Source organism: Ixodes scapularis, unplaced genomic scaffold (genome assembly GCF_016920785.2).
Source record: "Ixodes scapularis isolate PalLabHiFi unplaced genomic scaffold, ASM1692078v2 PGA_scaffold5__190_contigs__length_132052651, whole genome shotgun sequence".
Classification (NCBI taxonomy): domain Eukaryota; kingdom Metazoa; phylum Arthropoda; class Arachnida; order Ixodida; family Ixodidae; genus Ixodes; species Ixodes scapularis.
The window spans coordinates 120,409,242-120,481,330 of NW_024609880.1; the positions used below are offsets into that span (position 1 = coordinate 120,409,242).

The window sequence follows — 72,089 nt, forward strand, 5'->3', positions numbered from 1 at the left end:
CCACGTGACCTAGAAACTTCAGTTCGTCATAGGCGAACCGACACTTTGACGGCTTGAGGGTGAGTCCGGCTGTCCGTATGGCTTGAAGAACAGCACGGAGTCGTCGCAAGTGCTCGTCGAAGTCGCTGGAAAACACTACGACGTCATCGAGGTAGACGAGACAGCTCTGCCACTTCAGTCCTGCCAGTATGGTGTCCATGACACGCTGGAAAGTTGCTGGCGCCGTGCATAGTCCGAAGGGCATCACCTTGAACTCGTACAGCCCATCCGGTGTGACGAAAGCTGTCTTCTCTCGGTCCCGTTCGTCGACTTCGATCTGCCAGTAGCCGCTCTTCAGGTCCATCGATGAGAAGTATCGAGAGTGGCGCAGCCGGTCTAACGTGTCGTCGATGCGGGGAAGTGGGTAAACGTCTTTCTTCGTCACCGCGTTCAGCTGCCGGTAGTCCACGCAGAACCTAAGCGTTCCGTCCTTCTTCTTAACCAGTACGACTGGAGAAGCCCAAGGACTGCTTGATGGCTGGATTATGTCGTCGTTCAGCATCTCTTGGACTTGCTCCTGGATCACCTCCCTTTCTTTGACGGAGACTCTGTACGGCGATCGATGCACAGGGCGCGCGTCGTCCTCGGTAACGATTCGGTGCTTCGCAACGGCAGTTTGGCGCACCCTCGACGACGTCGCAAAGCAGTCGCGGTGCTCGGTGAGGAGGTTAATCAGCTGCCGTCGTTTTGGGCCTGGAAGCTTAGGGTCAATGTCAAGCTGCGCTGGCGACTTACTGCCTTGCTGAGGTGGTGATGATTCTTCAGCAATCGCGGCGATTTCGGCGGAGTTCCGAAGTTTCTCGACGTGGCCCACAGCGGCACCTTTTGTGAGGTGTTGCGTTTCATTTCGGAAGTTCGTCACGAGGACCACAGTCCGCCCATCCTGAAGTTCAGCTACTCCTCTTGCGACGCCTATTCCTCTTCCCAGGAGCAATTGAAGGTTGCCTTCCAGGACAAGTTCACCGCAGGTAGCTGTATCGGCCACGACGGGTACGACAACACTTGATCGCGGTGGCAGGTTCACGTGGTCGGCAGCGACTCGGATGACGGCTGACGCTGTTCGGGGTTTCTCTGAAGGTGGCACAGGAGTTCGCAGCGTCAATCTGTTTTCACGAAGGTCGATGACGGCGCCGTATTCAGACAGAAAGTCCATGCCGAGAATGACGTCCCTGGCACAGTCTTGTAGAATGACAAATTTCACAGGGCACGTCTCCCCATGGATCTTGACGCGAGCGGTGCATCTTCCGACTGGTGTGATGAGATGCCCTCCGGCGGTTCGTATTTGAGGTCCATCCCACGGCGTCGTCACTTTTCGCAGGTGGCGAGAGAGCCTCCCACTCAAGACTGAGTAGTCCGCTCCGGTGTCCACGAGTGCCGATGCGTCGAGGCCGTCAATAACAACGTTTAGGCTGTTGGACACCGTTGCAGGGACGTCGGTACGATGCTGGGCGTCGGTAGAGTGGGAGCGCTCCGGCGTTCTTGGAGGCTGTTTGCTTCCGTCGTTTTCGGCAACGTCACCTCCAGGCGTTGCCGCACTTAGTTTTCCCGGCGACGCAGGGGAGATAGGCTCTCTCGGCGGGGTCGTTGCGCTGGGGACGCTGAACGTCGTGGCGATGGGGAGCGGGCTTCACGGCGGAGAGACGACACTGGGGAGGGCGAGCGTCGGAGGTACTCCTCAATGTCGCGAGGGCGTTCGTCGTATCTTGGGCGCGGGTCGCTCGGGTGGAACCCGCGCAGCCCCAGTTGTCTGTAGGGGCATCGATGGTAAATGTAGCCGGCTTCACCGCAGTGAAAGCACAGGGGTCGTCGATCCGCTCTCCTCCACACGTCGGTCTTTCGTGGCGCTGCCTGTTCTTGGTTGGCGTGCGCCCGATCCTCCTGGCGTCGGGGAAACTGCGGCGCTGGAGGTTCACGTCGGCGTGGCCCGGTGTACGAGTGAGCAGGGGGCGGTGGTCGTCGGGCAGCTGCGGCGTAGCTCAGTGTTGGTTGTTCGGGAGCGGCGTTGACAAGAGCTTGTGGCTGCAGCGCCTTCTGAACTTCTTCCCGGACAATCATGGCGATTGAGGGCGAATCCGGGCTTGCGGCAGCAGGAAGAAGCTTCCTGATTTCCTCCCGCACGACGTCCCGGATGATGTCGCGGAGGTCCGCGCCGGTGCAGCTGGAAGTCGAGAAGGCAGCGACGCCGGGAAGTCGCTGGTAATGGGAGGCCCGTGCTTGAAGGGCCCGTTCGATGTTTGTGGCCTCCTTGACGAAATCTTCGACGGTGGCTGGGGGGTTGCGGACAAGGCCTCCGAAGATGGTCTCTTTCACCCCTCGCATCAGGAACCGCAGCTTCTTCTCGTCAGGAGCGTTTGGGTCGGCGCGGTTCATGAGGCGGAGAACGTCCTCGACGAAACTTGTGACGCTCTCGTTTGGCCCTTGGCTTCTTGCTTGAAGAAGTTCCTCGGCCCGCTGACGTCGCTGCTGGCTGGCAAACGTGCGTCGAAGTTCCGTCTGGAAGTCTTGCCACGACGAAATTGACGCTTCGTGGTTCTCGAACCAGGTGCGTGCCGTGCCTTCCAGAGCGAAGTAGACGTTCTGAAGGCACTGCTCCGGAGTCCATGCGTTATGGCGAGCAACTCGTTCGTAATGTTGCAGCCAATCTTCAACGTCCTCGTGGACCTCACCGTGGAATGGCGTTGGAGTCCGGGGTGCGACGGGAAGGTATACGACGGCGGCGGCGGACGGGTTCTGCGACGACTGGTTGTCCATCGTCGACCTCGTTGGCTGCCTGGTCTGGGGTGGCAGAAGTCCGTGTTCCGGGGGTAGACCTTGGGTGCGGCGACTGGATCGGGTCTCGATCTGGTCTTCGCTCGGTCCTCGGGAGGCTGGGTCCGGACTTGCACTGCGGGAACTCGGAGGGGAGCGCTGCACGGGCATGCGGGTACCCCGCACCTCCACCAAAATGTCACGGGTGGTGACCAATAAACAAGAAATAAACAGGAATAAATAAACGTTTAATGTGGCGAACTTGTGCCAAAAATAAAAGGGGTACAAAAGAAAACAGCAGAGCGTCGCGGGCGTCGATGTCGGCGAAACCGCAGGATCGAGCGCAGGGGCGAGACTGACTCGACAAGGTCGCGAGCGGCGTCTTATCTAGAGTGAGTCACTATCTCGAATATTCGGCGGAGAAGGTTCGGGCGTAGCGCGCTCGGGGCGAGAATGAACACGCACTTTCTAGAACAACACAAGCAAGGATAAACAAGAAAGTTCTAGAAGTCGGTAACCCTTCGTGCGGCAATATTTCCTGTCAATTTTAGAACGATCCTGAGGATTGAAACAATCCGATATTGGATAGAAAAATTTACTAAACTACTTGTTTACTTTCATATGGTTGTGTATGTTGAAGGGAAGGGAAGCAAAACATGTTTTTTTTTTTTGTAGAAACCCGAATTACGCATTGTCATCTTTGTGTATTTTCATTTTAAATTTAAATGAATTTTTAATTTGGCTCAGATGTGGCATGTTCGCTCTAACGGAATAAACAGCAGCGAATATGTATATTGTCACGGATGAAAACAACCCTTTTACTAGTTCAAACAGCCATCAACCCATGAAATTTGTTTTTCGTCAAAAAAATATGTTAGAGGTGCGCCACAAACTGTACGGTGAAGAGCCATCAATTTTATTTTAGGAACCGGAGGTGGCCATGCGACCTTTGGCTAGGCGTGGAGAAGTCCTGGTCACTTGATGCCGCCCGTCGTTTCGGCATCGCGTTTCGAGCCGCCCTCAGGTACAAAGGGCACGACGGGCCTGCTATTGCTACACGCTGGCGGCACCCCCGATTATTGCACGATACCCGCCGTTTCTTCCCTTGCAGCCGTTAAGACGGACTAGGGGAAGCGGCAGAAAACTCCGTTCTTTCTTTGGACCTAATCGTTTCAGCTATCGTCGCAGGTGGCGTGCTGTGCGGCCACGAGTCGTTAAGAAGCGACGCCGGGTTGTGGTGCGAGAGTTCAACTTCAAAAATTGTTTTCTCGCTTTAAACAAAAATTGCTTTGAATAAACTTTCAGAATCAAAAGATCATTGATATTTCTTCCAAACCCACCTTATTTTGTGTTTTGACTTGAACCACTTCAGGGTGAAATAAACGGCTGTTTATGCGTCAAAACGCACTGTTTTGCAACTGCAAGATTTTTGTTTACTGCGACATATTTAATTGAGCGGTTTTCAAATTTTCTTTTAATAGATTATACACCTGCGGAGCAGCCGGTAAAAGGTTCTATTAAGTCCCGGGAGCAATTCAATATTTGTTAATGAAAAAGGTTAAAAGTTTCCAAAATTTTTAGTTTTTCAAGAACTATTTAATTTAAACGAAACGTCACACGCCCAACCAAATTGTAAGTCGAAATCTGTGCAAATTTAAGAAAAAATATTGTTAGATGTTTTACTAAAAAGCTGATTTTTTTATGAATTATTGAGTGATGCCTATAGTTTCATGGAGTTTTTAAAAGTTCACACCGCGCTCACGTCATCAAAAAAACTTTTTCGCCAAAAATATTTCGTGGCATTGCTACAAACGTTGCGGCAAAAGTCCATGATTTTTTTTTTTTTTTATCGGAAGGGGTCGAGTGCAACGTCTGGGACGTTTGACTTAAAATAACCCATCTGTGCCGTTAAAAAAAAAAAAAAAAAAAAAAAAAAAAAAAACTTTTTTGTTTTATTTTAATGTTCCTTTTAATGTGAGCGTAGCGGACGCTTCAAGAGCAGGCTCCGGGCTCTCAGAGTCTCCGCCAAGCTCTCGCGCTCGTGCAGTGCAATGCGCTGTTCAGGACAACATGCTCGCGCTTGTATCATCGGCTGTGTCTTGACTGAAGTTGTCCGATCACACTTTGTACGAGACGCATCGCACGTGCAATATCTGATTTTTATATGCTCCTCTGCGTGAGTAATTAAATTTATGCTGCTCCAATTGTATTCTATCATAAACGCTGCTTTTGTTGGCAACATTGAAGCTCTGACGTCACAAAACACAAAGCGAGCGTTTTAGTCTTGTCGTTTGCCCGCGGGTGAACGCCTCAGCGTGCTTCGTTTTTGTTGTTCTGCTCAACTTGTTTTGTGGTTGGGTAAGATTTTTGTTGCGCGGTTGGGTGCCACAACTACCGGGCAGCGCATGCGAGCCAAGACATGACATACTTTTCAGCGAGACGTGCAGTGACTAGCGAAGTGGATCGTCGCCTTTCGTAGGGACTGGGTTTGCGTCAAGACAGAGATCCCGCTTATGGAGCCATCATCTCACAGAAGAGAGCCAAAAATCAAGCTCTAAGCAAACAGAAGGCTCGTAAGCCTAGGTTTGATGCTGGGACAACGATATTAAACTACGTATATCCACTCCTTTCCCAAATCGGATCAATCAATTTGATCAATTTGATTACGCAGCGATACCGAAACCAACAGCTAGGCCATCTGGAGACGATACCAGAAGTTTTATTTAACACGCGTGCAGCCCGATTCTGTTTGGCCCACGTGTCAAAATGGAGCGTGACTACGATTTACCAAGCTCGTCCAAGTCAAGTGACGACATGCATTTGAACGATTCGCCGTTTGCCTTCGACCCGCGGAAATCGCCTCTGAGGGAGCGACCCGCAGCCTCATCACCGATCCAGTGTATCCTCCGATATGTGTACCCACATGCCGCTTCGTGTGCCTAGGTGCCTCTTCAGACGCGAGATCTGCATCTTTTGCTTTGCAAGCGCCCCTGGTTTGATCAGTGGCCATCGTAGTTGTGTTTGCGCGAAACGGTATACGTTTGCTCGAAACGTGCGTCTGTCCGCGAGTAATTTACTGCTAAAAGGCGTGACTTCTTTTGCACATGCTTAGGAACTGCATTAAAAGATCCGCGTTTTAGCAGGGTACAGCCTAGGAGACTATGTACTTGGAAACAAACTACAAGACATCCATCAACCGACGCTTGTTTTCCCGACCATCCGACAAACCTTTGCGTTTTGTGACGTTACGCAGCACCTACGGATGTGAGCCATTGACACTGGCGAAATTTGGGGTGCAATTTCGTACATAGGCTCATGAAAGGCTTAATCATTAACGGGAGATCATATACCAAAATAAAGATGACGTTTGTCTACATGAAGGCTCCCTCGACGTAACGAGCGCAAGAACTTAAGTACTGTACTTCCGGTTTCGACCAGACAATCCCTTTAAGCTGAGACGAAGTACGGCAAGCCGCCCCACCAGGTGTCTTCACTTTAGATGAAAATCCTAGCCAGTGCGGTACCCCTGCTAGATGAGTTTTGAACATGCGTCGCGCAGTAGAGGTACACGACGGCACGCCGATAAGCCGGCACGTGTGGGTATTGAACCCAGGACAGCCGTGTTCAATATTCACTAGCGCACGGCAGCTGGAGTTTGAAGGCACGGCGGCTGGCACATGCTAACGCACTGGTGTTTACATGCTGCCGTGCATAAACACACACGTCAGCTGGTCCCCCGGGGAGCCAAACTCCCGATGTATTCTAACATTGCTGGGTTTGGCGTCACTTAGGTGCAGCAGCGGAATGCTGACAATGGCGTCGTCTGATTGACGCGTCTATAAGGGGATATTGTGATAGGCACAACTCCCACTCACTCGATCGCTTGAGTTGTTGTCCACCGTTGGACATTAAAAAGATGGAGGTATCATTTTATAGCATGAAATGCTTTTTAACGAGAACCCCCGTTCCCAAATTGTTTGGTTGTCCGTCCGTTCGTTCGGGCATTTCCCGCTAAATTGAGCTGGGAAATTTTCGTGACGTGACCTAAACGTTAGTTTTGTTTCCTTGCTAAATATAGCGGGAAATTTAGCGGAAAATTGACGTCACGTGTCCTATAAACCATTTCAGTTAACCGGCCAAGTTTGATGAGGAAAATGATAAAAATATTGGCCCTTCTTCAATCCGCAAGATGACTCTTTAATGCGTTTTAAAAGAATTTAAACAATATATTCTCGAATACCGCATTTCAAGCGTTTGTGGACTTTGGAGATAGAGGTCGCTGTCAATTTTTTTGCACGAGGGGAGCTAGGTCATGTGGCACGACCATCCTTTGATAAAATTTTAAAATCGCTGCGTGTAAGTAAAAAGGAAAAAAAAGGGGTTGTATTGTGTGTTTGTTTTAGAGCCCAAAAATTGGCATGCCTCAACGGCAAGCGAGTCTCCCAGCAGTAGATGAGAAATCTAGCCGGTGGGGTACAAACGATAGCCTGGGGTCTATAACGTGCGTCACGGAGCAGTGATACACAACCGCACGCCGGTACGATGTTCATCCAGATCGAAACGGGCAGAGGAGGGGATTGAACCATATATTCAGGGTTCTGCGATGCGAGCTTTCACTCCACTTGCTCCGAGCTGGTGTGTGCTAGCCCGCTCGGCCGTCGATCCGAACAAATCCGCCTGTTCCTGATGTACCAGGACCAGGCGAATTTGTTCGGTCGCGCACCAGTCACCTAGCTGTATTTAGAGATATGTGTTTGTCCTTTGGTGCCCTTGTTCCCCCTCTCCAGGAATTATTATCGTCATTGTTGTTTAGCTCGCTTGTACCTCTGCATTAATTGCCTTATCATTATATCAATCACGACCGCCGGAATTCTCGCCGACTTTTTCGCAAAGTGTCCAGATTAGGACTCCAGGAGAAAAAAACAAGCGGAAGCAAGGTTTCATTTGTTGATGTACTAGCTTTTAAAAATCTGAGCTTTTAACCATATTCATGTTTCTGGTGGGCGACTCAAACAGCCCAAATGCTCTGTTACCCCACATTGCACGATCGTTTTGCAAAAACCTCTCGCGTTTCAGTATAACAGTAAGTTTTTCGCCCGACCTTAACAACAGTTGCTCCTCATAGTTGCTGTCTGCAAGACGAGCAAGTGAAGAAGAGGGTACGTCTTTTGGAATGTCAATCTCGAAAACTACCAGTCCTTCTTCCTGAAGGTTGGGTTCGTTGTTCGGTCTGAAGGTGGTGCTCAAGGGGAGAGGCAACTAAGGTTAAATTTTGTGTATCTCTTAAGTGACCAACGTTCGGGATACAAGGTTGCGTTCAGTGTCTGGTAACCTGTTCTTTTGTTGTAACTGTAGGCAGTGTTGCCAGCTCAAAATTTGAAAACCCGCAGTCGGAATCCCGAAAACCGCTAAAAACCGCTAAATCCAAAACACATCGCGCGTTTTTAACAATTGCATTTTTGCTTTATTCTTGCCCAAAGGTATATTAACAGTATAGATCATATTAATGTCATCTTAAAAGAAGCTTTCCTTATGTTTTGACTAGAAATCTGTCACACCACGCCACAGTTAGCCCAGGTGATCCAAAGCCAAAATTGCGGAGTGAGCGCATAAGAACGTGGCTAGGAACCCTTCAGCAGTGCGTGACTCGTCAGACTTCTGTTTAACTCGTGGAGTCGTCTGCCTGCTAGAGGAGAAAGGTGCCGCGGCCAAAACATGATTCTTCGTTGCAGCGTGCGCGACCAAATCCACGTGCTTCGCAGATAGTTCCTTTCTGCAATAACGGCACCTGGCTCGTCTGCTATCATCAGGAACCTCCAGTAGCCAGTCTTTTCTAAACTTTTGAGCGTACTTCACCAGGCCCATTTCACGGAGCAGTGAAGAAAACGTCAAAGGAATACATTGGAACATTGATGCTGTTCAAGCGTGCTCGCAAGAAACAGGGAGGCATGTTCCAATAGTCGACGCCTTAATGTCTTTATGACATCACAGGTGTCACTGTCACAGGCCAGAACAGAACTGAGTGTAAGCAAAGGCGACTTTGGCTGATTATGGATATGACAGGTGCCTTGTTGGCAGTAAATGAATATATAACTTTCATATCTTTAGCTAAAAAAAACCGCCAAGGTTACATAAAACCGGCTAAAATTCCCGCCTCCCGCAAGACAATATTTTTATCCCGCTAAACAGAACCCAAAATCGCTAAGTTTAGCGGAAAACCGCTAAATTGGCAACACTGACTGTAGGTCACTTTGTTGAAGTTCACTGATGGCTGAAGTCGGCCTTAGATTACTCGGTGTATGAGGATTTGTGGAAACAAAGAAAATAGTCGAGTTTGAGACGTTCCTATTTTTGTCCTATCCTTCAACTAAAAGTTGTGCTTCTTGCACCGCAGTCTCGGGCACTACAAAAAGAATCCATGTCCTCTAGCTTTCTTGTGCCCGGCGGTTACCAAGCGAGAGGCCCACAATATAAACCCTAAGATAACTACCAAAAAGTCAACGAGACTTTGCTTTTCGTAATGCTGTTGTTTTTATACGTTTTTTTGAATTTCCCTCTTAGAAATAAATACAAATTACCCCCACTGGACAAAAACAAAAGTACTCTGTTTTTTTTTTGTTTCAGTACCAGTTTAACGAGTTCCCGTTCCAGTTCCACCAATACAAAATGTGACGGCGGCATTCCTTCATTTCTCCTAAAAGGAACGCGTTCCAGGAACGCTGTTCCTTGTAACGCCGTTCTGTACAACACTGGCCGAAGTAGAGTAATGGCCCGTTCACACATTTGCAACCACATAGAATCGGCTGAGACAAAATCGACGTTTAAGCACCTTGCGACGGCTTAGGACCCGCTCCACAGCAGCACATCCGGTCCTACGCCATCGCAAGAGGCTTAAAACCGGTCATGTCTCAGCCGGTCCTACTCGGTTGCAAGTGTGTGAGCGGGGCTTAAAATTAACGCACCAGTATCATCACGGATACGGATGCATGGAAGTGAGGATAACGTCCACTTCAACTGAAAAAAGTGTTTTCAGGAGAGCGTTGAAGACTTTGCTGCGGCTTCTCACCCCGTTGACGCCTCGATGGCGAAAGCCGGTGTGCGTCGCCCACAAAGCGAGCGCCTAAAAACATAAAAAAAAACTCATCGCTAAAAAAAAAAAAAAAAACTCTTAGCAACAACGCAAATCAGTTTTAGAATTTTTTTATATGTTCAGCACATAAAGTAAATTGAACTTTTGGCTCTTTCGAAAGTTGCGGGCACCGTTGCCCACATTGCTGTTTCATGCTCTCAATAATGCCGTTTCTGTATAAAGATATTGTCACTTAATTAAAACGTCAGAAAAGAAGGATTGGGAAATTTAACACATGCAATTTAATTATTAGTTATATGTAGTTATATGATTTCAAAGAATAAAAGTATTGTAGCTAACGCCCCGCTCCAAGTTTAATAGAAAAAAAAACTAATAAAGAAACCTTTTAATGTATTTTCTTTTTGGGCCTCCTCTTGGGACACAAAATGGCGCCTTTCTGTGTTTGTATCTTAGTGTAAGATCGGACATAGTATTGAATAATTAGGCGCTTAACTAAATTTGTGTGGTCATGAACCGTTTTTTCAGTGTTTTTATATCACTACCTGAGTTTTATGCAAATTCCAAACATTTAGGGCATAATATATCTGCACAAATGAGATGTATATTTTTTGTTAACAAATATATATATATATTTTTTTTTATTTCAGAGGCTTTTTTATTTATATTAATTTTACAAAGATATCCCTGAAAAGAAATAAAATATTGCAGCGTCTCCGTTGGCATGGAATGATCCCTAAGGGGGGGGGGGGGGGTCCGCAAACGTTTTGGGTTGGGGGCCGGACCGAGGCTATATCACTGTATCGAGTTCCCGACAAATTTATTTATTTATTTTATTTATTGATACAGCCGGCCGCTAATACGCAGCCAAGGCAGGAGACATACAAAATAAAATGCACTTGAAAATAAAATACATAGGTGTGGTGGCGTTACAACTCGTAGAGGAATAAAGGGCCACCAGATGCCCTTGATAGGATTCTTCCCATGCAAAGAATGACTACGCAAAAGGATCTTTTACAACTACCCGTCACAAAAACACACGCAAACATTAAAAAAAACACAGTACAAACCTATAAAAAAAGAAATATCTAAAGCATGACTAGTAGAAAAGCACAATCACAGACAATCAAACCAAATCATACGCATGTAATATCAAACAACATCCGATTCCTTTAACTTAGCTGTGAACGACAATACGCAATCTGTGGAGGCGATTTCTTGTGGGAGCAAGTTCCATTCATGAATCGTACGTGGAAAACAGGAATATTTGAAGCAGTCAGTTCTACACCTTATTTCAGAGAAAGATTTGCGGTGCTTGTTCCTTGTTGGCCTACTAGTATTGAAATGAAAGTAATTGCTGTAGTCCAAGTTGAAATTGTTATTTAATAGGTTGAAAATGAACTTCAGTCGGCTAATTTTTCTACGTTTTCGTAAAGGGACACCGCTCTGGACATAAAGTTCTGAGATTGATGTGTTTCTACCGTATGTGTTAAAAATAAATCGCAGCGCTTTTTTCTGAATTCTTTCCAACTTATTAATATTTGACTTTGTGTGAGGATCCCATACCACATCAGCGTATTCCATCAAAGACCTGACGAATGTCTTATACGCGATTAGTTTTGTATTGTTGGAGCAGTCTTTTAGTAGCCGTTTTAAAGTCCATAATGTGCCCATTGCCTTGTGAGTAATGAAGTCAATATGTGAATTCCAACGCAGATCAGACGTTATTACTAGTCCCAGGTATTTGTATTGGGGTACTGTGTTGAGCGCGGTCCCCTGGAGGCAGTAGCTGGAGGGGAGTGGATTTTTTTTCCTGGTTATTGTCATATGAGCACATTTCTTACAATTAAGGGACATTTGCCAGGTGTCGCACCATGTAGAAACCATCTCGAGACTCTTGTTTAGAATATTTTGAACGTTAAAACATTTCACTTCTTTATAAATAATACAATCGTCAGCAAATAAACGAATTTGAACAGAGGGGTCTACTTTAAGGTCATTAATAAAAATAAGTAGGTAAATAAAAATGGGGAAAATCTAAATAAATAATTCTAGGTATAGAGACACTTAAATACAAAACTTTAAGTTAGAGTAAACATCACAAAAATAATCGAAGGTGGGCGAATGCATGTATACCTTGTTATCAAATTAAATAGTTAGCCAATTATGAAATTACACAATAATAGGAGGCCAGAAAACATACCAGGCCTAATTTAAAGGGCATAGCAACTTGGGAACGCCCACACAGGGCAGAAGACTAGTGACAGTGATAGAACTGATGCTGAAAATATGCAATAGGTACAACATAGTATCCTTAAAATCACATTATCTATAGGAACGTAAATTAATTTTAATATATAGTTTCACAAATGTGAAACAGGGGATTAAGAGCGTAGGAGCTGCTGATGGCAATGTTCAATGGACTATGCGCAAAACCGAGGCCCCCTTAGCGGCTCAGGTGCATTCTGGGAAACATTTGTCAACGAGGATTTTACGATTTTAGCTTCGGTTTTCTGCGTCGGACCGCGAACCTGCACTACGCCCCTCAACGTAGCGCACCTCTTCTAGACTTCTTAGTTTTACGTATGTGTGCATGTGTTTTAGTACATATACTTTTCTTTCGTGACTTTATCAGACGGTAAATGATTTATAGCGAAGGCAAGCCACATCGCATCAACAAAACTAAAGCTAATCTCGATCGGCCTTCATTGCTCTACACACCGACTCCTTGTAGGTGTTTGTTTTCGATATCGAAAGATTTGGAGGATGGCCAGCACCAAGATTAGCATCGTGCTTTCACAATGTCCTTTGTAGTGTTGTATCCTTCGTTCTTAATCCATCTTTTTCTTTCACTTTCATTGTCCCGATTCATTTGGCCACGCGCTGCCACCTCGTCTTCCTCTTTCCTGAACTTGTCATGGCTTGCCTTCGCCTTGGATCAATTGCCGTCTGATAGAGTCAAAAGAAGAGAAGTATACTTCCTACATCAAATGCACACGTAGGTAGTTGCACTTTAAGAAATGCTTGGCCGTCTACTTACCTGCAAAACATTTCAAGAGCCAATCTTTGCGATCTACGAAATCAGCTCAGCGAATAATCAGGTGAAATATCTGTTTATACCTCAAAATGTCAAAATGAAGCCAGCGGTGTGGCATTACGCAATACAAGCATGACACTTTGCATTGCGTAATGTCACAGCGCAGGCTTTATTTTGAGGTTTAAACGGATGTTCCGCTTCATCATTCGCTGGGCTGTTTTCGTAGATCGCAGAGGTTGGCTCTTTGAGTGTTTGAGAATAAGTAGACCCGCAGGGATTTTTTAGAGTGTGGCGTTGAGGAGCGTGCAGTGCGCTTTCGGCTGGCCGCGGTCCGATGGAGGAAACCGAAACACAAATGTCTTCAACAAATATTTCCCACAATGCACCTTAGCCGAAAGGGACGCTTAGCTTTGCATATTTCGCATTAATGCTTTTACGAGAGGACATATCTTACGGTAGGGAGTTTTCTCTCGTTTTTTCTCGTAACTTCATTCACGCGGTTGGAGCGCGTTACGGCGCAGTTTGCTTATGTTTGTGCCGGTAGCAGCGTGCCTGCTGGAAGCGAGCCGCGGGCCGGGGTGTGAAAACCTCTGCCCTGGAGTATATATTTCATGTTCATACATGTTCTATTCTTTATGGGACAGAAAACATCGCGCAACCGTTAGAGGTAGAGCGCATAGGCAACCAAGACTTCCAGTTGCTGATGAAATGTAAGTTATGAATGACAACTCCGAAATAATTCTGTAAAAGAAAAAAACAACGAAGGAAAGACAAGAGAGCTTTGATATGGTAGGATCACCATACATCATCTTAGTAATAATTTAAATGAAATCGTTCTTTGCTTTGTAAATAGTTTTACTGTTGCCTTTTCGGAAACACTAAGGTCGACCGGTGCTCTTGATTTCACAACGCAGTACTGAACATTTAAGATTTGGAATTTTGTTCCGGCACAACGAAACCGTCGGTGACCTTCGCTTAAAGCCAAGCAGGAATGAAGTTCTCGAAGCCTTATGCCTCTGGCAGAAAAAAAGACTTTCACTTTCATCGATAAGTCGACAGATCAGGTCTATGACCCCTTTGGTGTTCTCGCCTCTCTAAAACCGTCTTCGAAGATTCGTGAAAAACAAACCGCACCTAAACCCCTCCCTCGAGTAAAGGAGTGTGAAATCATACATTATTTACAATGGGAGAATATCACCGAGGAAAGCAAAGGCAGCGACACTGACTGTGACGTAACGCCCGCCGATCCCATGCAAGCCCATATTGCATGGGCTGGGTGGTATTCCGTTGAAGTCAAAAGTGCTGGAGCAATGTGCCGTTCATGTACCTAAGTCGGTTACGTTAACGCGCCGCATTCTGATACTGTGACTTGCCGACCGTATCAAAGTTTCAGATTTAACGCTGAAAGACATTTACCGCCCCATGAATGGCCAAGCTGGAACTCATCTTGCTTACGAGAAGTACCGAATTAGAATTTAACCTCCCGTGAATAATGTCTCCACTGACTTCTGGGATCCCTCACTTATCCTTGAATTCCACGAACTACAGAAAAAATGAATGCTTCAACTGCAACCATAAAATTTTATAATTTGATACTTATAGAGCCGTAGCGGATAGTCAGTTCCACCTATTATATACAACATTGACAAAGGGAAGATCTCTGAGGCCTTTATAACTAACTTAGGCTGCCGCACGCAACGCATAATAAGTGCCGAACTCCTCGGGGTAGAAAGACGGATGGCTGTTAAGGACAAGATATCCCTAGATTGTTTACATATTATGCCTTCATGACAAGACAGGGTGTCTATTAAATTACGTATCTCAAATTCTCTGATTTTTCCGGGTTTTCCTTAATATTTTTATTAAATTCCCTAACCATTTCAAAAGGGGAAAATGCAGAGGATGAGATTGCAGCGTTTGTTAGGGCTGTTTCCATTTAATCCTGCGAATAACGTATTGTGTTGCGTTACCAAGCTATGACTCGGGCAACTGACACTCAGTGCGAAATCAATCCACCCCGCACACTCCCGCTTCGTTCCGTGTCACTGTGCCAATTACATAGCACACTTTCCTTAACTTAGCCAGCTATTGGACGATTCCCTTGGCAATTTCTTGACTTTTGCAAATGTTTTTTTTTTTCAATTTCCTGAGTATTTCTGGTTTTAGAGGTTGGTACACACCCTATGACTCAAAACTTGTGGCCTGTGCCACATGTCACCATTTGGGCCATAAACAAGGCACCTCTTCGAATAACACGTCACGACGACCCGATGACTAAGCACGGAAAAAGAAAATACCAGGCCCTTTATAAATGCCCCAAACACTGCTCAATCATACGTCGCAGCACTAGACCTTGGGGCCTCGAAGGACCGGATCCAGCTTCGACCTCAGTGCCTCTTAAAAAAATAAATTTACGTGTTTTTTTGTGCTTCTCCTTTTTGTGTCTGCTGCGATAACGCTTTTAGCGGCAATGTCAACGCTCCGAGAAGTTCACACTCCGCTCAGCAATAAAACTTCGAGAAAATGAATAAAAATTAAAAAAAAAGCCAAGAGTGCAACGGCACCTAGGCTAGGGGTTCCCTCTGTCAGCCGTGATCCGGTTCCTACGCGGGACAACCTGACTGCGTCATGGGCGAAATTTACGTTCTTCGTACAGTGAGCTTCGAACTTCGCAAATGCTTCCTCCACCTCGATTCAGGGCGATTGCTGACTCCTCCAGCTGCCCGAAAACAACCGCCCCGCCCTAATTGTCTGCGCTGAAAGCTACTGTCGTTGGTGCATGAACTTACACATTTGTAGGACCGTGGCAACGACCATCATCAACGACGAGTCGACAAGCAGTGCCGCACTTTCATTGCCTTCATACGATACTTTGACCATGACGCAAGGCGCTAGGAGGGACCACATGGTGAACTCCCTGGTAGCTGTTCAATGAAGTTCGCTGAGTTTACCTGCACGGTAAACTTCAAAACACCTATATAGATGTAACCAACCTTTTACCACTTTTCTTAAGAAAAACAGTTTTGTCAAGGTGCACGTTTTTAAGCGATAACTACGGTAAAGGGTGCCCAGACGTTTGCGCACAACATAAGGTTATTCAGTTGAAAAAAATGTATTGTAGGACATATGTTGCATTGCACAAAGAAAGTGTGCGAAAGAAAAAACTCGTGTTCAACCAACAGTTTGATATTTCACACAAGGACATCCCAGCCAAGCTTTGACTTCCAAAACAACAGATTTTTATTACTAGTTGCTCCAAGTAAGCCATAAAAAACACGCTAACTTTAGAAGAGGTACGAAATTCGCTGTAGCCCAATTTATTGATTTTAGAAGTCCATAAACAGTATAAATAAATAAATACAAACTCAAAAGAAAGTTTTTTTTTTTCTTAGACAAACTACTATCGCCCAGGTGTTTCGTTGGCGCCCTCTAATGGTTTCCGCTCGTGACTTGACGACAAGTATTTTCCTCGTCGGGACGTCAAGAATTGTATTTATGACTACTTAATATCAGTTACGAACTACGCTCGATCGTACGTGTAGATAGAGTCCGATAGAAGCTCAAAGACGTCGCATTGTTAAAATAACACCATCAAAGTTAATAAAGAGATCATAGTGAGTGTTTGCCCAATCACAAAAGCCAATCACAAACACTCTTTTTGGTTGCCAGTGTCACCCGTAACCCCTCCTGTTTCTTTTCCTCGGTTAAGAAGTTCCCTCTGAGTCATTTTCTTTGTTTACAAAGCCTTTTTTTTTCTCACCTCATTCTTGGCTATTACAGAAATTGATTCCCTAACGCCAGCTCGCCTCCTTGCACATTGACTCTCTTTTCGTAAGACTATATCTGTTGACAAGAAAGATGTCCCCTTTTAAATCACGATTTGGTGTGTGCCATTCACTTCGGAGTTATTTGTTACTGCTGATTTCAGGTGTGCTGCCATATCATGCCGACGTTATCCCCATGTTTCGCACGTAGTTTTGTGTTAAAGTACCGGTATCTAGTCGTCTGACAGCACTTGCAACTTCCAGTACTCATGTCTCGAAGTTGTGGGTCCCATGGCAACTTAAGAAAGAAAAAAAAAAAAAAAGAGGATAAAGCAAACAGAACTTTGAGACTCGGTTAATGTGGCTTTCAGTAACTAAGTCTGAACTAACGCGTGATGCGTGGGTTAAAAGCGTACACGTTTGTATCTAAGCGGTATGTGCTGAAAATACAAAAATCGTTGCGCCGCCACGTTTTATATATTCAGTTCCTTTTTTTTCTGCGGAAAGCAATTTACGAATTACTCAGCAAGCAAGTGTATTGCTCCAGGATTTATGCGGCTCTCGGCTAACAGTTAACAATTGCAATAGATCGTCATGAATGTGCACGACGTCTTTGAACTATATTGTTGTTCAGGATTCGCTCCTTGGTAGGCGTTGAGTGACGTGAGCAATACATTCACCTTGTGCAATCTGGAAATTTTGCCAGTTTTTTTTTTGCTGCAGCTGCTGCAGCAAAACGCATTATGTTCATCCTGCTGTGCTTGATAGGAATTGTTCATTTTAGTTAGCTACTCCACCCTGAAGTTGATAAGATATTTACCAGATATTTCTGTTGAGCGGGCAGCTATTCCGAGGCAGTGTGAGGACAATGAAAATAGCCTTAGCAGGTGAAATTTGTCGTTTTTTCGGTGCCCAGATAATTCAACCGCGACTTAGGTTGAAAAAAAAACTTGGGTTGAAAAAAAAAAAAAAGTTCAGTATAACACGGTTGTATGCGTTTTGCGCGTGTTGTTATTTTTTTACATACTTTTTCGTTTCTTTTTCTCCCCCTTTTGTTTACATTCTCTGTTTCGCAATATAGATGATGTTGTCGTTTCCATGCTATAATGAATATGTCAAATGCTAGTGTTTTTACGTTTATGTTTGTTCTTCCCTGGGCTGCTATGGGGGGCAGAGGCTAGTCAAGCAGTGTGTCAGTTGCTTTTTTCTCTGCCTCCTTTCTCTGTTTCAGGGATCAATAAAGAATTTGAATTTGACGTTTGGCCGTAGTCTGCAGTCAACCGCCGCAGAAACGCAGCCCCCCTTGTTTTAATCACAGCAACTTATTTTAAGTCACAAATTGTAATTAAAAAAATGCTTCAACATTTTCAAACATTTTTATTGTTATAAGACCGGCACCAATTCTTTAACAGGTATTCAGTTGTAAAGTATGCTTTTTTTTATCACTAGTCTTAGTTTTCGAAAATGCAGGCAGTAAGATTTCTTCTCGAGATATGAGGCGGCAAAGTGTCGCGCTGACTCCTGCTCTTGTAAAATACCTTTTTTTCAATGTTTGCATGACTCCCTTAGATACTGCTCCGGTTCACATTCACGGAGCAACCAAAGGGTGCCTCGAAAAGCGTGTGGTTGATGGTTTGAGCGCGATGTGGTCTCATACAGACCCGGGAAGCGTATTTGCTGACATAATTCTGTTAGTTACTTCCGTTTGTGTCACCTGATGCAGCATTTTTTTCTTCATTAATCTTGTCGCAGATTTCCTTGTCATACATTCGGTATTCCGGATATCCGCAGTTAAGAAGAAATGCGTATCGGCAGCTGGACGGAAGTTGCTTAAATAAGGAATCGTACGGATACGTTGTCCTATCCTTGTTCTCAGACTCCTCCTCTTTTTTCTCACTTTCTTCGATCTGTACTTCGGGAATCGACAAATGTTTCTTTACCCAATCTTCCCTAAGCCAGAATTCACAAGCTGAAAAAGAAAGACAAAGTGATATTTTAAGACAAAGGGCATTTTAGAATATAAATGTTCGCTTATGATAAAAAATTAAAAACAAAAGTTTCAAAGGCAAAAATATAATTACAAGTTCGCCCAACTTCAGCATGCTGATTGAAGAAAGAACGAAAGAACATCTTTTGAACTTTGCATAATAACAAAATAAAAATGAGATTCTATTTTCACAATCACAGTGTAATCGTTTACATATGTTTTGAAACGTAGGGTACTGAGCACTTCAATTGAATATTTTTTGCGAGTTTAACCTTTATGTTACCCAGTGTAGCTTTTCCTGCGAGCTTTTGCGATCTCTAATGCAACCCTATATCACCGGTGTCGTGGTGTTTATAATCCGATCGAGTTTATTAAGCCGCACTTTAGATATAGGACCGATTATTAAAATCAAAACAAAACTTGAGCACGATGGCTACCGTCTGTTCTTCCGGTCTGCAAGCAATAAGGAGTTTTATTTTCCTCAGTTGAATAGGTTTCTACAAGTAGAGTTAAGATAATGAGCTGGTCATAATATCAGAACAACCGAAGCCTAATCTTTTATCCTTGGTTTTTGTCTAAGTAGAAATAGAATACTGAGATCAAACGAATTGACCGCTGGTCTCAGCTACGAAAACTGTTTCTATCCTTGTATTAGGGGCGTTGCACCACATTATGCCAATCGGCTGTCGTATTTTTCATATCAGGTTTTCTTAAAAAAGCTGTAGCCGGGTGGCACCGAATTGGCTGTAGCCGGGTGGCACCGAATTCAGATGTCCAAGCTTCATGGCCCATGAATTTCGGACCAGGAGATTCATATATTCATATTTCATAACCAGTTCTGTTTTCCGGCCTAATGCTACCTTGATTACGTACTTCATTTATGTCTTTATTTTTTTCCTATTTTGGTCGAGAAAAAAAAAAACACAATAGGAATATGTTTTAATTTTAGCATTGAACGAACATGGTAGCTACGCAAGCGTTAGAACTGCTATTCTTCGCCAGGTTCGTGGCTGAGTGGGTACTGCCTTTGAATCTAGGCGATTTCAGTTCCCGGCTTTTTTTTTACGCTTTACTTTAACCTTTTGGAGCGCTTGACAATAGTCACGAACGGTTGATCTCACACGGGTCGCTCTAGACCCTGGTGTGAGTATAAACGTTTCCGCATAGCGCGAACATCGCGGTAGTGTGCAAACCTGCCTGCCTCCCCGACAGCGACGCATCCTAAGGACGATTCCAAGCAGCCGCACTTCAAAAGCTACTTTGATCACCGTGGACTGAAAACGCTTTGTTTTGGCGCCAGTATGGAAACTGCGGGTACGCCTCAGCAATGCTTGGATATCAGACAATTTATCCACACCAGCAGCAAGATGGCGGCGCCCAGAGCTCGTACTTGCAAATGTGTATAGATCCTTCCACTAATCACCTTCTGCGCGCTGCCATTCCAAGTTGTGGAACGCGTTCTGAGCGCGCGCAGTTGCTTTCTTCAGCGGAATATCAGACGACGCGTATGCGTCCACATTCCAATGACTTGGCATTTTTAGCCTGGGTGATAAATGCTGGAAAGTCTATTGGCCTTTCGCTTTTGTATAAGAGGGCTCTCGCCTCACTCGTGCCAGTTTATTCTAAGATGCCACATGCATAGATAGCGAAACGTGCATCTTTTTATAGCGTTATTTTGTTAATTTCGGAGTAAACGTTTCGCACTTTTCGCCCTTTGCTTCGAAGAATTCTCCCGATTTTTGGCACATTCTTGCACACATTGAACGCTTGGTTGTAGGTTCCTGAACGCCACGTGACTCGAAAAATGTTTGAGTTTGTATTAAGGGTGGAACGACTTTGAATATATCGCTGAAATGTATGCATGGGCTAGTCGGTTCATGGAGAATGTTGGTTTAAAACGGTGCGGCAAAACAGGGACAAAGTAAAGACGAGACAGAAAACAGTACTGTAGTCGGTCTCGTCTTTACTTTGTCCTTGTTTTGTCGTGCTGTATTAAACCAAGATGTTGAATAGACCCCTTTCAAAATACGGCACTGTGTTGGCAGCTGTGAAATCCCTGCACAATGGCGGAGTAAAACCTCAACCTCACGGCACACTGGAAAAAACACATCACTAAAAAGGTGATGATCGCAGTGACGTTGCACTTTCGATGCTGTTTGATTGGCTCGTCGGCTCGAGGTGTTGGCCGCGCTCCGACGTTCGCTATCTTATGGAAAGACTTGCACGTTCCTCGATGCAGTCGCTCCGCCATTGTGCAGCGGTTCCGACCCTCTAACAATTGTCACGTGACTTTTGAAAGTGGTCTATAACAGCCAAGCTGTATTTGGCTCACAAATCGGATTTCTGGAACTTCTTTGTGTCGTCGTACTCAAGAAAAAAAAAAAAGAAACTTCAGTCAGGTTGGGTCATGCGTGTCGAAAAATTATCTTACAGGAAACAAGACATCTAGAGCAATATCGACAGTGCGAGACGCGATTGAGTCGGTAGTCGCCTCCTTTCCGCTTGTATTCTGTCTCGGCATTTTGGGGCGCGTGGAAGAGAGGTAGATCGGCTTGACCATCACGATCAGGTTAAGAGAGCGTATGACCATTCCGTGACGAAATAAACTTTGCGCGCAAAATTAAAAGAAAAAAAAAAAGTTAATCTCGCGCCGTCAGTGTTGTTTCAATTTTTTGACTTTTGTTTACACGCGTGTCAAAACTAAACTGTATAAAAATGACTTTTTAGGGGCTTGTGAAGTGTCCTCTTTACTTTTCTTTTGGTCAATCTTTTGGTACAGACCCTTTGGTTCTGCAAAAACATTAAGTGCCACTTCTGTTCCAAGCTACTTCCCGTCGGACCGTCTTTGCAAACCTGTTGAACTTGCTTATGTGACAGCAGTGTTAGAAACCTTAGATACTACACAGACACCAAGCTGGAGATTTAACGAGATGAATTCGGCTGTACTCTATTAAATCTTGGAGGAGGCAAGTTGGTTTACAAGAATACTCGAAATATTTTAACAGATCTCGAACTCCTGGGTTGTTTTGGCGTTCATGTGGAGAATTGCTGGTTAAACGTTTCGTCTACATTTCAATCAGTTGTGTTAAAGGGATACTTCAACGAAATTTGAAATATAGCCGTCGTGTTCAGAAATAGGCTGAATATGATCCACAATATTCATAAATGACATTCGCACTTTTGTATTTTGAGCCTGATGACTGTATTTTTCGTTATAAACGCCCACTCTGGCAAGCGCTCCGAGAGCAGCCAGCAGAGAGCACGTGACATTGCCGCAATCCTGACGTAGATTGTCTGGAACGAGCAAAGCTGCGGCGAGGCTGACGTCGAGAAAATGTCCTAAATGAAAAAAAAAAAGGAAACTGTGAGTGCGCAGGCGAGCTGGTGGATGTTGATCATGATGTAGAAAACGGAGACTGTGGTAAAAGCGGGGAAACTTGGTCCAAGAAGAAAGACAGAAATCCGTTTCAGCCACCAAGGCGGCCGAAGCACACCAGCAATCGGGCCACCGCAACAAACCCCATTGCTGCTTTTATGTCAATTTTCAGTAATGGGTTATTCTTCTGTAATCTTGTAGAGGGACAATAGCGATGCCTTGGACACACAAAAGAGAATCTTGGGGAGAGGGGGAGTCCCTCCTTCCCCTCTTCTCTGGTGATGGCCGGAGGCGAGACTAGGAAATTGTAGTAAACCGTTTTTCTCCTCCGCTACGGTACCCGTGAAGAAAGCGCCGCAGCTGCGCATGCGCGGCGCCAGCCTTGTCTGCATAGTCCGAAGTCTTGTGGCGGATTACAGAGCGCTATCCGGGTGCTTAGCGGGCTGCGGAAACGGTCTAGTACAATACCTTATTTATCGTCACTACATGTGAAGGTTCCTAGACAGGCATAACAAACGAGGCGTCATCCACCAGGTGCTCCTTGCTAATCGTTCAATTTGTTTTAAAATTCTTTTTTCTGTCGTTTTCAACAAGAGATAAGTGTGTCTGATGTGATACTGCTCCATTGAACGCGAATAGAGCAAGAAATAAGCGTCCAAATTTCGTTGTAGTATCCGCTTAATTGATTGATCGAAACGTTTATTTATCCATTTAAAGGGGACATTCGATCCTATTTAAGCGTCTACCTTTTTTGCGGTTAGCACGTTTCTTGTGGTTCGGGCAATCCACCGGGCACGGAGAGAGTAATAGTCTTGCGGGTGAAATTTTTCGAGCAATGTTTCTACACGCATGAAAGTTTAGGACGACGTCCTCAAGGACGACGTCTAGCACGAACTTAAGGACGACGTTGAGAACTACGCCTAGGGGACGGCGTTAGGACGTCATCGAAAACGACGCCTAGAGGACGACGTTGACGACCTGAAGGACGACGTCAAGAACGACGTCTAGGACGACTTTTAGGGCGACCTCCAGGACGACCTTAAGGATGACATCTAGGACAACGTCTAGAACAAGACCTAGAGGACGACGTCTAGGACGACGACCAGAGCATGTCTAGGACGACCTTAAAGTACCGGTTGACTAAGCATACCCGCGTCCCCCCACCAACCCGCTGCGCCGCCAGTAGTTCGGCTGGCTCCTCAGCAACGATGACGCCCTTGCTATAGAGCCACATGTCCTGTCGCTGTTTAAGGGAATTTAGCTGTCATTTCGCTGCTACAGGCGGTTACAGGCAACGCCGGCTTTTGCTTCATGGGACACTTAATGCTTTCTCATAAAATAGTCTTATATACACGAACTCATCTCTGTTACGTCACAGCGCGGTGGTGGCGCGTCGGGCGCACTTCCGGTCTGGGGCTGTGGGCAGAAGTCCATGTGAGACGTGTATTCTTGCGTTGTTTTGAAAGGAACCAGACAAAAACCTGCCTTCTCTTCAAAACGACGCGGCTGGGGCTGTACCAAAAGAGTCAACAAAGGTTTGAAGGTCAGTTTTTATGTGCTCGGTTCGTCCGAGAACGTGGATATATGACGTGAAAAGAAAAAAACCAGACACCGTCGGACCACGATTGTTTCGGTGGGAAGAACTTTGGACTGAATTCACAGATAATTGTGGTCATCAGATTTATTTGTTTTGTTCCAACATGAACGCCGGAAAACCGTCAAGTTGTACGGACCACCTGCAGACTACGTTCAGTGCGTCTTCGTGTTCAAACGGAAGCCTGATCGTTCGAACTGTCGTCTGCTCTTTCAATCGTTTCTGCTCGTCGTCTGCTCTATTAAGGCCGGTTCACACAGTTGCGTTTGACTGCGTTTGACAGCGTTGCGGCAGCGAAACACCAGGACATCCCTGCGGCTTATATCTCGTGCCAAGAAGATTCCTTGAACTGGATTCCACGCTTCATACGAAGCACAGATGTGCCGGTGACTCGCTTTCGGTTTTCGCCGCAACGCAGTCAAACGCACTCAAACGCAAGTGTCTGAACCGGCCTTTAGACGATCCCAGCCCGTAGACCAAATGCTGGCCCGGTACTTGCGATTCTAAGTAAGTGCTGTCCTCAAAAGACTTAAGTTTGAAGGTTGGTAAGCAGACTCGATGTAAACAGTAGATACAAGATGTTGATAATTCTTACCAGTGGCGATCACCCACTTGTTAGGCCTGAGTCACTCAGTCTGATTTTGCTTGCGATTTTCAGTATCAACGTCCACCATCGCAACTACGGTTCACGCTTTTGCAGCCTGAGCAACGTCGCGACTAAAAATGGCGAGCGAAATCTCATCATGCGAATCTGGCTTGAGCGTACATTCTGCGGCGTCCACGCAGAATGAATCGCCGCGTGTCACATTATTCACGCGAAGTTTTACGGTGTAACGTACCTCGGTAATTTCGTTGACGCCGCTTAAGTAGTCAGACATTGCCAGGAAGACGTAGAATCAACAGTTCGAACACGAAAAAGGGCAAGGCGACTCACACCGACGCAAACAACATAGCATTCCAATGGTTTGTTTATGGGCGACGGCGAGCTTCTTGGCCGCACACCATCGCGCATGCGCGGCGCCGGTGGCGTCCGCTCGGGGCGCTCCCTTTTGTTTGTAAACATGAGTTGGTGCACCGTGCAGTGGGCAATCTTTGCAGGTGCTACAACAGCTTCGCTGTCCTTCACAGCGTGGATTGGAGCAACTTATTTAACAAATGAAATAGCTTTCTTTTTGCGGCTCGAAAGCGTTTTTATATATATATATATATAAATGGCCGTGGTATGTGACATCATTTCATTATACTCACATTCAAAGCCAAACTGGCTTAGTAGTGATCTCAGTATATAACAAAAGGAATTGTCGAATAACACGTATTTTTCGGAATGCACACTCAAGGGTCCTCGCCAACATTCCTTGTGATCTACGGCACAGCCGTTAACTTCACATGTGGAGTCGAAATCGAGGTTATAGCAGGATCCATTTCTTGATGTGGCTTTACGCTGAGGCTGGTCTTGGGAGAAAAAGATTAGAGAAATGTATTTTTTGTTGTTGAATTAAGTGGTACATTGTGAGCTCAATACCGTGCACACGGAACGGGTTTTAGGCAGAACCTGGCGTGTGGCATTGACGTCCAAGGTAACACAGTGGAAAGTGAGAAATTAAATGTCACAAACAGCTAAATTTGCAGTCAACAATAAAAGGTGTCAGCAATGAGACAAAACAAGTAAAGAACAAACAAAATGAGTATGCACGCAAGAATAAGGGAACCATTTTAAAAGTTTGCACACTTATAGCTGCTGGGTCAACTATCTTAGTACGCCGTTTTTTGAGCACGTGCTCTCAGCTCATATTAAACACGAGCGCTTAGTCAGCGTTCGGCGAGGACGCGGATTAAATCCCACGCTTCGTGCTCAAAAAATGGCGACTGCCAATGCTGCTGTGGTGAACGTTTGAAAATAGTGTACTGCGATGATCATTTCAGGCCCTGTTATACTCCGACGTCGAGAGTAGCAAGCGCGGCGAAGCGCAGCGCACAGAGACATTGATTGGTCGCAGATATCGAGTTCCTGCACGCCGTCCAATGAAACGAGCGCCTTCTGCGCTAAGCTGCGTTCGCTTCGCTCAACGTTGAAGTAAAACAGAGCCTTTAGACTAAGGCCGTCGAATCAATGTACCGAGGTGAAGACGCCATTCAGCTTTCTCGTTCGTGGAAGTTGGTGGCGGAAATCTTTCACGTGCACGCCCCGAATAACAATGAAATAAAAAGGTTTTCTACACAGCATTTACATTAGAAGTTAACTGCCACTCGTTTTTCTTCTGTCTACTACAAATATCTAATAGCTTCTTACTGCAGGTTTTAATATTATATACTTTATGTTCCCTATACCCTACTCGAAAACTACGTAGGGAATGGAAGTAGATACAAGAAGGATTCAAGAAATTAACACTAATCGATTATCCGCTTACACTTTAACTTACAGGGTAACACGAGACCGCTGTTACGAATCGTGCGCTCGCTCAACAGGCACTCCAGCAAGAATGGGACGTCTCAAATTAGGCGAGGAGCGCCAGCTTGCCCGCGTTTGTCAAAAGTGACTCTTTATGGGCTATGCCTTGGCTTTGAATTGGGGAAGTCTTAAAGCAGGAGAGTCAAACCGAGCACAATACGTAAGTCCTGCGACCGCTTGGAAAGATTGAGAGGAACTGTAATTAAAAAAATGCCAGCATCGCTGCGCGCACGTCAAGCACCCGTGAACAAAAACTCCTAGACGGTAACACGAATTGCTTTAATAGCAGATATCCACTATTTTATTGCTCCAAAGTGCTGCGCTGCGACTCTATTATAAAAAAATGCTTGCACGTTTAGGTAATCTTGGAACATTTAGTGGCTTTCAGGTAATGCGAGAAAAGTTTCAAATGTACATTAGACATTGCCTTTCTATACATGTATAATCAAACCTACAAGAATAATTTCATATCATATGGAAGGACAATCTCATAGAAAAAAAAGCGTAACTATTTCATGGGTTGTATATAAGTGAACATGCGTACATTTTGAAAACAAAAACAACAAAATATATATCGAAAATATGTTGAATCATTTTAATTTAGTCGTACACATGAGTAACAAAATGTTACACCTCATACCAGAATGATGGTTTGAATGGCAACATTTTGGTGGTGTGAGGGACTGGCATATTTTCAGCGACATCGTGCTTCTGGAAAGGCTATACCGGTTTTATGTGTACCGCCAAAAGTTGGATAGAAATCAGCTCAGGGGCGTCTATTTAAACTAATATTAACCCCTCTGCATCTACAGAAGTTATTTAAATAAACATGCTACTGTAGTAAACCACAGCAAAACCCACCCTCTACGCAAATATAAAAAAATACTTGCACGTTGCCTCAGCATTTAACATATGTACGGTTAACTAAATCAATGAAGAGACAATAAAAACTTAAGACCATTATTGTCGGTCAGCGGATGGCCCTTTAGCAACTCGGCAATAAAACTGTGGTTAATGAATTCATAAATAGCTCCTGAACTTATGGTGCGCGTCCCGGCAACAACTGGTTCGCACACAGCGCTTGCCAAAAATCGCGCGATGACAATGCTAGCGTTAATTATTACTAAAAAAATATAAGATACGTACCCAGATGCATAGCATTTTCAATGCTATAATCCTTTTGCTTTACAGCTTGAACATATTGGGTATTTGATTCGCTGTCGCAGAAGCAGTGATGAATTACTATTTGCAGAAATCTTGTTTACATACATGAGAATTGGTGTAAATTTACGGGAAAATAATAAGGTCGGTTAAATATTTGAGACATTTTGTATTTAGTCCATCTAAAATTGAAAATTCAGGGATATGAGGGGTAAGCAAAAGTCGATTAAAAGCCAACATTTAGCAGTTTGCCTATTTTCAGACTAACGAAAATTATTTCAGCAATATGTGATAGACTTAATGCTTATCTGTACGAACGCGTAGCTAGGAATTTTTTAAAAAGTGAACAGCTGTTTGTCTTTATTATGAAATAAGGCATGTTGCATTTAAAAAAAAAAAGCAAGACCATCCAAAATAAAATAGACACAGGCACCTGAAAATTAGCGAGCCGACTATTCTTGGAAACTGTGTTAGAACCGTGAGATTCTTAGCCCTAAAACTCTGCACATGCTTATTCTATGAACGTGCCACGTATTCGAAGATTGTTATATTTAAGAAGGTAAAAATAACACAGTTTGCCATTGGGAAGTTTATTTCGTGAAATCATTTTTGTCATTAAGATCGTTTGGCGGGCTAGTTGGTTGTACGTATTGAGATTTTGAAGCGCAAAACGAGGATGATACGAGGGAGTGAGGAAAGAGCGCTAGTAAACATGAAACCACTTTTGCTTCCGCGCTAGTTTTTATTTTAGAAAGAAAATTAAAAGAATTTAAGGTCGCAGTACCCCTCAACTGTCAACCCGTATTATGAGTGACGCCACTTGTAGTAGTACTACCTTGTCTATCGTGGGTTTGGAAACCGAGCGCAGTATTTTTTTTTTCCAGATTAGCGTCGCCGGAGGTTGCGTCGTGCAATCGAGTCACTAGGCGATTGACCAAGGTGCTAAAGCGCTCTGTAGCAGCGGAAGAAAACTGGTTTTGTCGACTTATGTGTGCTCCCAATGACAAGGCACCGTCCCTCCTATAACTGCCAGACCTGGCCACAAATCAACAAATTATTCGACATCCATCATTCTTTTTTTTTTCATTCATGCAGCAATATTGCAATATTTCAGGGGATGGGGGCGTGTTTTCTCTCGCTTGTGCCAAGTCAAACTTATCGACTTAGTATGGCGGGCAAGGGTTCCAAAATGCGCCGCTCGCGTAATACCACGCAAAGAGGATCACGCCAATCAAATGGCGACGTTGGTTGAGAACAGCGAAAAACAAAAGCACGTGACTCCGTTTCGGGGGTAAACAAACGTACGAGGTGCGCGAGGAACACACGAACTTTCACGGCGCATACGCCGATACACAATCGGCGTATGCGCCGATTGTGTATAACAGGACCTAGCGCCCAGTTATAATAAAGCGATCAGTGTCCTATACTCACTATGGTATTGAAGAACATCCGAAGATCATATGTCGAAATTTTATACAAAATGAACCGTACTGATCTGATGAAATTATTGTTATGTAGCTGCCCAAAATACGAAACCCCAGAGGGCGTCATGATTTTAACCTGTAGCCTCATAATTACCGGTCAGATATGCTAACCACTGCACCACACCGCCTTGTCCTTTTGCCAATGTATCTTATGAGCGCTCCGAACGGGAAAGACCCATCTCACCAGGCGTTCGGCGCATGCGTGAAGCCACCTTAACGTGCAGAGCTCCAGCCAGGTTCGGGCACGTACTGAAAAACTAAAGTTCCCTCGATGCACCTCGATGCAATGCGACAATGGTAACGTAGTCAAACTGGCTGGTGAGATCGGTCATAGCCTCCTATATACTCACAACGCTTGGCAGTTCGATGACGGAGCCAACTTTTACACCTTCTGGGTGAGGAACGAAGCGCCTTGCTTATTACCTCCTCGAGGGAGACAGGCAGTGGCACCCCCAGTGCCCGGTCGCAGATATGGAGCGCGAGAATCTGGTAGCACAGAGTATTTCCCTGGGAGCATGTAGTCAGCGCACAGGTTTTGCAGCGGCGAGGACCCGAAACATGGTTTTCAAACCCGACGAGAAAAGAAACGGTAGCCCTAGGAGCGCGAGAAGCAGAAGCGGACATTGCAAGCTCGGGACAAGTGCGTTTCGGCGTCTCGCCGCAGCGGGGTGCGCGTTACATGCCTCTTGTCTGCCGCTCTACCTTTTCACTTTCGGCGGCTGCATATCGTGGCGATCTGCCAGGCTTTGTCAGTATAAAGGACGCTACACTCTAAGCCCGGTCCCACTTAGTAAGAGGGACATTTCTTCGATTTTTTCCCACTTAACTTTAAGGGGGGCGACAGACCTCTTAATATTACATGGAGATGCTCCCTCTTAATTAAGTGAGACACCACCCCTCTTAAAGTAAGCGAGGCGGCGTCTCCCTTAAATTTGAGGTCAGAGTCCCTTAATTAAGAGGGACAGTTTTTAGATATTTTCTTCCTTAAATTCGGAGGGACGGTGGCCCGCTTAAAATGCAGGGGCATAGTCCCCCTTAAGTCGGGGTCACGCTGCTTTTACTTCATACAAAATACATTCTGCAGACATGTTCCGAAACGAGTCGCCTCGACATCCGCGCTTCGTACGCCACGAGGTAACCAATCAAGAGGTTACTTTGTCACGTGGCATACAAAGCACGGATGTCGCGGTGACTCGTATTAGAACATGTCTGCAGAATGTTTTTTTTATGATGTATAAACAGCGTGACCCCGGCTTTAAGTTACCTCTGTTATTGTATCGTACAATTTCTGCTCCTTCGTGTTTTGAGTGTAAGCTGACATGCTGCACTGCACTTCTCGCACTTTTGCTGATATGGTTTAACCAAAGTTATTTTGTGCTGCGTAGCAGAATTGAAATTTGATCTGTATATCTTGTTTGATAAACGGAATCAATGTGTTAAAGAAAACAGTAACAAACTTTAAGAGTAAACACTGTTTTATTTGCCATGACACAAGAAAATATTTTGATATGTCTTCATCAAAATAATAATTCTATAACGATGTTCTGGTAGCTTTCACGAATAAAAAAGGACTTAGAACGACGCCAGAAATCGGCGTTTCTTGGAAGCTATCACACAAAAAATTTCTTGCTGCAGAGTGACTCATTTTGCCTATCATAAACAACAACAATACAATCGTGCTGGAAAAAAAAAACTTTTTTTAGCGGATAACACAAAAAGAAAAGTAAATTCTAAAAAAAAGTCCGTGCGTCTACTTTCCCGCACAACACTTGGAAAGACAATCACCATAACTCTCGGAGGCAGCTCAGCGAATGTAGATGCCAAAACATATGATTATACCAAAAAAATGAGTTGCGACATTAAGCACAACAAGCGTGATGTTTTGCATTGGTTAACGTCACAACTCGGACTGGCTTTTTTGGTCTAATCTTATGTTTCGGCATCGTGATTCGCTGAGCTGCTTCCGTGAGTTACGGTTATTGACTTTCCAAGTGCTGGCTCGGGAAAGTAGATTCCTGTGCTTTTTTTTAGAGCGTAGTTACCAACTTCGTAACATTAAAAACTAATTATTCGGCGTCTCTTGCCATCAGCAGAAGCTCGGAATTTCTGTTGTTTTTGAACGGCCATGAGCGATTTTATGAGCTTCTCCGACATAAACTGAATCGAAACACTTTATTTTCAACGAGCAGACCCTAGAGGAGTCCAAGGGTTTGTCCACATGCCACGGGGTAGGAAAGTCCCGTTATGTAATACACCCATAAGCACATGACTAGTGCCCCCTCCACAGTCGTGCTAGCGGTGAGTTTCACTGACCAGTTCCCAGAAACGATCCCTTTCTCCGAACCGAAGAAAGTCTTGGGTCTTGGACTTTTTCGTCAGCGGTAAAATCGTCCTGCAAGCAGCAATTCTTAAAAAAAAAAAAAAAAAAATGCGTCAGCGTCAAACTTAGATTTCTATTTTTGCATTCGCTTTTTCACATACCATAGGTGATGAAAGAACTTCTGGCCAATCGAGACCGGAGGATGGTCTTAATGTTCAAGAATGTTGTTGGGTTGTCTCCGCAGAAGGCCCCTTTTACCTCCTCCAGGTTTCCCACCATGGTGACGATCGCGTTATGGAACCGAAGTTGTGCATCCACCTTTAGCTGAATGAAAGACCATATTGTTTTCTTTAGATACAGAGGGTGGGAATTAGAATAAAGGTAATGAAGCGCTTTCACCTGTTATCAAGCAGGCGATGGGAAACAAATGCGAAAATAAAGTGCAAACAGTTCAAAGATTCGGAACCCAATCTGTATGCGATAAAATAGCGAGTGACATTAGCTTATGACGCAACTTCTGCTACTATTAATTTTTGGTACGAGAATAGACTGCAGTTTTATTTAATTTACGAGAATCAACTGTTTCTGTATTACCAAGACAAAACGAAAACGCATTTAGTAGTAGATGAACTTTAGAAGCCCCATGTGCTTTGGAAAGCATGGATTGCATTTGCGGCTCGAAGCTGCAGAGGTGATCTAGCGCATGTTTTAGAAAGCAACGTAATCAAATAAAAAATTACATTTCTGTAAACATTTCGCCGCAAGCCATTCATTTTTTTTTTTTTTTTCAGAAGCAGTGCATATGCCAACAGAACGTAAATAGAGCCTACCTACATACCGGAATACAAAAAGTTAATAATTACCGAGTTCGTTGTGAACCGTGTGCGGGTGGCCGCAGTATAGGCTCACCACTCAGGGTGGTGCGTTCCACCGTGCAGAGGGTCCCGGTAGAGCTCTTTACACGAGCAATCCGAGCGGAACCCCCGCCTGATTCCCTTCATGTCAACGTTCGTTGCCATTGCCTCACTCTGAAAACAAGATTGTTAATAACGGTCAGTCATTTAACGCCCACAGTCAACGCACTAGCCCCAAAGCGCATAAGAACGAAAAAAAAAAAAGCAAACTTCTGTTTATATATCTTTCGCGGATGCACGACACAGAAAAAAAAAAATATTCAGCCAGCTACAGAAAACAAAGAGCATAATAAACATCGTAAATAAAATCTCCAAAAACAAAAACATGGTCGGCGCCAAAAAACAAAAGCCGGTAGTTGTGCCGGCACGACCGTCAAAATACAACGAACAAAACAGTACGCCAAAGAAATACAAAAAAAAAATGTACTCCCTGGCCGCCGCTACACCCTTCCCCCAGACGCCGCGACGCCGACGCAACGCGAACACGCGAAGAAAAAAAAAAAAACTTTATTTCTTCTTTTTGTTTTGTGCCCGTCCAATCCCCCTGCCCTTTTCACAAGCATACACACACATTATGGGTTTTTACTCGCCGCCCACTTGAGAAAAAAATGTTCATAATCACTGCAACGCTAACGATGTCTACAACATAACGTTGCAGTGTAAATTGCTGTAATGAATTGTGAAGGCCAACAAACGCAAAATCGCCAACATTGTTTCTGTCCACCAACGCTCCCGGGCGGTCAACCTCGAGCATTTAGAGTGCACACCGAGAAAGAAATCGGCGAGCCAAGCTTACAAACACTGACTGCCCCAGCTAGGGTGCCTTTATGTTGGCTTTGCCTTAGGGAGGGTGATGCCATCCTTTGTAGTACTCGATGCCGACAGTGTACGCTCACGGATAAAATACCAGGAAATTGCCGGTAATAAAATGCCGGCGTAGCACTGCCAAAGTTAGCAGCTCGAGCTGGGAGAAGAACGATCGCGCGTTCGAAATTGAAAAGTAGACAAACGCGTCGGACAGAAAATGGTCTGACATCACCAGCTTAAGACAGACGCGTACACATTGGGACACCCTAACCCGCTAAAAGTGTTTTGTGCGAAAGACAGCCCTGCGGCTCACGGCAGGGCAAACGATTAGCGACGCTTTGTCGTAGCTGAACGAGCAGATCCAGGAAGCGACCGCGTCCGCGGACTACAGCTGAACACTCTCACTCTACATGCAAAGCTCGTGCATCTCACAGCCAGCGTGAAAATATTGATGGCTCGTTATTCCCACCCGCAATGCACCCAAAACAAAAGCGCCAATATGACAGGATTACTCACCCGAAGGAAGTCAAACGAGCAGCATGACGCTTGCGACTCTCCGGCAACGACCGTTTCCAGCTCTCCGTGAATTGGCGCGAAGCCTTAGCACCGTCTGAACTCTTTGCCGTGGATTAGTGCGCCTGCCCCCCTCCTCCTGACCGAACTACATTGGTCCAGTTAAGAGGGACTGGTCCCCTCTTAATATGAAGGGACACGCGTGAATCTTTTTGTCTGTCTTTCCTGTTCAGAGGGACTAACGAAACGGTTTCCTTGGTCTCTCTTAATATGTTGGTGTCCCTCTAGATGTTACTATTTTATTTTTCAATTTCCCTCTTAAAAAGGGCTGTCCCCCTGAAAGCATTGTTGTCCCCTCTAAAATCAGAGGGACAGCGTTTTTTATGAGGGACCGGTTTTAGAGTGTATGGATTGGTCTATTGCAGGAAAACAGAGGTGTTCTGGAAGCACATGCCGCCGCGTGGAACGCGGTACAAAAATTGCTCGCACGTAACACGCGCTTGTGGTGCTCCAGAGGCTCTCTCACTCTCTGTCCCGCCACGTTTACACGCATGATTTCTTGTTTATGAGCTTTATAAACACAATAAAATCATTTTCTGGTGTCAAAAACTACGTTTGAATATATCACGGGCCATTTTATCTCCATATGGTCCCTAAGAAGGAAATGATGGAAAACATGCTTAAGAAATAACGTTATTAATAAACGATTCAGCACGAGTCACTGATCTGCATATTTTCTATTATTTGTTTGTTAGATACCACGTAACATGATGCTAATGTCCCGAAGATCGCATGAGATATAGTTTTTGTGAGAGCATATATCTTGCCAGCTTTTGTTGCTCATTTTGCGAACATTCCACACTGTATTTGGCTTGTCGAAGCGCCTCCTTTTTTATTGTCTAAAGTGATGTCTGTTACATGGTAAGAAGGCAATCAATGACAAGGTGCAAGCGAGCTGGACAAGAATGGCGACAACTATTCTTGGAGAAGTGAAACAATGGGGAAAAAGGAAAAACACATATCTCCAAAACACAGCTTGGTGACTGGTGCTCGGCCGAACAAAATCCGACTTGTCCTGGTATCGAACCAGGGACCTCTCGATTTTGAGTGGAGCGCTCTAATAACTGAGCTAACCAGGAGTTAGACGTCAGTAGAGCAGACGGGTTTTATCACGTCTTTGGTGTTTTCGAGACTTTTTTTTGTCGTTTGTCCCCCTTAATTGTTCCTCTTCTCCAGGGATTATTATCGTCGTCTGTTACATGTTTCTTTAATCCTGCCACGTATAATTAGGATTTGCTTGTTCTCGCAGCTTGCACATTATCGTCGAAATAAATTCTTGCCATGTGTATTTATAACGGCAATCCCATTTATGGTCCGCGGAAGTGCATACGCGGGACTAAGGGGATGTCACTATTTTGCCATAATAATAATCCTATCGTATTATCAAAAGCTTTTTTATAATATGTATGCATCTTATTGTGTGCATAATTGTATGCATCTTATTTTTAAGCCCCAGCATACGGTTCGAAATAGTATATATACGAAGTTAGTGACTAAAGAATAAACTTATTCAAGCACTCTATCGTACTTCAGTAGAATTCCTAAGCGGATAATTATCGGTTTTTGGAAAGTTCAGTGGACACCAAAATGCCATGTATAAATGGTTAGACATTTTAATAAACCATTTATGTTGAGGACATTATGAAACAATGGAAATGCTTACATTTTTTTAGATCTTGGGTGGTACCATTTTGATGTGTAATTGGCACTCTTCAATGTTTGATTGAGGTATCTTGTTTGCGCTTGGATGCATTTAAAAGTTCTGTAATACGCTTCGGTCCCCAATCCGCTACTATAAATGAGATAATAGGTCTGGTTCGCCGTACCCTTGATTGTCTGTAAATATATTAATATTTTTTTGTAATTTTTTACGTAAATTAAATGCTGTCCTCTGGATTAGTTTTGTATGTATGAATAAAGCCGTAATGTGAAGACAGTTTAATTCAAAACTAAGCTAAAGGTAAGAAGACTATCAGACAAAATTTTGTTGCGTTCATAATAAATTGTGATGAACGTCGTCACAGTGCACGCTGCACTTTCGTCCATGTCCTCTACGACTGAAAACATTCCATTGACTCTCCAGAAGAGTAAAAGTGACCAGTGTATAGCCGATGAGGGACTAAATAGCACACTAAAAAGGCTTACAATAAATGCGCGTGCCTGTAAACGTAACATTAATAAACAAAATTGTTGGAAGAAACGGACGAACACTCAATTTTGATATTAAGTAAGAACAATGGCAGCGGTATTTTAGCAGGCAGCAGAAAGAAGAAAACAAACTCGGGTTGAAGGACTACGTCCAGCGTTTGTGTTATTCTTTCTGTTGCCAGTCAATGTCACAAACACGCCCTTCAGTTAATGTGAACTTTGTTTTCGCCTCATACAGTATTCTTCATTCAGCTCGCTTTTGACTTAGAATTATTGTCATCACGTTTTCTTTTATCATCCTTGGAAATTCGTGCCACCTAAAAAACCAATGCACCCATCCGCTGCAAAAAAAAAAAGAACGAAGCTGATGTGTGTGTGTGTGTGTGTTTTTTTTTAACGGTTCAAAACTACACATTTCCGAAGGCTCAGACTTCACTCAAACGTAGCGCAAAACGTTAGTGAAAAATAAAAATAAAAACAAATTGTAACTAACGGTCTCCGGATATAATTTTTTGAGGCAATTGACTGCAATCGTTTTAGTACGCAATGGGGTTTGTTTTCAGCAGGGTCATTATTCGGGCACATGTATTCCGAAGGTCATCCGGAAGCAATCTCCTTACTAATATGAACAGGATCTCGACTACAACAACAATCGCTTCATGACAAGGCAGATGGCTAATAACGTTACAAAAATCGATATACTCGGTGAAAATAAATCATACCTCCCATGCATCTTGCATCGGGCCAAGGCCTTTCCTGTTCAGGTCAGGATTGTTGTCCGGTGGTCTCTCCCAACTTTGAAACTCTACCTCGGCGTACGCCGCAGAAACGCTTAGACAGAACACAAAATGTTTCAGGGCGAGCATCGTTATCGACCTCTCAAACGTAGTTGCAATATCGGCAGACGTGTTCGCTTTATATAGTTTCACCGATTACGTGATTCTTGGAAGAATCAAAATTTATTTATATTTTTGTTGCAAAAAGAAGAACTCAGCTGTGCGCGTTACAAAAGTCACGCTCTCCCACCTTCTTTTTTTTTTCAAATTGGGTGGGTGTGTTTCCTTCTTTATTTTGTCAGGCGATGAATCCCACTGTTTGCAAGTTTAATACCGTAGGACCTGGCATGACATCATGCACAACAGCGAATCCTGAAAAATAACTCAATCCCAGACTGCTTTGCGCACCGACGCTGTTCTCATCATCTGCTTGACGCTCGGTCGGCTCGATCGGCTGCGTGAGGTTCAGACTACGTCTACTCCGTGCCTGTGGTCTGTTTCGTCTGCCCGTTGTAACGGTTGCCTTTCGATACGTTCTGGGACCACAATGAAGTATTTGTGTTCTACGAAATGGTGAATTTAATGAAATTTTGATATTTGTTGAGCATGAATCGCTAAAAACTTTCCATGTGCAGTTTAATCATTCCAGAAAGGAATGCTTTTTTGCTTTGTCTTCTCTTACAAGACCTTCTGTTTTGCACCAGTGTTGACAAAACGGCGTTCCAAAGAACAACCTTCCTGGAACGCGTTTATTTTGGCGGAGCGAAAGAACTCCGCCGTTCCATCTTGCATCAATGGAACTGCAACGGGAACTCACAACGTTTCTGAAAAAATGAAAGAAGGAACGGCAATTTTTTTAATATCTTTTCTAAAATTTATTTAACTATATTGTACAAATTTGTAGTCGTTGAGAAGTTACGAGCGAAGTGGGAGCTCCTCCCTTTGATTTCCACATCAGCGGAGCGAACGCTTGAGAAGAGGCTACTTCCTCTGCAGTGTTCGCTCTTCTAAAGTGGAGAGAGATGAGAGGAGCTTCCATTTCACTCTTAACCTCTCACCGACTGTACGCTTTAATATTATCGCCTATTTCAAAACCCGATTTTAAGGTATTGGGCAGTGTCCGAAAGATAGTCGAATACAAAGAACTGAAACATATGTGACCCTGACTTTGCGATGTTTCCTAACCAACTCGCCTGAACACTATTGCTTCTGACAATTCGATACGTAGTTCGACGTGCATATATTTTCACTTGTTTGCTTTATTTTATTTCAGCATTATCTAGCACAGTACTTGAGTTAAATACGCAATTGTGCCATTAATTTAACGACACGTTTCATCTTACAAATGTAGCGGGAACGAATTTCTTTTCGAACCCTTGTAACTTGTAACGGGAACTCGTTCCAAGGCGGTGAAAAAACGAGATAAGAAATTTCGTTCCTTCCTTGGAGGAGCTTGTACAACACTTTCTCTCACTGACTTTTTTCTGTTATGTGTAACCGACTAGCCTGTTAGTTCGTTTAAATATTTTCATTAAAGTGGATCTCTTGAACTACTTGATATTGTTCAGTCCTACGGATCTGATAATGTAATAAACCTGCCGACTAGAATCACGGTGGAAACAGAAACGCTAATTGATCTCTGTATTACAAATTGTCATACCGAGGCTGCTGGTGTCTTTTTTTGTGATTTAAGTGAACATTTCCCGATATTTACTTTTATTGTCGGTCCAGTAAATTTAAAATTGAGCTCTAATAATGCGGCTGAGACATTTAGAAGAATTGATAATAGTTCAATTGAGCTGTTTCATTCTAGGGTATCGAATATAAACTGGGAGTCGGTAGTAACTGAAACGGAACCAAATAAATCATTATGTATATTGTTGGACCTCCTACAAAAGTGTTATCAGGAGTCATTTCCATGGCAAGAGTTTAAAAAATACAAAAAGTAAAAAAAACCTTGGGTCTCAAGTCAGTTATATAAGCGTATAAAAGAGCGCAATAAATTATATGATAAGTTGGTCAAGACAGGAGATATCTCAATATTACAGGAATTTAGGAAAGTGAGGAACAAGCTCAACGCTGATATCAAGAAAGCTAAAGCTCAATACTACAAAAATAAGTTTAATGCAATATATAACAATCCGCAGAAAGTCTGGCAAGCCGTAAATAAACTTGCTTCTAGGCCTCGTGCACATGCTCCAAAAGAACTTACAATCAAGCGGGTTACTTACTCGATCGGGTCAGTCTCTTGAAGATAAATTTAATTCCCACTTTCTAGAATCCGGTTCTTCTACTATGCCCTCAGCGAGAACGCGTACATGTGAGTCTTATGTTGGATACCCTTTACATAACTCAGTATTTCTGGCACCTACCACTGAACTAGAAATAACTACTATCATTAAATCCTTAGGGAATAGCGCTGCCTGTGGAGAAGATGGGCTATGTTCTAAGCCAATCAAAGCAGTTTCCTCTTTCATATCTACTCCGCTTTCGTATATCTGCAACCTTATTTTAAGTAAAGGTATCTTTCCAGAAAAAATGAAAATAGCGAAAGCCTGTGTGATCCATAAAGGTGGTCCCCAGAATAATATGAATAACTATAGACCAATATCAGTTCTTCCGGTCTCTTCTAAAGTAGTGGAACGCGTTAATTACGAACGTTTAAGTGATTTCTGTAATAAACATAATATTATTACAAACAACCAGTATGGTTTCCAAAAAGGTAAATCAACTGAAATGGCCCTGCTAAATATCAAAAACAAAATCATAGACAATATTGAAAATCAGCGCTATACTCTGGGTGTTTTTTTAGATTTCAGGAAGGCCTTTGATTCTATAAAACACGACATCCTACTCCGAAAGCTACCGCTGTATGGAATAAGAGGCAGTGTGCTAAATTTGATAAGCAGTTACTTGACCTCACGTTTTCAATATACCGTCCTCAATGATATGCGCTCTCCTTTAGCAAAAATTCGATACGGTGTGCCGCAGGGGTAAATTCTCGGGCCATTACTGTTCCTTCATTACATCAATGATATAGTAAACATCCCACAAACACCTAATATAATTTTATATGCAGATGATACGAATGTATTCTTTACTGGTAGCTGTTTGGATAGCGTAGAAAGAGAAACAAATAATGGGCTGGAGCAACTTAATTTAGGGTTAGGCTCAAACCAGTTAGAGCTGAATACGGCAAAGACTAAGTACATTATTTTTAGAGCAAAAAAGAAGCCCATAACTAGCGAAATTAGTATATCTTTTCAAAACTCGAATATTGAACGCGTGGAATCCTTTAAATTTCTTGGTGTTCGTTTTCACAAAAATCTATACTGGACTTGTCAAGTGAACGAACTCCGAAGGGTTATTTCTAGATCAATTGGTTTAATTTGTAAGTTAAAATACCTCCTTCCAGCCTGGTTAAAAAAGCAACTGTATATATCTCTCATTCACTCGAGGCTGCGTTACTGTTTATTGGTCTGGGGGACGACTACAGCAAGTAATATTAAGCAATTATTTACATTGCAAAAACGCGCAGTTAGGTCAATTGATAATTTATTTTGGACTGAATCGACTTCCCCTAGCTTTATTAAACATAAAGTATTAACGTTAGACAATCTTTTTTGCCTAAAGGTCGCAATTGCAGTTCATACTCAAATAAACACGAATCCCGCAATATTTTACGAAACATATTTATCCAAGCAAACAAATTACAATTTGAGACACCAGCAGTTTTCAAAGCCTAAAATAAGAACTAGTTACGGTAAACAAAAAATATCCTGCCAGATAACCGATCATATTAACAGAAATTATTGTGTATTCGAATTAGCCCAGACAATAGCGTCCATGTTTCTTTTCAAAAAATACGTTACGGTATACTTCAATGTGCCTAGTGTGTATTCCTAGTATAGTTCACATCAAAATAGATTGTGCATTTTTTGTGTCTCATATTTTTATCTTCTCAGATATTGTTTTATTTTTGATTGATGCTGTTTTTGATTCATTTCCTGTGCCCTGCTGCTGAGTGCTGTAACGGGGGTTGGGACCTAGTCAGGTGATTCGTTTTCGCCTTTTGTCCCAACATCCTTGACAATTGTGTCAAAAATAAATAAACAAACAAACAAACAAAGGAAAGGAACTTTTGCGGGCTTTCATTATAGGCTAATAAAAGAGAAGCTTGCAAAGCGAATTATGTAGGAACCATTTTAATTGGGTGTTTCTCAATGCCGCTCCACAACTCTCCAAGTGACACCTCGGCTCTTCAACGAAAAAATACAAAAAATAGCTACTTAGTTTTAATTAACTAAATAACCAGGCGTACGAAAAGAAAATTCTGCACGTTCACAAACGTTTGCAAACAGCATACAGTTAATCTCGCTGTCGCTGAACGTTTCTTTTTTTTTTTTAAAGTTTGGTGCAAGTTATTTGGGGCACCCTGTGTGTATATATATGTAAATAGCAATATCTAATATAGCACTGACAGTATCGTAAATAAAGGCGAAAACATTTCTAGGACTTACTGTGAGGAAACACCTGACGTAATCTCGGCTCACGAAAGCTATGATATTTCAAGATATGCACGAATTCAACTCTGTTTAGTCACGGCGCGGTCATGGCGAGTCAAGCGCACTTCCGTTATGGGGCTGTGGGCGGAGGTTAACATACGGGACGTGCATTTGTGCGTTGTTTTGAAGGAAACCAGACAAAAACCTGCCTTCTGGTCAAAACATCTCGACTGGGGCTGTACCAAAAGTGTCGAGACAGGTTTGAAGGTCAGTTTTCATGTGCTCGGTTCGTCCGAGAACCTGGATATGTGCCATGAAAAGGGAAAATTAGATGCCGTCGGACCACGATTGCTTGGATGGGAAGCACTTTGGGTTGAATTCAAGGATACTTCTGGTCATCAGATTTATTTATTTTGTTTCAACATGAACACGGGAAAACCGTCAAGTTCAACGGACCACCTGCGGACTACATTCAGTGCGTCTTCACGTTCAAACGGCCGCCTGATCGTTCGAACTGTCGTCTCCTCTTTTAAACGTTTCTGCTTGTCGTCTGCTCTTTCAGACGACACCGGCCGCAGACCAAATGTTGGCCCGGTAATCGCGATAAGAAGTAAGCGCAGGCCTCAAACGACTTCTAAGTGTGAAGGTTGGTTGGGGTAAGCAGGCAGGATGTAAACAGCAGGCATAAGGAGATGTTGATCACTGTTACCAGTGGCCATCAGCGCCTTGTTATGCCTGATTCACTTAGCTCGATTCTGCCTGCGATTTTCAGTATCGACGTCGACCTTCTCAAGTGTGGTTTACGCTTTTGCAGCCCGAGCGAAGTCGCGACTGAAAATTGAGAGCGGAATCTCATCATACGAATCAGGTTTCCGCGTCCATTCTGCGGCGTCCAGGCGGAATGAATCTCCGGATGTCACATTATTTAATCCAAGTTTTGCTGTGTAACGAGCCTCAGTAATTTCGTTCAGGCCGCTCAGGTAGTCAGACATTACCAGGATGACGTAGAATTAACAATTCCAACGCGAAAAAGAGCACGGGGACTCACACCGATGCCAACAACGTCGCATTTCAATGGTCCACACTCCATCGCGCATGCGCGGCGCCGGTGGCGTTTGCTAAGGGCGCTCCGGTTTTTTTTTTTTTTTTTGTAAACACGAGTTGGTCTATACTGCACTTCAATGTTCTTCTGTCGAAATCTTCCTGTGAATTATTTCTAAGCTTTGAATTTCTCGTTGACCGAAGTGCCAATATGAAAACGTCTTTCTCGCACCGCCCTGTACCTGATGGGAGTGTAATCAATTATTTCGTACAAATTCGACGGCGCAGAGGTTTTACCACCGTAGCACTCGTTCATAGTTTAAAATATATTCCTATAATCCCATTTAATTTCTGGGACGTGCATGCCTAATCCGGCGTCGTCCTGTCCGCTCCACAGAAAGTCACACACCCAACACCCCAAAAGAAAGCACTTCACCTAAGCATACTTACCATTAGAGCTAGCGAGAGTAGTGTGTTTCGTGTACCCTGAAATATATTACGCTCCGAAAATGGTTGGTAAAAAACTGCGACTTTGTGTAAAAGGCGATAGTTTTTTCGTGTTTTTTATAAGTGTTTTAGTTGTCCAATTCAAATATTCATATTTGAAATCTCACATCCCAGAATGTTAAAATACGAAATACCGTTCAGTTCAAAAAGGGTTTATATGCCATAAAAAAGGAAGGTGATTAGGAGATGGCACCTGTGGTTTGGCTGACCTGGACGTACGTGTCACGACACTAATGAAATGAGAGAATTAGTGACGAGTAATTGCATCTAGATGAAACTGTCCAGCTTAAACTCACAAAACTAGTCCTTCTCAATGACGCAGTGACAGCTGTCGGAACGAAATTGAACGACGGTTATGCTTGTTAAAATTATCCAGTAAGGGCACCATACGTGTCAACAAGTGCACGCTTTTTTTAGTTCATATTTGAGTGCAGGAGATTTGTCAGAATTCAATTGTCACTTTGAGTTCTCACTAAAAGTAGACAATTATAGTTAATGTCACGCGATGCGACAATAAGCGAAAAATAAAGGCGATAAATGCTGCTCGATGAAATTCGTACCCCCTTTAATTAACGACAGTTTTTGTTTAGCTAACCTTTCGCATTGCTGCTGGCTCGGCTCGCCCTTTGGTCATCTGTAATTTGTTTGATTATTTTATTCTTGATTGCTGTTTCATTTCCATTTGTTTTTTAGTTGAAGTGCCACGATAAGACAATTCTGCCCACAACCATAGGTGGCGGCAGCCACCCTTTCCAATTCACAGGAAAATACTCTGAGGTTGCTCCCGTTCAGCATTCCTGACTACGCAAAACTTGTCGCCTCCGAGGCTATCTTTGCAGCCGCACTACCCGTATGCCTCACTCTGCTATCGTTATGTAGAGGGAACTAAAGTCACTTGATAGAGAAAGCAAGTCATTAGTCGATCACGCACGTGTCGCGTGTACAGATGGCGCTGTTGTAGTGCCACGCATGCCAGAATCGGAGCTTCATTTCACGCGCCCGGCGTTGACAGAGAGATAGCTGGACATTACGTGAGTCGATACGATCTGCAGGGGTCGCGTTTGAGACAGCTCACTCTGCCATTGTAGGTTTAATCCAATAAACTCATACTCGTGCTCATTAGGCGTTATAAGGCCTAAAATTGTAATTTGTTGGAGATATTCGATGGTTGCTCGCCTACAGCGCCTGCGTTCAACACTTAGGGTCCAGAAATGGCGTGAAGAAACTCGCTCAGCTACGAAAACAAGCTAAGCCACTTTGGTGCTTGAAAAAATAAAGTTGAAAGGCTGCCACAGCTGCTAGAGAAATGCGCCTTCAACCGGCAAGTACCTTCTCTTGCTTTCGTGGTTGTATGATTCTGGCTAGGAAGCATAATAAAACCATTGCCAACCCTTGTGATAGCAGCGTCTCTAACTTTAATGGCAGATGTGTGGGGCATTTTTATCTTTGTCGGTCAGTGCAGACTGTGTGTGGCATTATATGCTAAGGCGACAGCCAGTGCGCTGTCATCACTGCTTGCACCAATCATTGGTCATCAATCATTGGTCATACATTTTGAGGCACCCCAAAATCTTTGTAAGCATGATCGCCTTCTGATGCTGCTACATACATATGTAGGATCGACGTTGGGCTCTTTACTCCCCCGACATGGCTGCGGCTGCTGCTAAAGTCTCCAACAGAAACTCTTCGAAACGAGGCATGGACTTCAAAATTCCGAAAGAGTGGGGACTTCAAAACGGGCCCACTTATTTTGAAGTCCACATCCTTGTACCGAAAGTTGTCCTTCCTGTGAGAGAATGCGTGGCTGAGCGGATTTACTGTCTGTTGTCATTTTAGATTTCCTTCATCCGCTGCTAAGTAGGAGGGCAATGTTAATTATTACAAGCATTACCCTGACGAGTAACTTTCAAAAATTACTTTATTTTATATCCTTGCGTCGCTTCCACCCACAAGTCAACCTTAACGATATTACATTAAAGGAGTCCTCTAATCATTTTTGAACTGGATCGAAATTTCCGTCGAAACAGACTTCATAGAAAGTGGGAATAGAGGGAAAAACTTTTTTTTTTTGAAAATTCACATTATTTTGGGAGTTACAAGAAAATTAAGATTATAAATTCAAGCAAAACATTATCCCTCTTTGACGCATGTGGAAAAATCCAATTATTGGAGGGTTGAAGAAAAGCGGCTGGCCAATTGACTGTGCGATAAGTTCATGGCTTCTGCAGTGAGGGTGCACACATCGTCACCCTATCCATCAGGTTCCGAACGCGATCGGCGTTACCGTTAGACCTAGGCTGTTTATACCTTAATAACTTACGTAAAGGTTTTGCGCGCCAGTGAATATCAATAGGAAGTTTTAGTAGACCGTTTCCGCAGCCCGCTAAGCACTTGGATACGCTCCGTTTTCCGCCACAAGACCTTGAACTCTGCAGACGAGGCTGGAGGAGCGCATGCGCAGCTGCGGCGTTCTCCTCACGTGTAGCGTAGCGGAGGAGAAAAACGGTCTACTACAATTTCTTACTGTCTCGCCTCCGGCCACCACGAGAGAAGAGGGGAAGGAGGAACTCTCCCTCTCCACAATACTTTTTTTGTGTGTCCCAGGTGTCGCTATGGTCCCTCTACAAGATTATAGAAGAAAAACCCGTTTGTTAGCGCCCTCGCAAAAGAAGAGAACTGATCCCAAGCTCGCGCCACCACCCGCGTGGCGCACCGTTCTTTTTGCTGGGCAGGCGTACCCTCCAGACGTGATTAAACGCTCCCTTTTAAACCTTCACTGGTCCCCCTTTTCCCATGTCGAGGCTCTAACATCTCAGAAGTGGGATAGACCAAGCGTGATCCAGTAACCACGACCGAGCGCAAGTCGACTTCTGTGACCACAAATCGTCACAGCAGCGGCACCGACCAGCACCTCGACATGGACGAGGAAGGGCTTCGGCGGAGCGAGCGGAACCGAATACGGCAGACTGCGGCGGCGGGCCCACCCCGACTTCCAGCAACCGTTACGACTGGAACAGGGAGCAGGAGCCTTGGCGGTAGCGACGACGCAACCACGAGCCAAGATGGCGTGGCAGGTCAAGATTCGGAACGCTCCGACACCGACACCGTGGGGCAACGAATACCGCTGGCAGGCCCAGCAAACGTTCCACCAACAATCCAGACTGGGTTGTATGGACCGACAGTTGATCTGTCTGGGCTTCAGACTATTGTACAAGAGGTTGTACAAGCTGCCGTGCGAGGAGCTGTCGCAGGCATGGCTGACCTGCTTCGTCCCGCAACCCAGCACACGCAAGACCAAAGACCACTGCAGAGTCCAGCATCAGTGACGAAACGCTCATTCGGAGCCTGAGCGCTGTCAAGTTTTCTACTTCAGAGGATCTGCTGGAGTGCCTCAAACGTTTGGACGACCGACTCACCGCCGTCGGGGAAGCCTTCCACCGATCCGATGCGGCACCCGGTTCAAAGGCAGAAAAGAATGCCAAGGCGATCTTTGTTGACGCACAGTTGCAGATGCAAGAAGGCAAGGAACACTGTTTGCCTCCTTGTGCAATCAACGTCACAGAAGATGGCGATACGGTTTTGCCTGTGTTGAACATGTCCAGTTCCAACGTCAATATTACAAAAGGCGATGTAGCAGCCAGTGGCTCCTGGTGTTCAGAAATATCTGAAACCGTCATCAAACGAAGGACGACGGATCTCCTGGAACCGATCGAAGCGGAAGATGTACGAACAGGACCTCAGTTTTGCCCTGATATGTGGAGGAGATACCATCTTACAACAGAGGACGGTCCTATCGTGCGAGCGCCTTTCAAGACGCGGCCAGTTAAGGAATGCTACTGCTACAACTGCGCAGGCCCAGGCCACTTTGGTCACCAATGCCACGTGAAGAAGAGGGGCAATCGGGTTACGCCCTGCATCATTTCCTACGACGACCCTCATGAGTCTCAACATCAGAGTAGACAGTCAGAAGGAAATTGGCGAGCACCACCGAACAAGCAGAAAGGAGGCAAGGGCAGCCGCAAGCGGGTGCTCAGCGAAAACCCGTCGGCAAGAAGACAACCAAGGAAACGACCTCACCACAATACGAATCAGCGGCTACGACAACAAACCTTCCGTGAGCAACGAGGGAGGCTCGAGAAAGAAGAAAAAGAAGAAGTCGCACTTGCAGCCGAAAGTCAATGCGACTATCTAATGACACCTACCGCATTGAAGATATACCTGGCCACAAGCGGACTCAACGTTTCTACGCGTCAACAGCTCCCGTCGACCCGTCGACAAGCTGAAACGAAGAAACATCAAGTGAGGACACTTGAATTTCAGGATGGCCGAGTGTTAGCGCCCTCGCAAAAGAAGAGAACTTATCCCAAGCTCGCGCCACCACCCGCGTGGCGCACCGTTCTTTTTGCTGGGCAGGCGTACCCGCCAGACGTGATTAAACGCTCCCTTTTAAACCTTCACTGGTCCCCCTTTTCCCATGTCGAGGCTCTAACACGTTACTGAAAATTCACATAAAAGCAGCAATGGGGTTTGTTGCGGTGGCCCGATCGATGGTGTCCTTCGCCCGCTTTGGTGGCTGAAACGGCTTTCTGTCTTTCTTCTTGGACAAAGTTTCCCGCTTTACCAGAGTCTCTGGTTTTCTACATCATGATCAACATCCAGCAGCTCTCCTGCGCACTTACAGTTTTTTTTATTTTTTTTTATTTAGGACATCCTCTTGACGTCAGCCTCGCCGCAGCTTTGCTCGTCCCGAGACAATCTACGTCAGGATTCCGGCAATGTCACGTGCTCTCCGCTGGCTGCTCTCAGAGCGCTTGCCAGAGTGGGCGTTTACAACGAAAAATACAGTCGTGAGGCTCAAGATACAAACGTGCGATTGTTATTTATGAACATTGTGGATCGCATTCAGCCTATTTCTGAGCACGATGGCTATATTTCAGATCGCGTTGAACTATCCCTTTAACACAGCTGATTGAAATGTAGACGAAACGTTTCACCAGGAACCCTCCACATGAACACCAAAATAACGCAAGAGTGCGAGATCCGTTAAAATGTTTCAAGTATTCTTTGAAACTAACTTGCCTCCTTCAAGATTTAATAGAATATAGCCGAATGTACCCCGTTAGATCTCCAGCTTTGTTGCCTTTGTAGCATTCAAGCTTTTTAGCACTGGTGACATAACCAAGTTCAACAGGTTTGCAAAGACAGTCCGACCGGAAGTCGCTGGGGACGGAAGTGGCGCTTAATGTTTGTAAACAGCAAAAGGGTCTATACCAAATGATTGACGAAAGAAAACATTTAAGAGGACACTTCAAAAGCCACTAAAAGAGGATATTTTTACACAGTTTGGTTTTGACACGCATGTAAACAAAAGTTAAAAATGGGAACAACACTGACGGCGCCAGATTATTATTTTTTTTTTTAATTTTGCGCCCAAAGTTCACGACGTCATGGAATGTTCATACTTCCTCTCAACCTCATCGTGATGGCCCATCCGATCCACCTCTCCTCCACGCGCCCGAAATGCCGAAACAAAATACAAGCGGAAAGGAGGCGACTACCGACTCAATCGCGTCTCGTGCCGTCGATATTGCGCTAAATGTTTTGTTTTCGGTAGAATAATTTTTCGACACGCATGTCCCAACCTGTCTGTTTAAAAAGAAATGTTCCTTTTCAAGGGCATTTTAAGACTCTTACGTGTAAGTCTGCGAAAGCAGTGTAGTCGCGCGGGTGAAATGTTTTCGAGCGATGTTTCTAGATGTATTAAAGTTTCGGACGACGTATAGGACGAAGTCCAGAACGGCGTCCAAGAGATCGACGCCAAGTACGGCGTCTTCAACGACCTCTAGGACGTCCTCGAGGACGACGTCAAGGACGGCGTCTAGGACGGCGTCTAGAACGACTTCTGGGACGACCCTAAGGACGACGTATAGAACAACGTCGAGAACGACGCCTAGAGGACAACTCCAAGGACGACGTCTAAGACGACCTCAAGGACGACGCCGAGGACGGCGTCGTCCTCGAGCATACGATTGCGTGGCCTAACGTCAGGCCACCGCATACCCGCGTCCCCCCCCCCCCCCCCCCCCCCGTCCCCCCTCCTCCCGTTGCGCCGCCAGAAGTTCGGCTGGCTCCGAAGCAACGATGACGCCGTTGCTAAGGAGCCACATGACGCGTCGCAGCCAATGGGAATTTAGGTGTCATTTCGCTGCTACAGAAACCGGCTTCGTTCCATGTGATAGTTTGTGCTTTCGCAATAAAAGGTAAATGCACTGTACCAAAACTTTTTATATATGAAACGCTAGTGGCCGTCACTCCCCAAGTCGCTTGCTGCCGTCGCCTCAGTGAGCGCTACGTGCTTCGCATTGTTATCAGGAGAGCCTTATCATTCATTATGTGGTTCGGATGCTTGTTTTCTGCTTGGCCTTTTGAAACGAATGCTGCGCTCTATGTTGTATGCGTGATATGCACTTTTCGCTCAAATCGCTGAAGGTTTTTTTTTTTTTTTTTTTTTCTTGAGGACGACGACACAAAGCAGTTCCTGAAATCCGATTTGTGAGCCAAATACAGCTTGGATGTTATAGACCACTTTCAAAAGTCACGTGACGATTGTTAGATGGTCGGAGCCACAGCACAATGGCGGAGCGACTGCATCGAGGAACGTGCAAGTCATTCCATAAGATAGCGAACGTCGGAGCGCGGCCAACACCTCGAGCCGACGAGCCAATCAAACAGCGTCGAAAGTGCAACGTCACTGCGATCATCACCTTTTTAGTGATGTGTTTTTTTACAGTGTGCCGTGACGTTGAGGTTTTACTCCGCCATTGTGCAGGGATTTCACAGCTGCCAACAGAGTGCCGTATTTTGAAAGGGGTCTATTCAACATCTTGGTTTAAAACAGCACGACAAAACAAGGACAAAGTAAAGACGAGACCGACTAGAGCACTGTCTTCTGTCTCGTCTTTACTTTGTCCTTCTTTTGCCGCGCAGTTTTAAAACAAGATTCTCCATCAACCGACTAGCCCAAACATACATTTCAGCGATATATTCAAAGTCGTTCCACCCTTAATACATACTCAAACATTTTTCGAGTCACGTGGCGTCCAGGAACCTACAACTAAGCGTTCAATGTGTGCAAAAATGTGCCAAAGGTCGGGGTAATTCATCGAAGCAAAGGGCGAAAAGTGCAGAAAGTTAATTCCGACTTAACACAACTAAGGAACAAAAAAAATAGACGTTTCGCTATCTATGCCTGTGGCACCTTCAGAATGAACTGACACGAATGAGGCGAGAGCCCTCTTATACACAAGCGAAAGGCCAATAGACTTTCCAGCACTTATCACCCAGGCTAAAAATGCCGAGTTTTGGGATATGGACGCATACGCGTCGTCTGATATTCCGCAGAAGAAAGCAACTGCGCGTGCTCAGGACGCGTTCCACAACTTGGGATGGCAGCGCGCAGATTTGATTATTGGAAGGATCTATACACATTTGCAAGTACGAGCTCTGGGCGCCGCCATCTTGCTGCTGGTGTGGGTAAATCGCCTGATAGTCAAGCATTGCTTAGGCGTACCCGAAGTTTCCAGACTGGCGCCAAAACAAAGCGTTTTCAATCCACGGTGATCAGACTAGCTCTTGAAGTGCGGCTGCTTGAAAACGTCCTCAGCATGCGTCGCTTTCGCGGACGTAGGCAGGTTTGCACACTCACACTAGGGTATAGAGCAGCCCTTGTGAGATCAACGGTTCGTGAAATGTCAAAGTAAAGAGTAAAAAAGGGCCGGGAACTGAAATTGAATAGATTCAAAGGCAGTGCCCACTCAGCCACAAACCTGGCAAAGAATTGCATTTCTAACGCGTGCGTAGCTACCATGTTCGTCCAGTGCTAAAATTAAAAGATATTACTATTGTTTTTTTGTTTGCCCCGACAAAAGTAGAAAAAAAATCAAGACATAAATGAAGTACGTAATCAAGGTAGCATTATGCCGGAAAACACTACAGGTTATGAAATATGTATATATGAATCTCCTGGTCCGAATATCATGTGCCATGAAGCTTGGAGATCTAAATTTGGTGCCACCCGGCTACCGCTAATATTCGAAGCTTCTGTTAAGAAAACCTGATATGAAAATTAAGACAGCCGATTGGCATAAAGTAGTGCAACGCCTCTAATACAAGAGTAGAAACAGTGTTCGTAGCTGAGACCAGCCGTCAATTCGTTTGATCTTCGTATTCTATTTCTACCTAGACAAAAAGCCAAGGATAAATATTAAGCTTCGCTTTCTCTGATATTATGACCAGCTCATTATCTTCGCTCTAGTTGCTGGAGCAGATGCGATGTCGAAACAAACCTGCACGAAGATGAATAGGCCTTTGTGCGTTTTAAACGCGGTCAAGTCTAGGCAGTCAAGGTGAAGTGTGACCTGGTGGTAAGCTGACGGAAAGTCCCATTTGGAAAAAGCTTCCGCGCGATGCAGCGCACTTAGAAGGTCCTCAGCATGAAGAAGAGGATAACTCCCAATGAATACAGCTTTATTTGCTACTCGGTGGTTCTCACAGATGCAAATTGATCTCTCTCTCTTCGCCATCAATGGAGTGCGATGCATTTTAATCTGCACAGGTGAAACTGACTTCCGAATTTTCACCTTGTGAGTGTATACCTTACAAGTGACCCAGCTCGAAAATGAACAGGCGATTGTAGTCCTTCGAGGATGTTGGAAAGTCCGGTAACGGTAACTAGAGTTTCGCCACGTTCTCAAAGCCTGGAGAAACAACTTGTGTCAGAAATCCATCATACGTAGCTGCAGATTCCTGGGGTTGAAGGCAGGATATGGGGTGCAGCCGCTATAGAGTCCGCCATCTCGTTTCGCTCTGTGGCGTGTGCAGGTGCCTTTGTAGGCCATGTCGCCTGCTCGTCGTGACGCTAAGGGGCTCCTGTAGAGCAGCGACCCGAAGATGATGGGTCGAGAGTCAAGACAATCTCAAATCTCTGTTCGGAGGTTTTTGTCCAGACATCAGCCTTCTCATAAAGAAAACTCATTGCTGAACCTTAAATCTGAAGATTCAGAGACTAGTCTATCCCCAACAATGATGTGCCGGCATTGGCTATTTAAAACAGAACCCTGGCTGAACAATTCTTGAACGTCACTGTTCTGTTCAATGCGCCCAGGACCTCCATACGTTGCCGAAATATAACGAGTGGAGCCACCGGCGGTGGGATGATCGAAATGGTTTTGAAAGATTTCATTCTTGACGATGGACACTGATGGGCCTTTACCCGAAAAGTGGTCTACCGTCGATGCTTACGTTGATGTAAAATCTAATCCGGGATGGCGTAGATACACAGCAAACCTGTTTATCGTCATCCTCTCTGTCCGCAAAGATTTCTTGGACCCGCACGAGGAATTTTCCTCGGAAAGGTCGATGCCTGAGGCGGCACACGCGCTGGAAGTGTCCACTCTGGCCGCTACCGTTGCACGCCCTTTCTCGTGCTGGACACGTGTCGTAGCTCTGACAGCGGTCCATCCTCAGTTACTTCAGTCCACCCCAAATCCACAATTTGCGCGTAATCAATCTTCGCGATATGCAGTCTCTCGCCGCTTAGGTGTTCACGTTTGAAACGTTCGGCGCGGCGGTCCGAGTGCAATGGACGAAGCCGATTGCTGGTCGTTATACCTCGGATCGAGATTGTAAATTCTACTTGAGACAAAAGGGACGCCCCGTTCATTGGCGGGAGAACGGAGCACGTGAAAGTCGTTGAGGGTGGTCGACGGTCTGACCGGCGTGCGGGACGTTGCATGTGAGTTGCTTTTCTTTATTAACGGTTATCTCTTTGGCTTCGGCCTTGCCCTTTCGATGTCCAGGACGATTTGAACAGCTTGCTCAAAGGGAAGGTTACTTTGCAGGAGCAGCCGTTCTCGAATTGTAGACAGCGCTCCAGCCGTGAACTGTTCTCGTATGTTTTCGTCCTGTTAAGGACCGAAGTTGGCCGTGACTGCTAAGTGTCGAAAGACAGCGAAGTAACATATACCTTGGAAGTAATGCGACAAGGATCCGCTGGAGCCCTGGAGTAAGGGCAGCCTCCCATCGTTCTCCTTTTCTCTCTTTCCTTTATTAGACTGAATAAACATGTCTTTAACAACAACCACAAAAACTAAGAATACGAGTACCTCTTTTGCAAAAACAAAAAAACCTTGTCTTTCTTTTTTCTACCAGCTTCAGGGAGGGCAAAACTGAGTGAGCACTTTGCTACTCGCAACAAACGCAATGGCTTAGTTGCTGTCTGGGCAGTCACAAAATTTCGGCCGTTCTTGTTTTGACGCCCGTACTTTTTTTTTATTTTTTGTGATCACTAACCACATGCTAGATTATGCTAGCTTTCCTCTATGAAAGAGTCTGTACCGTAAGCCCTTGAATGCGAGTGTGATTTTGACATGACTTATCCTTATGTTTAGCTCCCTCAAGACGTTGACTGCCTGTCCCGCCACACCATGAACCCATGTCCAGTTAACTCCTGGATGTTCTAGCTCAGTGGTGGCCAGGCTGACCCGGCCTAAGAGCTGCATACAAAACCACGAAGCTTCTAAGAGCCCTGGGAGGGGAGGGGGGCGGGGGTTGCAGTGCAAACTTTTGTCTAGAGAAATAAACGAAACTCCCTCGAACTACTTCTCATCTATCTGAGTCCAAAGTAGTCCAACTGTACGGAAGGTAGCAGTAGCACATGACTACCAAACTGCAACATTTCTTTCAATTTAAAACGTTTTCCATTTCTCTTTTTGGGGAAGAGCTCCTGTGACCGGGAGGGAGGCAGGGCAGTCGTCGGTGCGACCGCATGCGACTCGCGAGCCGTAGCTTGGCCACTCCTGTTCTAGCTTTACACCATATTGAAAACTACGTGATTTATTTCAAGCGAGAGATTGTTTTTTTTTTTTTCAAAATATCATTTTTCCTTCGAATTACGTCGTTCCCAAGATTTACAGTTTTAGGACGGCCCCTGGGGAATCATTTCCAGCCGTTTTCGAGAATACAAATATTCAATGTTGTTGTTTTTCAGTATAGAGAAGAATTAAAGTACTCCAGGAATGTCCCGCAGTCTTATATATTCATTCATTCATTTATTTCACGTTTATTTTTATTAATTATTTTATTTTATTTAGGAATACTGCAGGCCAATTGCGGCCCAAGCAGGATTTGGGGTTACAAAAGTGGAGTCAAAAAAGCGCAACACCAGGTAATCTGTAAAATGGGAGAGGGGAACAGGGGAAAATTATGCAAAAATTGTAATGAAGCACAAAAACAAATGCGTAAAAAAATGTGATAGCTCACAACAAAGTTGGGAGGGGTGGCGGTAGTGGGGAACACGAAAATAAAACACAATGCAAAGAGTTGCACATCAAACAATCGCTCAATCGACTCCAAAACATTGTCAGATATAAATATGTGATGAGGTAGGTTGTTCCATTCTGTTATGGTTCTAGGAAAGAAGGAGTATTTAAACGCCTTTGTTCGAGCGAATACTGGAGTTATTTTATGCGGATGGTCATGCCTTGTGCGCCCAGTCGAGGATGGGTGAAGAAACGACGACGATTCAAGCCGGAGTTTTTAAACCAGAGTCGATAAAGAAATTTTAGTCTAGCTAGCTTCCTTCGTGATTCAAGAGAGATGATGTTACTTTGAATTAAGGCTTCCTTCGTGATTCAAGAGAGATGATGTTACTTTGAATTAAGGCAGCAGGTGAGTCATGCGGGTGGTAGCGATTAAATATAAAACGAGCTGCTTGCTTTTGAACATCTTCCAGTATCTTGATATTTTTTTGTGAATGGATCCCAGACTGTACAGGCGTATTCTAACTTCGTTCTTATCAATGTGTTATAGGCACTGTTATAGGTGCCTTCACATGAGAAGGCACTTGCTTAAGCTTGTGCCTTATCATACCTAGTTTTCGACGGGCAGCTGCACAAACGTGTTCAATGTGTGAGGACCAAGATAAGTTGCTAGAAATTGTTATACCAAGATATTGAAAGCTCATCGTCCGAGAGATGTAGCCATTAGCAATAAAGTATTCATACTGATGAGAGGACTTTTTGTTATTGATGCGCATGTACAAGGACTTTTCTTGGTTAAACTTCATCTCCCAACGATCGCACCAGCTAGAAACTACATTAAGACTTTCGTTCAGAACAACTTGGTCCCTAGTAGAGTTAATATCCTTGAAGAATAGACAGTCGTCCGCAAATAAACGAATACTCACGCTATTATCTATACAAAAAGTGAGGTCATTAATAAAAATTGAAAAAAGAAGAGGGCCAAGGACACTCCCCTGCGGAACACCCGAAATTACAGGAAGAGGATCACAATGGTGACCGTCTACATCGACGAATTTTTTTCGCATTTGAAGATAAGCTGAAATTCATTGAACAACTGCGCTGGGAAGGCCAATCTCATTTAGTTTGCATATAAGACCGGATTGAGGAACTCTGTCGAAGGCTTTGCTAAAATCAAGGAAGATGACGTCGACTTGACCAGGCCTATCTACTATAGAAGCAAAATAATTAATAGTTGAAATGAGTTGAGTAGTAGTAGAAAGTCCCTTTCGGAACCCATGCTGAAAAAACGATATTATTTCAAGTTTATCGAGGAAATCATTGATGTACTTATAAATTATATGTTCCAGTAGTTTACACGAAGAGCTGGTGAGTGAAATATGGCGATAATTCGTTAACATTGTACGGTCTCCTTTTTTTAAAAACGGGTACAACCCGAGCAATTCGCCAATCTGAGGGAACAACGCCACATGAAAATGACATCTGGAAGATAACAACAAGAAATCTAGAAATCCACTCGGCGTAACGACGAAGAAATGCATTTGGTATATAATAAGGACCATTTGACGATTTAGGTTTGAGGTTAAGTAGCATAGAAAAGATACCTTCAAATGTGATGAACTGTGAGCTTATTTCAGTTTCTCCGTTAAAGGAGAAATGTCTAGTGTAAGACTTCGAGAACACTAACTGAAAGAAAAGATTAAACTCCGTAGCTATTTGCGGTTTGTCGTGAACCAACTTTTCCCCAATTTTGACATAATCGACTGTTTTTTGTTAATTTGAGCTGAGGTGTCGCCAGAACTTCGCTGGATCTGTCTTAAGGAATCGTGTGAGTGTATTGGAATGATAGAACTGTTTACTTGTGCGAATTTTAGCTGCTGGTGCTCGCTTTAAGCCCGGTTCAAACAGACCCGGACTGCAAACCCGGGCGCCGGAACCCGTAGTGACGTCAGCGCTCCCTCCGTACGGGCGGTGACGTAAATACGGCTTCCGGCACCCGGACTGAAGAGTTGAAATTTTTTCAACTTTCTCCTTCCCGGGTCGTGACGTAAGTTTCCGTATTTTCTCCGCGGCCAATCAGCGCGGCGCGCTTCTCTACTCCGCCCTCCTTGCCACCGGCGTTCACGTTGTTCCGCGTGCGAATGCCTCAGTCGCTCCTTGCTTGCTTGCAAGAAATGCTCCGGCGATGAACTTCCCGCCCGTCTCCGACGTCAGGAAAGCAGCTCAGGCTGCAAAGAAGAGTGCCGCTGCGTTTGACGTACCCGAGAAAGCCTATCGACTAGTTAGCTAGTTCAGCGGTACCCCTGGATCTACGACAGGTATCGTAGCGACCACAAGGACCGGGACAAGTGAAATAACTCGATACTGCTTTTAATAATTTATTGACACGGTTTTGGAGACACGGGAGGTGGTTGCAACCCGATGAAACGGCATTTTCAATGCACATATCCGTGGCGTTTAGAAAGGCCGTTTGTAGAGGCAGGCAGTGGCTGGTGCTGCAAAGAGACCGGAAAGGCAGTGGGATGTTATTAATAAGCAAATGTACCAAGCTTCCAGCTTTGAGGGCATGCTTGTTCACTACAATTGTAATGAAGCAACTCATTCGTTCATTTTTTTTTATACACAATGCTTTACCAGCCTCGGGCACTCTGCGACCGACAAAATCTCCTCCCCCCTGAAACAAAACCCCTGGCTACGTGCCTAGATGCAACCATTGTGCGTGCGAGCTACATCTCACACTTAGAAGGTTAAAAATGTCAACGACACTGGTACGCGCTGTAGACCAGTTTTTAGGCAGTACTGTACGACCGCTAGCCTAGGGTTTTAACACCCGTCACGCAGTAGTGAAACACGAACGTCTGCTGGTACGATGCTCATCCAGATCGAAACGGGCAAAGGTGGGGATTGAACCCAAGATCCCTGGGCTCTGCAGCGCGAGCTTTCGTGCAGAAAGCTTGTAATCACACATCCTAGCTAGCACAAAGGACAAGGAAGTACAACGGGCTTTCCTCATACATGCACTCAAAGCAGCACAACACCGTGACCAGATTTTGTGGACCAAAAGAGTGTGTCGTACGAGCTGCACATGTGCATGCCACTGCTATTTTTTTTTATAGCACAGACGCAGTAAAATTTGACAAGCATGTGACTGTTACGAAAGCTGCTCTCGTGATCCTGCCGCGTTAAAAATGATATAAACGTGCTTTCACTGTGGGAGCGCACGCTCCAGGTGAGTATTCCTGCGAGCGACGCGCGGGCCCATGTGGAATGCCACTTGATATATAACATGAAAATAATCCAAAATAAAAAGCAGCACACCCTACCTTGCTCGTGACATTCGGAAGCACCCAAAGAATTCCCAGCCGTCGGGGTCTTCGAACATCTGTCTCAGAACACTGTAGGACTGTAGTCTCACGATGGTGACATGCTCGTCGAGCATTTTTCGAGGCTTCAGAAGCTCGCGGACGGCCTTTCGCTTCTTCTTTTTCTTCACGCTCCGTAGGTACTGCTCACACGCAGCCGCGAAAGTAGTCAGCCGACGCGAGGTGATAGTTCTTGCATTTGTGACGCACCTCACTACACAAAGGTTCATAAGTGAGGCAATTCGAGCTTCGTAGCCGGGATCCTGCCGAGACGACGCCATCACGAAACAAAGCGAGCGCCGCTCTAGACGGAGCGCGCCGCGCGCCCGGGCTGCCCGGGCCCCCCCGGGCGACGACCCGGCTTGACGACAGCCGCTGATTGGTTGCCTGGGGAGCCGCCGTGACGTCACGTTCCCGTATACGGAGACCCGTTCCGCGCGCCGTTCATATCAAACCGTGACGTCAGCTCCCGTAAACGGGAGCCGGAAGTGATTACGTCACTACGGGTTCCGGCTCCCGGGTTCCGTATTCCGAGTCTGTTTGAACCGCCCTTTAGGCAGGGGAGGGAGGAACTGTGAACTCGACTTCTACGGTTTCTTTTTACTTTCCGTACTAGAATTATTTCGCGCGTCATCCAGGGGTTTTTGCAGCCCGCTAAGGGCATTACATAAGGGTGGGGGGGCGCAATCAGAATTTGAACATTATAAAAGCCAAAACACACGCATGATAATATCTGGAACTCGAAAAATTACACAAAATTCAAGCTAATGACAAGAAAGGTGTAGTTTTACTGCAGAGGAAAAATCAGCAGGGTCTAAGATGGTGACAATGGAGGATGGGAAACTGTTCCAGTCGCTGATGGCTTGAGGAAGAAATGACCGATTTAAAGCGTTAGTAGAGCCAGAAATGCGTTTGATGGGGCAGACCTTGTTGAGGCGAGAAGATATTCGGTCGGGGGGTAATAACAAAGTGGTTTTGAGGTCTAGGATGTGGTAGTAGATTTTGTGAATAAGGCACAGTTGAGAGACGTTCCTGCGAAGCTGCAAAGAGGACATGGTTAGTTGAGTTTTTAGCGCTGTGATACTGAAAGGAAAGTCATAGGTGGATTACATGAAGCGAGCAGCTCTGTTCTGAACTGCCTCTAGGATATTGATGACGTACAGTTGATGGGGATCCCAAATGGTTGAGGCATATTCTAATTTTGGTCTGACGTACGTGCCAAAGGTCAGCTTACGGACAAAGGCTGGAGCGCTTTTTAAGTTACGTTTGATTAGTCCAAGAGTTGTAGATGAATCGGCAGTAATGGCTTCGATGTGGTTATCCAAGGAAAGGTCAGATGTTAGTCTTGCACCGAGGCATTTATACACAGTAGCGTTCTCAATCAGACCGGGCACCAAGAAGTAATTGAATGACAGGGTTGCTTTTTCCCTGGCGAAGTGAATTAGTTTGCATTTACACTTGTTATTGGCATTATTCACTCTTTGCACCAATTGTTAATTTTATCTAGATATTCCTATAGCTGGTTATTATTTTGCACACAAGTTACTTTGTTTTAGATGACGCATTTGTCGGTGAAAAGCCGTATTTTTGAAGAAATCCTTATAGGAATATCATTAATAAATATAAAAAGAGTAAGGGCTCAATGAAGGACCCATGGGGAACACCAGAAGATACATTTATTAGGGAAGATTTCTGATCATTAATGGACGTGAGTTGTACACGGGAAGAAAAAAAGTCACGAATCCATGCAAACGTTAATTGGTCGAGGCACAGATATGATAGTTTAGAAAGAAGGCGTTTATGGGGGACATCGTTGAGCGCTTTGGAAAAATCAAGAAAAACTGCTTCAGCCTGTACATGACATTCAAGCTTAGTGTGCGAATCATAGATGAAGTCGCAGGGCTGCGTTTCGCAGGAAATTCACTTTTGGAAACCGTGCTGCTGTTTAAAGAAAAGGGAATGTGATGATAGGTGCCTCATGATAATGAAGTAGAGGATATGCTCAAATAGTTTGCATAAAATGGAAGTCAAAGAAATTGGACGGTAATTATATGCGGAAGAGCGGCTGCCCTGTTTAAAGACTGGGATAAACCTTCCAACCTTCCAGTCAGATGGAAGGCAGCTTTGAGATAAGGACTGATTGGAGATGAGTTTCAAATGCTCACTAGAAATAACACTGATGTTTTTTTTTGTTTTTTTTTTAATTTTAGAGTTAATGTTATCGGGTCTAGCCGACGAAATAAGTTTTAGTTTAACAATCAGTTTTTTAATACCGGTACAGTTAACGTTAATAGGATGCATGTGCTCGTAAAGTTCTTCAGGGAGAGTGGGGACGGAGTCCAAGCAGTCGTTAGTAAACACTGATGAAGACTGTTTGTTAAAACCCTTGGACAGTCACTCTCTGGAATAGGGTCACCGTTAGCGTGAGTAAGATGAATGGAAGAGATGTTATTCTTTGGCGACAACAACTTCCAAAACTTTCTAGGATTAACACAAAGTATGCAATGTAATTCAATAAAAACATAATTTCTCTTTGACATTCTAAGGTTACGGGTATATGCATGTGGGGCGGAATTATAAACATCCCAGGCCTGTGTCGTTTCAACACGTTTAGCTTTTGCAATTAAAGAGTCTTTTTTTCTTGTTAAGGAAAGCAGTGTATTGGTAAACCATGGTTTAGCTGAGTCGGTGCGTATACGAACGGTGGGAAGAAGAATATTTACGATACTATTTATTTATTTTTAAATAGCACCCAATTTTCGTCTACTGACCTACGATAAAAATTCGCGTTCAAGAAGTAAAAAAAAGTGGTCATCTCACGGTTTATTGATTCATGGTCGGCGTTGTTATACTCGTGAATGAGTTTGCAAATGGGATGTTTCACAAGGACGGGTAGTGACAGGTCAATATGCAGAAGCTTATGATCGGTGATCCCGTCACAGTAGTTGATAGATTTGACAAGATAAGGTGATGTTGTTAGGATCAAGTCGAGAATGCTATCTGAACAAATAGGTTGGTCAACTCCCTGTGTAAAGTTAAAAGTGAGACACATATCCAGAAACAGGTTAGCTGCAGAGCTTCCCCCTGATCGGTTTGACCAGTCAATAAAAGGAAAATTGAAGTCACCAAATAATACGATGTCGGTTTCTGAAGAACGGTTTTTTACATTAAGTAGGACTGAGTATTGTTCGCTATGAAAGGATGAAACACAATCGGGTGGCCTATAACAGACACCAAGAACCACTTTACTAAATGACGTACAAACGCATATGCATAAGAGTTCTAAACCATGATTCATTAAAGAGATGTCAGAAGAAGAAATTTGTCTTTTTATGGCAATGAGCACACCGCCTCCCTGTCTGCCGAGCCGATCAAGCCGGAATATGTTGTAGTTAAGATGAGTGGGAAAAATTTCTTTATTTTCGATATCGGGTTTCAGCCACGTTCTGTTAGGATAATTATATCTGATGAACTGTCCTCCAGTACGCTATGAAGCTTATTTCGGCTTGACATGATGCTGCGGATATTTGTGAAAAGGACAGATAATTCTTGGTTTTTATCGCGTGCTGCGGCATAACGGGGGGAAGGTAGAGCCTTTTGTTTGTTATACGGACAGGCCCTTGGTTGTAATAGTTCGACGACAGACTGTGACTCCGGGTGAAAGAGAAAAAACGTTTGTTATTAATATGCAACTTATCAAAACGAACTTCAAATGGTACCTTCAGGCTTCTCCCGCACTTGAAAAGGTTGCTACGGCCAAGTCGCACAAACTGAAAGAAAAGAACACCTCTTGTACAAAAAAAGGGGTACCTTCTAGCTTAAATCCGGCAGCCGAAATGCTTTTTTTTTCTCTGGCTGATATCTGCCTAGGCGATGCGATCGTTCAAGATTTCACGTGTCTAACTGAATACCTAACTTCTGCGTACAAAGCTCGACGTACAAAGCTCGACGGCGTACAATGCTCGACTTTGGATTCACCCCAAGTCACGGTTGAATTATCTGGGCACCCAAAAAAGACAAATCTGATCTCCTAAGTCCTTTTTCAGTGTCCACACACTGCCTCTGAAAAGTTGCCAGCTCAACACAAATATCTGGTAAATATCTGAAAAACTTCAGGGTGGAGTAGCTAATTAAAAAGAACAATCCTGGTCAAGAACAGCAGATTGAACATAATACGTTTTGCTGCAGAAGCTGCACCAAAATAACAAATTGACAAAATATCCACATTGCACAAGGTGCATGTATTCCTCACGTCACTCAATGCCCACTAAGGAGCCAATGCTGAACAATAATATAGTTCAAAGACGTCGTGCACATTCCTGACGATATATTGTAATTGAAATGGTAGCCGAGAGCTGCATAAATCCTGAAGCAATGCACGTGCTTGCTGAGTAATTTTTAAACTGCTTTCTGCAGAAAAAAAAAGAATTGGATATATAAAACATGGCGGCGCAACGATTTTTCTACTTCCAGCATATACCGATTAGATAGAAATGTTCACGCTCTCAACCCACGCATGACGCGTTAGTTAAGACTTAGTTACTGAAAGCCATAAGCACCGAACCTCAGTCTTTTTTTTATACTCTTTCTTTTTTCAGTTGCTGTGGGACCCGAAACTTCAAGACATGAGCACTGGAAGTTGCAAGTGTTGTCAGACGACTAGATACCGGTACTTCAAAACAGAGCTACGTGCGAAACATGTGGTTAACGTCGGCATGGTATGGCAGCACACCTGGAATCAGCAGTAACAGATAACTCCGCAGTGAATTGCTCACACCAAATCGTGATTCAAAAGGGAACATCTTTTTGTGAACAGATATAGTATAGCGAAAAGAGAGTCAACGTGCAGGCAGGTGAGCTGGCATTAGTTAATCATTTTGTGTAACAGCCAAGAATGAGGTGAGAAAAATTAAGGCTTTGTAAACAAAGAATGACTCAGAGGGAACTCCTCAATCGAGAAAAAAGAAACACGAGGGGTTATTGGTGACACTGGCAACCAAAAAGCGTCTATCTGATCGGCTGTTGCGATTGGGCAAACGCTCACTATGATGTCTTTATTAACTTTGAAGGTTTTATTTTAACAATGCGACGACTTCAAGCTTCTATCGCAGTTTCTACACGCAGCACCGAGCTTAGTTCGCAACTGATAATAAGTAGCCATGAATACAATTTTTGACGTCCCGACGAGAAAAATCCTGGTCCTCAAGTCAAGGGGAAACCATTAGAGGGCGCCACCGAAACATCTGGGTGCTAGTAGTTTGCCTAAGAAAAAAACCTTTCCTTTGAGTTTTTATTTATTTATTTATTGTGTTTATGGACTTCTAAAATCAATAAATTGGGTTACAGCGAATTTAGTGCCTCTTCTAAATTGAGCGTTTTTTATTGCTCAATTGGAGCAACTGAAATAAAAATCTGTTTTTATTGGAAGTCGAAGCTTGGCTGGGACGTCCTTGTGTGAAATATCACAGTGTTGGTTGAACATGGGTTTTTCCTTTCGCACACCTTTCTTGTGCAATGGAACATATGTCATACAAAACATTTTCTAAATTGAATAACCCTCGGTTGTGCTCATAATCTGGGCACCCTTTACCGGAGGTATGGCTTACAAACGTGCACCTTGACAAAACTGTTTTTCATTTTTAAAGAAAAGTGGTAAAAGGTTGGTTACATCTATATAGATGTTTTGAAGTTTACCGTGCAGGTAAACTCAGCGTGGTTTAATTGAAGAGCTACCAGGGAGTTCACCATGTGGTCCCTCTTAGCGCCCTGCGTCATGATCAAAGTATCGTATGAAGGCAATGATAGTGTGGCACTGCTTGTCGACTCGTCGTTGATGATGGTCGTTGCCACTGTCCGACGAATGTGTAAGTTCATGCACCAACGACAGAAACTTTCAGCGGAGACGATGGGGGCGGGGCGGTTGTTTTGGAGTAGCGGCAGGAGTCAGCAGTCGCCTTGAATTGAGGTGGTGGAGGGGTTGGCGAAGTTCGAAGCTCACTGTGCGAAGAACGTAAAATTTCGCCCATGACGCAGTCAGGTTCTCCCGCGTAGGAGCCGGATCCCTACCGAGAAAGGGAACCCCTAGCCTAGGTGCCGTTACACTCTTGGCTTCTTTTTCTTTTTTTTTTTTATTCATTTTCTTGAAGTTTTATTGCTGCGCTGTGTGTGAACTTCTCGGAGCGTTGACGGTGCTGCTAAAAAGAGTTAACACAGCTCTTGTGTTAACACAGTTAACACAAGAGGCACTGAGGTCAATGCTCGGTCCAGTCCGTCCAGGTCCCAGGGACTAGTGCTGCGACGTATGGTTGAGCCGTGTTTGGGGCATTTAGGGACTGGTAGTTTCTTTTTGCGCGTTCAGTCATCGGGTAGTAGTGACGTCTTATTCCAAGAGGTGCCTTGTTTCTGGCGCAACTGGCGACATGTGGCAGAGGCCACAAGTTTTGAGTCATAGGGTGTGTACCAACCTCTAAAACCTGAAATACTCAGGGAATTGAAAAAGCATTTGCAAATGTCAAGAAGTTGCCAGGGTAATCGTCCAATAGCTGGCTAAGTTAAGGAAAGTGTGTTATGAAGTAGGCTCAGTGACACGGAACGAAGCGGGAGTGTGCGGCGTGGATGGATTTCCCACTGAGTGTCAGTTGCCCGAGTGATAACGGTGCAAAGCAACACAATAACTTCGTTTACCCTGAGACTGGGGTTTTTTTGAAGAGCAGAAGTAACAGAAAAAACAGACAGGTCTCAAGACCTGTCTGTTTTTTCAGACAGGTCAGACAGGTTTCTCTGTTTTTTTCTGTTACTTCTGCTCTTCAAAAAAAACCCCAGTCTCAGGGTAAACGACGAAATGGTTGACTTCCACCAGCTAACCTGTACTTTGACTCTTTTCACAATAACTTATTCTTTGGATTAAATGGGAACAGCCCTAACAATCGCTGCAACCTCATCCTCAGCACTTTCCCCTTTTGAAATGGTTAGGGAATTTAATAAAATATTAGGGAAAACCTGGAGAATTTAGGAAATTTGAGATAGGTAATTTAATAGACACCACGTCTTGTCATGCAGACATCATATGTCAAAAATCTAGGGATATCTTGTCCCTTAAATGTTACAACAGCCAACCGTCTCTCTACCCCAAGGAGTTCAGCACTTACTATGCGTTGCGTGCGGCACCCTAAGTTAATTATAAAGGTCTCAGTGATCTTCCCTTCATCAATGTTGTGCATATTACCTGGAGTCTGATTATCCACTACGGCTCTATAAGTATCAAATTCTGAAATTTTATGGTTGCAGTTGAAGCATTATTTTTTTTTGTAGTTTCTAGATTTTATGGACAAATGACGGATCCCGAAAGTCAGTGGAGACGATGTTCACGGGAGGTTGAATTCTATTTCGGTAGTTCTGCCAGCGAGATGTGTTCCCGCTTGGCCATTTATTGGTCGGTGAATCTCTTTGCGCGTTAAATCGAAAACTTTGATACGGTCTGCAAGCCTCAGTATCAGAATGCGGCGCGTTAAGGTAACCGATTTCCGTAGGTGAACGGATAAATGAGCCAGCATCGTAGCTTCAACGAAATACCGCCTAGCCCATCCAATATGGGCGTGCATGGGATCGGCGGGCGTTGCGTCACAGTGAGTGTCACTGCCATAGCTTTCCTCGGTGATGGGCTCAAACTGTACGTAGGGTATAGTTTCACACTCATTTACCCGAGAGAGTCGTCAAGGTGCGGTTTGTTTTTCACGATTCGTCGAAGACGGTTTTAGACAGGCGAGAACACCGAAGGGCTCATAGACCTCATCTGTCGATCGTCTTATCGATGAAAGTGAAAGTATTCTCTCTGCCAAATGTATAAGGCTTCGAGAACTCCATCCCTGTTTGGCTCCAAGCGAAGCTCACCGACGGTTTCGTTGGGCCGGAACAAATTTCCAAATCCAAAACGTCCGCTACTGCGTTCCCGAAGGAAAAATCCATCAATGTAACCCTGTTTGGCAGTCAATGTTTTCTAGTGGACCGCTGGCTGTGCCTGACTGTACGTCAAACATGTCTGATTGGCCAGCAAGTTACTCTGACCGACAGTCAAACTCCAGTCAGACTCCACTTGTCGGCTTTCTGATGGTTTCCCGGTGGCAGTCGGCCGCCGCGAAATGCCATCAAGGTGTCTCGGTGGCGATTCTGATTATACATTGATTGGCTCTGACTGTACGTCAAAAAGCTTTGACGGGCAGACACACGTACGGTCAAAGGACGTAAAGTTCGTTCGGATACCACTATTTCGTCAAATCTATGAATACAAAAAATAGTCTATGCACAAGAAAACGATTTCGGGACGTGAGCCCATAAAACCGCTGATGTTAGAGATATGACACGCAGCCAACCGACAACCTTGATCAGAAGCCCGCCGAAACGCCGAAAACGGCACTTCGCTTCACCCGTAGAGGCTTCGCCGAGCTTTCATGAACGATCGTTCTCGACTCGTTTTGTTTGCCCGCTTGCTCCAACCTGTCGATCCTGCACGAGCTCTGCAGTGTTTTATATTTTAGTAGAATTTCTACTCGACAAGACCCAGCCTGTTGTGAGTTCCGACGATGTAAGGGCCTTTAGCGGTGTAGTTGAAGACGACGAGGTGTACCAGGTCTACTGAGCCGGAGACGCGCGAACAAAAGGATCGTTCTACGGCGCGAAAGTACTCTACATGGCAGGTGAGTAGAACTGAAGTACGGCGAGTGATGTACGAGTGCTTTCCATAACGTGCTAAAGTCTTAACTGCATTTGCAACCGAAGCATCTCGTATAAAACGAATGGTGAAATCGACTTTCCTAAGAAACGGCGTAGCATAGTACAATAAAGAAAGAAAAAAGAAAAAGACGGCGTAGCAGAATGGTTATGGTGCCCGATTTCTACGCAAGTGGTCGCGGGTTCAATCCGCGTTGGTGCTGCTTTTTTTTTTTTCTCGAATATTTTGTTTTATTGAGGCATTTGGCGATATTTATGAGTGCGTATAGCTATACTCTTATATAAATGCTGCCCTTGTTGATGAAATTCCCTTGGCAGTGGCAGTCAGACGTCATCTGATGGACCATCAGATTACGTCTGATGGTCCATCGCGTTCCACCAAGGCTGCTGACTGGCAGTCAGTGTCCCAAATTACGTACCTTGATGGAATTTTCAATAGGGTTGTCAAATCTAGAGCACCGGTTGACCTCAGTGTTTCCGGAAAGGCAACAGTAAAAATATTTTCAAACCAAAGGACTATCTAATGTAAATTATTACTAGGATGATGTATGGTGATCCTACCATTTCAAAGCTTTCTTGTCTTTCGTATTTTCTTTTTTTTACAGAATTAATTCGCTGGTGCCATTCAAAACTTACATTTTATCAGCAACTGGAAGTCTTGGTTGCCTATTTTTTCTAACTCTAATGGTTGCGCGAAATGTTCTGCCTGATAAAGAATATAACATGTATTAGCATAAAATATATACTCAAGGGCAGAGGTTTTTGCACCCCGGCCGCGGCTCGCTTCCAGCAGGCACGCTGCTACCGGCACAAACATTAGCAAACTGCGCCGGAACGCGCACCAACCGCGTGAACGAATTACGAGAAAAAACGAGAGAAAACTGCCTACCGTAAGACATGTCCTCTCGTCAAATTATGAATGGGCAACATGCAAAACTAAGCGCCCAATCGGTTCAGGTGCATTCGGGGAAATATTTGTCAACGAAATTTTTGTTTCGGTTTGCTCCATCGGACCGCGGCCAGCCGAAAGCGGACACCACGCACCTGCACCACGCTTCTCAACGCCACACTCTAAAAAATCCCTGCGCGTCTACTTACCGTCAAACACTCAAAGAGCCAATCTCTGCGATCCATGAAAACAGCTCAGCGAATGATGAGGCGGAACATCCGTTTAAACCTCAAAATGACGCCTGCGCTGTGACATTACGCAATGCAAAGCGTCATGCTTGCATTCCGTAATGCTTGCATTCCGTAACTTAATTGTGAGGTATGAACAGATATTCCACCTGATTATTCTTCAGGCTGTTCCAGTCGGTGATTGTACGAGAAAAAGAGAACTTAAACGTATCGTTTTTATATTTACATGGCTTTATTGTTTTGCTATGTCTGTATCTGGTAGACCTGGAGCAAAAGAAAGTTATATATTTATCTTTCTCTACTCTAGGCTCGTAATCGGCGATAAGGTAAAGAAAAATAAGGCGGTTTATTCTCCTTCTTTCCTGTAGAGGTTCCAGGCCTGCGTCATTACAGGGTTTTGTTGGAGATACACATGAAGAGTACAAATTATACACAAAGCGCGCTGCTAGTCTTTGAATTCGCTCAAGTTCTGAAATACAAGATAAGGTATGTGGATCCCAAATTACGCTTTCAGATTCTAGCACTGACTGAACAAGAGTTTTATACAGTAGTAGTTTTTTATTACAGGAGGCATGCCTCCTATACCTACGCAAGAAACCCAGCTTTCGCATTCCTTTGCTAGTGGTTTGATTAATATCAACATTCCATTCAAGATCAGACGCTATAGTCAACCTCAGATATTTTTAAGAACTTACTCTCTGAAGGCTACGGTTCCCAATCAAATAATTAAAAGTGATAGGCTCTTTTCTCGAGTAATTGACATACATACAGTCTTTGATCAATTTAGTGACATTTTCCAGTCATCACTTCATCTAGACAGTTTTTCCAACGAGGAGTTTACTACTTCACAGTCCGCAGAACTTTTGATTTTTCTAAAAAAAAACACAATCATCAGCAAACAGTCGGATGTTTACTGGAATTCCAGAGAAATATCATTAACAAATATTAAAAACAACAAAGGCCCCAGGACCGATCTTTGTGGGACGCTAGAGGTTACCAGTGTGGTACCGGAGTATGCGGTTTCAACTTGAACAAACTGCTGTCTCAGAGATAAGTAACTTTCAAGCCACTTCAAGAGAGCAGGATTATCTAAAACTGGTGACAGCTTTATCAGTAACTTTTCGTGCGATACGCGATCGAACGCTTTCGAAAAATCTAAGTAAATGACATCAGTTTGCCCCCTTACATTAATCACAGTTGCAAATTCCTGCGCAGTTCCCGTGAGTTGGGGAATGGCAGATACGTTTTGGCGAAAACCATGTTGAAAACTAGTAAAATAAATATTTTGTTCAAGATATGTCGATATGTGTTTAAACACCACATGCTCCAACACCCTGCTGCGCGTATTAAGCAGAGAAATAGGCCTATAACTGAAAACTGATCTTTAAAACTGGAATAACCTTTGCGACTTTCCATTTGGAGGGTACCGTGGACGACTCCAGAGATTTTCTCAATATCAAAACCAAGCGATTGGCGCTCCATTCCGCGTATCTTCTGAGAAAGGCATTAGGAATGTTGTCTGGCCCAGCTGCCTTTTTGACGTCAACATTCAGTAGATAATTCACTATACACTCCTCAGAAATCGTTATATCCGGCAAAACATTTCTACGACTACTATGTGCCCTGTTTCTCGGCACAGCCGCCAGGACCGACCCTCGATTGTTGTCAAGGCTGAAGGTCGACATGAAGTAGTTATTAAGAGTATCGGCAGTGCCCTTAGGGTTGTCCACAATGTCGTGATCAATATGCCACTCGTTTACCTTAGACTTTAAAGGCGATATAAACCTCGAAAAGGTCTCAGGCGAAGACTGGAAAAAAGAAGATGAGGTAACACAAAGAGGCAGGCACTTCGCAAGCACTAAGAAAATTGCTAAAACAGAAGGCTAACGAGTCAATAATAGCAACGTCATCAGCTTTAGAGAAGTCCAAGTATTCGTTACATCTTTCTGCGTTACGTGTTTCATTAAGACAAAGTGAGTAATGCTATCTGGTGGTCCGAAATGCCTTCTACTACTTCAATGCACTGTATTTGTTAGAGAAAGTTCTGGAAAAGAAATATCAAATCCAGTATCGAGCCTTTTTCTTCAAAACGTCTTGAGGGGAGCGTACAATTTGATTTAGATTATGACAAAAATATAGCTCTAACGGTGTTTGCGATATCTGGCACGAAGACCAAGTGTTCTCCCAGTCAATGTCTGGTAGATTAAAATCGCCAGAAAAAATAAGTCTAGAGTTCGCGTGTACATTCTTTGAAAGATAATCTTATTTTTTCGATAAACATTTCCGGTGCTAGGTGGTCTATAAAGAGCACAGATGATAAGGGATGTAGAAAAAATGTTCACACGAACCAATGAAATTTCTACGCGATCAATATCTGTCTTTCGGTTATAGTGCAAATTTTTTGAAAGAATAATGGCTACGCCCCCACCACTCGTGTGTGTGTCTTTTTGTACTATTTTATAGACTGGGGGATAACCTAAGTATCATATACTTCTTCATGTAACCAGGTTTCTGTGATGATGTAATGTTCGGTTTGCGCGTTAGTAACACGTGTTCTATATCAACAGCTTTATCCGTTATGCTCCTCGTATTCAAATTTAAGAATATAATCGATTCAGCGATCTTGCACCTTGACTGTCATATCTGTCGCGAAGGGTTTGGCGGACTTATTGCTATTCGTGTCTGTTTTTTGGCGTCCCAGTTGTGTAGTGTATTATTTATTTTTAGCTCGCCTTTCTTACGATTTTCGATAGCGCTGTTGCAGAGCTGTTTGCGAATATTTAGAACATGGAAAGAAAAAGTGTGCTGAAATAGAGGTCGTCGATCCCTTCAGTTGTGGGCACGTTCTCAAAACTGACATCTTCTCTGAAAAATTTAAAAACTTCACCATAGTTGATCTAGTTCCACCATCCGTTCGACGCCCGAGGCGGTGCACTCTCTCTGTGGATACAACTGGCACCGCCACTCGATCGGCCACTGTTGAGCCCTAATCGAGTGGCCGTGCAACTGGTAAATCAAGCGCATCACAAAAAAGATTTCCCATGGCGCCATGAAGTGATTCAACTGTCTCGTCATCGGTCTCAAGCACGCCAAAGTTTACAAGATTATTTCGGCGACTCCTATTTTCGAGGTCGTAAATCATGTCTACCAAACCAGAAATCACACGTTCCATTGATACGATCCATTCTTCATTGTCAGAAAAATGTTTTACCGTCGCTTCTAGGCCCGACAACTTAGCTTCGAAGCTCTTTAACTTCTGGTTGATTTGCGTGAATTTTTCTTTCGCTCGTTTTTATTTTCATTTAGAGCGGCAAGTTCTTTGGCCATTTGGGACTGGTTTTCCAAAACTTGAGACAACATTTCTTCAACTGTAGGACCTGGATTACTTTCAATGTCACCGCTTAATTGCAAGAGTAACGCAACGGAATAAACAAAACACGAAAAAAACAGTAGTGGGGCACGGCAGCACCATTAAACAAAGATCGTCGCTTTAGTATAAAGAGTACGAGCAACCAACCTGCATGAAGAATAGAAGCGGGTTTAGCCGCGTGTTCTTTACAGGGCTGACGTGCCAACGGAGATGCGGCAATATTTCATTTTGTCTCTGGGATAACTATGTAAAACTAACATAAATAAAGCAGCCTTTACACAAAAAAAAAAATATATATATATTTTTGTGAAAAATTACATTTCATTTTTGCTGATATATCATGCCCCAAATATTTGGAATTGGCATAAAACTTATGTAGTCATAAAAAACATTAAGAAAAAACGGTTCGTGACCATACAAATTTAGGCAAGCGCCGAATTATTGAATACTATTTCCGATCTTACACTAAGATAAGAACACAAAAGGGCGCCATTTCGTGTCCAAACAGGAGGTCCAAAAAGAAAATACATCATAAGATTTCTCTATTAGTTGTTTTATTAAACTTGGGGAAGGGTGTTAGCTACAATACTTATCTTCTTTGATCTCATATAACTAATAATTAAACTGCATGTGTTAAATTTACGAAGCCTTCTTTTGTTGCGTTTTAGATAAATGGCATTATGTTTATGCACAAACGGCCTTTTTGAGAGCATGAAATAGCAATGTGGGCAATGGTGCCCGCATCTTTCAAACTAGCCAAAAGTTCAATTTACTTTATGTGCTGATATATAAAAAAATATCTAAAAATACTTTGCGTTCTTACTCAGAATTTTTTTTTTTTTTAACGATGAGTTTTTTTATGCTTTTAGGCGCTCGCCTTGTGGGCGACGCACGCCGGCGTTCTCCAACGAGGCGTCAACGGTGTGAGAAGCCGCAGCAAGGTCTTCAACGCTCTCCTGAAAACACGTTTTATTCAATTTAAGTGGACGTTATCCTCACTTCCATGCATCCGTATCTGTGGTGATACTGGTGCTTTAATTTTAAGACCCGTTCACACACTTGCAACCGAGTAGGACCGGCTGAGACAAAACCGGTTTTAAGCCTCTTGGGATGGCGTCGGACCGGATATGCTGCTGCGGAGCCTGTCCTAAGCCGTCGCAAGATGCTTAAAAGTCGATCTTGTCTCAGCCGATCCTATTTGGTTGCAAATGTGTAAACGGGCCATTACTCTACTTAGGCCAGTGTTGTACAGGGCTGCGTTACAACGAGCAGCGTTCCTGGAACGCGTTCCTTTTAGGAGAAATGAAGGAACGCCGCCGTTACATTTTGTATCGGTGGAACTGGAACGGGAACTCGTTAAACTGTCACTGAAACAAAAAAAGATAGCGTACCTTTTTTTTTTCCGTGGGGATAACTCTTTTTTATTTCTAAAAGGTAAATTTCGAAAAAGTATGAAACAGCATCATTACAAAAACCAGGGTCTAGTTGACGTTTTTGTTAGTTCTCTTAGGGTTTATATTGTGGGGTTCTCGCTTGGTAACCGTCGGGCTCAGGAGAACTAGTGGGCATTGATTCTTTTTGTAGCGCCCAAGAATGGGGTGCGAAAAGCACAACTTTTAGTTGAAGGAGAGGAAAGAAATAGGAACATCTCAAACTCAACTACTTTCTTTGCTTCCACGAATCCTCATACACCGAGTAATCTAAAGCCGACTTGAACCATCAGTGAACTTCCACAAAGAGAGCTACAGTTACAACAAAAGAACAGGTTACCAAATACTAAATGCACCCTTGTAACCCGAACATTGGTCACTTAAAAGATGCACAAAATTTAAACTTAATACCCTCTCCCCTGGACCAT

At 44.2% G+C, this 72,089-nt stretch overlaps 1 protein-coding gene across 1 annotated transcript; it reads right to left on the bottom strand.

The window, feature by feature from the left end:
* Positions 1–18,366: 18,366 nt before the first annotated feature.
* On the bottom strand, positions 18,367–36,354 carry LOC121837923. The gene is made up of 5 exons (XM_042293805.1): positions 36,211–36,354; positions 35,004–35,176; positions 27,228–27,298; positions 24,881–25,084; positions 18,367–18,644 (listed from the first exon to the last, which is right to left on the bottom strand). The coding sequence occupies exons 1-5, from the start codon at positions 36,352–36,354 to the stop codon at positions 18,367–18,369; spliced, it is 870 nt and encodes a 289-aa protein (XP_042149739.1).
* Positions 36,355–72,089: the final 35,735 nt, after the last annotated feature.

Excerpts from the sequence above, each read along its gene's own strand:
- LOC121837923 (XM_042293805.1), bottom strand. The coding sequence starts at position 36,354 with ATGCTCGCCCTGAAACATTTTGTGTTCTGTCTAAGCGTTTCTGCGGCG. Across the intron at positions 35,177-36,210 it reads CGATGCAAGATGCATGGGAG|ACAATCAAGGGTACGGCGAA; the intron begins GTATGATTTATT and ends ATATATTTACAG. Across the intron at positions 27,299-35,003 it reads CACCCAAGATCTAAAAAAAT|CGAATCAAATACCCAATATG; the intron begins GTAAGCATTTCC and ends CTTCTGCGACAG.